This window comes from Cibotium barometz, chromosome 60 (assembly GCF_041138505.1).
Source record: "Cibotium barometz isolate CiBa-2024 chromosome 60, ASM4113850v1, whole genome shotgun sequence".
Lineage (NCBI taxonomy): Eukaryota > Viridiplantae > Streptophyta > Polypodiopsida > Cyatheales > Cibotiaceae > Cibotium > Cibotium barometz.
The window spans coordinates 15,803,575-15,875,663 of record NC_141105.1 but is presented as its reverse complement, the minus strand read 5'-3'; the positions used below and the strand labels follow the sequence as shown (position 1 = coordinate 15,875,663).

At 41.5% G+C, this 72,089-nt stretch overlaps 2 protein-coding genes across 3 annotated transcripts; both read left to right on the top strand.

The window, feature by feature from the left end:
- Positions 1-20,555: 20,555 nt before the first annotated feature.
- On the top strand, positions 20,556-21,906 carry LOC147605042 (cold shock protein 2-like). The gene has a single exon (XM_086794077.1). The coding sequence runs from the start codon at positions 20,637-20,639 to the stop codon at positions 21,348-21,350; it is 714 nt and encodes a 237-aa protein (XP_086650203.1). The 5' UTR covers positions 20,556-20,636; the 3' UTR covers positions 21,351-21,906.
- Positions 21,907-62,101: 40,195 nt separating this feature from the next.
- RPS17 (ribosomal protein S17) lies at positions 62,102-63,823 on the top strand. 2 transcript variants are annotated; one of them, XR_015265220.1, is made up of 3 exons: positions 62,110-62,658; positions 63,099-63,321; positions 63,552-63,823. XR_015265220.1 is itself a non-coding variant. In XM_086793950.1 (2 exons), the coding sequence occupies exon 1, from the start codon at positions 62,184-62,186 to the stop codon at positions 62,649-62,651; it is 468 nt and encodes a 155-aa protein (XP_086650076.1). In that variant the 5' UTR covers positions 62,102-62,183; the 3' UTR covers positions 62,652-62,658; positions 63,552-63,823. The 2 variants fall into 2 exon arrangements, 1 of the variants encoding a protein (XP_086650076.1); XM_086793950.1 differs by lacking the exon at positions 63,099-63,321 and having other exon boundaries at positions 62,102-62,658.
- The last annotated feature ends 8,266 nt before the right edge of the window (positions 63,824-72,089 follow it).

The following is a 72,089-nucleotide window of genomic DNA, read 5'->3' as shown; positions in this document are numbered from 1 at the left end:
CTCAATATGCTAACAAATCACAAGTTTTCTAAGTCAAAAGACCTTAGAGTTCAAAAAACTTGCTAACTCACGGTTACAGAACTTGCAATTTCACGGGTCAAAAAACCTACTAACTCATGGGTTCGGAACCTACAATTTCAGGGGTCAAAAAACCTGCTAACTCAAGGGTCCAGAACCTGCAATTTCACGGGTTAAAAAACCTGTTAACTCACAGGTCTAGAACCTGCAATTTCATGGGATTAGAACCCTACTGTCTCACGGTTTAAATCATCTCATGGGCTAAACCATCTCACACACTAACTGTCTCATGGTTTAGCCATCTCACGGTTTGAACCATCTCATGGTTGAACCGTCTCATGTGCTAACTGTCTCACAGTTTAGCCATCTCACGGTTTGAACCATCTCATGGCTGTGAACCATCTCACGCACTAACTGTCTCACGATTTAAGCCATCTCACGGCTGAACCATCTCACAGTATAAAACCCTGCTATCTCACGGACAAAATCCTACTCTCATGGTTTGCACCTTCACACCTGTACACTTGCACCTTGTTATTGCTCACCCCACTAACACCCTTTTCAAATATATCAAACACACATACTCACTTACATACCACCCAAAAAAAAAACATGCTCTCACCAGTCAGTAAGACTGACTCTCTTATCATTGCTACAGATGTCGACCTCCACAACCTCAGAACCAGAAGTCGAGGAGACTCCGGCTATCACACAAGCTAGTGCTACAGGATCACTTATAGGCAGGAAGAAGAGACCATCACAAGGTCCAAAACTGAGCTATTTAGGACAATATGCACAGATGTTCCATGGCTTAATCATTAGCAAAGGACATCCAAACTACCCATGGGAAGATAGCTCTACAGTACCACAGCCCGGAATGTTTGCAGATCTTGGAAGATTCAGAAGTCAAGGACAAGCTAGAGAAGGTAAGCCTCGGATGAATGGCATAATGTCTTCCCCGCCCGGAATGTTTGCAGATCTTGGAAGATTCAGAAGTCAAGGACAAGCTAGAGAAGGTAAGCCTCGGAATGTTTGCAGATCTTGGAAGATTCAAAAAAGTCAAGGACAAGCTAGAGAAGGTAAGCCTCAGATGAATGGCATAATGTCTTCCCCGCACTATCAATACAGAATCTAAAGTCCTATGACAAAGCCACTAAGAGAGGGAAAGTAACCAAAGCAGATGGAACCATTGAACAGGTCTTTCCAGGAAGCCTTACAGTTACCACCACCAATAAAGATCCACACTCACAACTTCTAAAAGATGCCTTTGGATGCAATGCCGAAGAAAAGCTCATACAATTCCAATGAAGTTAGATATGAAAATATCAGGGAGGAGGTGACAGAGAAAGAGTGTAGAGCCATGTCTCTCATTATGCAGGTAGTAAAAACCATTGACCGTTACAACAGGATTCCTCTTAAACAGAATTGCCAAGGTGCATGAAGAAAAAGGAAGATGATTGGGCAGGTAGTAAAACCCATTGACCGTTACAACAGGGTTCCTCTTAACAGAATTGCCAAGGTGCATGAAGAAAAAGGAAGATGATTGGGCAGGTAGTAAAACCCATTGACCGTTACAACAGGGTTCCTCTTAACAGAATTGCCAAGGTGCATGAAGAAAAAGGAAGATGATTGGGCCTGGTATATTCATAGGGAGATGGAAAACTACTTGAAAGTGCACCAGTCAAAGGTTTGCAACCCCTACTTACTTACCAAGGTGCTAAGCCATGTAGCACAACTTCCTATTCCAGATCCAGTGCACAAAGAACAAGAATAGCAAGAAGCATAGGTAGAACCACAAGCACTCACCTCTGGAGATCTCCAAGAAGGGAAGGCATTATTAAAAGACACAAAGGAAATCATGACGGATCTCAAGAAGAGTAGAAAAAAGAAAACCGATAGAAAAATGAGGGGTATCATACCTGGTGTCACTGAGGAGTCGCAATGCCTAGAAGCAGAACTGGACCAAGAAATAGCTTCTTATCAGGAAGTGGTGAAGCAAAAGGAAGCTAGGGGCATAAGTTTGTCAGAAACTCTAGTAAGCCACAACATCGGAAATACCTCAACAAACCCCCCCTCCTAGCCCAGCACAGATCATTTTCAGAATTCCATTATATCAAATCCAAATGCATCAACTGAGTTTGGTTCAGAGAAAGCCACAGGAAAAGAGGTGTTGCAACAAGAGGAAGGGCACCAAAGACATGAAGAGATAACCTCAGCACTTATAGAGGTCCTTGAAGAAAGATTGGATGAAGACAAGAGAAAGAGAACTGAGGAAGTATCTAGCCCAAGCAATCGCCAAAGGCTGGATGATGTAGACAACATCTCGGCAACTTCCTTCTTACATAATCTAGATTATGAGCACTTCCTCATGAGACTATGGAGGGCCTGGACAATTTATTACAGTTACCACACCATGGATTAGAAGGCGCAGTTGTAATAAGTGCCTCCATTTAGGAACTAGAATAGAGGGTGTGGCGCTATCACCTGTTTACATGCTTAATAATAGAAATGCAACATTGTGGAGACAGGTCAAGGAAGCAACAAACCAAGTTCAGATGCTCCAAGAACACTTGGTAGTAGTAGAAGAAACCCATAGAGATGTGATCTTAAAAAGCTTAAAGGTTGCCGAAGAGAAAGAGGCAACATACCGGGTACTAGAGAGCAATAATCTAGTTCTCAACCAAACAATAGTACACAGAATTTAAGAAAATACGAAACTAAAGACGCAAGTGGAGCAAGCCAAAGAATAGATTCAAAAAGAAGTTGTGCACACTAAGGAACAGGTCAGCATCCATGCTCAAAAGCTTTAGGAGGTACAAAGTACATTCCAAGACAAAGAAGAGAAACTCACAAAGAACTTGACATCTATATTTGCAGCCCTCAAAGACGCTGACCACAAAGTGCTCTAGCTTCAGACAGAACGAGAACAAACAAATAAAGCAAATGCAGAGAAAGTTAGGGCCTTTAATGAGATAATCAATGCTAAATCTTTGGAGATGGAGAAGCTGATCAATACCCACAAACAGGAAATGCTACATAACTCAGCAACTCCAAGCCAGCCAAGCATTGGCAGGCTAAAAGGCTTAAGAAGATTGAAGAGTCTCAGAAGTTGGAAGCATCAGCCAGAAGGGCACAAGAAGATGCCACACCAAGATTTGAGGAATTAGATGCAGCTAGAATGTTTAGAGAAACAACAATTTCAGATCTTCTAACAACCAAAGACTCGAGGATACATAAATTGGAGCGCGAGTTAGCTGTCCGGAAACAAAGTGAAAGATAGGAGCCTACAAACGAGTTGCACTTGCTTCTTGAGCGAGGCTCGGAGATAAGTTCGTTTGCCAGTGACTCCTCGGGCCCCTCCTCAAACTCTTACTCTCTTTTTGTCTACACTAAGACTCTCTTTACTTCAATGTGAAATAAATCTGTCTGAAGACTTAAGCCTAGGAGATTTAACACTAATTAGGCAAAATATAGAATGCGATGCCAACCCTACCATTATTATGGGCATTTTTCGGGGGTGCATAGAACCAACCCAAAAGATATCTTCTTCTATCCATTACACCCTATTGTACTCAACCTACGTAGTTGGTGTCGGGTATTGCAAAATTTGGATATCTTGGACAACAGTGTCGATAAACTTGACTTGTTTATACCAGATGATATTCCTGATTCACCGGCCAATTACGAGGTTGTAGCTCAAAGTTATCAACGGATAATCAGTCATGGGTGGCTAGAGGTGTATAATACGTATCAACACGTAAATCTCTTTAAGTCCAGCCTCTATCATCCTTATGGCATTCTAAAACTTTATCGTTATATACATAAAATTCTTGAAGCCATGATGACAACAGCAGTCTATAACTTTGATAAAATACACATTGAATATCCTGACATATATCCTGAGGAAGTCATAGAACTCCAGGAGTTTATGAATCTCAACAAACCCACCGACCCACCCCCTAGTTCTGGAGAGGGTCAAGAGGAAACCACAAGTTCATATAATCTTCCAACTTATCCTGTGTTTTCCTCAAATAAATTACTAAATCCATACCCTAGTGTTCCTCCTACTGAAAAATCTCAGGTAGATTGTATATTCTCTCGTATTCCTTCTCTTTCTTTAGAATTTCCCACTAACGCTCTTGCCCCCAAGGAGTTGCCACCCAGCACCCCACCCGTCTCCACCACGGCCAACTCAAGAGAGGTATGTCACACTCTACCACAAGATAATATTCAGCCTTTTACTGATGATATTGTGCTTGAATCTTTGACTGTTGTAGAATATGAAGGATTAATCAGAGTAGGAAATCCATTGTTGAAGCCAAAATTATTGTTCAAGGTGTTGATGCAAATCACACCACTGGAACCTATAGGCGGATCCTGCCAAAAGCTTACTCTGCCATAACCTCTACAAAATAGCCTTATGTACCATATCCTCTCCGAGCACCAATGCTGGAGTTGGAGGAATTATTGCCTGTAGCTGGAGAAAGCACCTTATGGGAAAATGTGGAAAGGCATACGAAGGTGGCTAATCCTCATTTGGCAGATTTACTTGAAATTCGGATTGCCCGTAGAAGCTGGAGAAAGCACCTTATGGGAAAATGTGGAAAGGCATATGAAGGTGGCTAATCCTCATTTGGCAGATTTACTTGAAATTCAGATTATGACATTTCATTTATGATTAGCTACTACTGCTTCCGTGATGGAGAAAGGCACATCTAGTACATACATGAGGAGGCTATACAACAATTGTCATAGATGATGCAACCCTAAAAATTGAAGATTTTGGTATACAGCCAGCATGGTGGCAAGAGTACTTGACAATCCCAGAGTATAGTCTGGTACATGTGTGCCCCGCCCACACAGATACGCCCACACAGATAGTGGATCCATTTTATATGCCACTGAAGAGAAGAGTGATGCCACTAGAATTCCATGATGCAAAGCAGTGGGATTTCCATATATGCTACAATTTTTCTCTATTTGTGCCAGCAACCTTTTCAGATATAGGACATCAAAGACAACAATTGCTGACATGGATATGTGCATGGCGTCGTGCATCCTGAATCCTGTCGTGGCTAGTGTCTGATTTTTGAAGTTGATTGTGGTATTTATTGACCAGCCCAAAGAGAGATATGGTGGATTTGAAGCAGATCAACTACTATTTGACATAAACCAAGGCCCCACTGATAGAGGCATGATGTTATATTACCATTGTCTCAGGTGTCTACTAGCTTACCTACTAGCTTACATGCATGTAATATTTGAAGATATGGTAGACACCGGGGTTCTGGAGATGACACTCTACATTCAGAAGAACCCTAAAAAAGCTTCAGTCACGCTGCAACTTCTATCGTCATGAGTTTGGCGACCAGGTCTTCAGGCCTTGGTGACAAGTTCTGAGGATAGAACCTACATTAGGTAGGGGGGATAGGATTAATAATTATGCTCCTCCATTTGAGGACATTAATAAGTGTCATGCTGCAAAGGCACTATAAAAGTTGTAACATTATGAGATATTGGCCACCCAAGGCCTTAATTAGTAAGTTTTGGGTGCCCAAGTGTGAATAAGGGCCAATTCTATATAAGGTATTTTCTTATAAATGAATGGACACAATTCCCCTTTGTGCTATGAGAGCTCTTGCCTTGTCTTGAGAGAGAGTGTGAGAGTGTACTCTAGTACATGTGCCTTCTCTATGCTTGTATGCTTATGTAGAGGAGTGAGAGAGAGAGATTGCCTTGAGTGGTGGTGTGAGCGACTCTACGGTGACAACGTGGAGGTGAAGCTTGGAGAATTAGAGCTTCTCAAAGTGAGCTTGGAGACCTCAAGGGACACGAGCTCAAAGCATTGGTAAGTTCCCTACGACGGTTGTGATCTATTGCTTCTTTTAAAGGTGAATGCCTAGAGCTCCTTATCGGGAGGTGTGATAGCCCATAACATAGTAACATGGGGTTATAAAGCCATTTTTATCCTTAAATTTTGTAGAGTTTTGGAGGATGAAGAACCAACTAACAAAAGGGGGTGGGATGGTAAAGAGTAGAGGCCAATATGGTTAATTAGGTTAAGTTTTTGGTCATGGAAGAAAGCATGGCTAATGTATGGTGGGTGGTTTGGTCAACACGAGAGAGAAGGGGTAGAGAAGTTAGCAGGTTTGAGAGAGTTAGCAAGGTTAAGAGAGTTAGCATAGCTGAGAGAGTTAGTGGGAAAGAGTTCAAATTGGAGGAGACAGAGAGACAAGTTTAATACAAGAGGATTATTGTTTCCAATGGGGTGTAGATTTGTAGCCATAGCCTTGACAAGTTTGTATTGGTCATGGTCCTCAAGATTAGAGAGCTAGGCTAGATTACAGAGTTGGGATCCTTCAGATTGTGGGCTGCATGTAAGCCCTTGTATTTTCTTCAATCACATTCTCTTTTTACTAATGAGGGCCTTGTAGGCTATCTTCTTGGTGTTCCACTTCTCCCTATCTATGTGATAAATCTTATGAATTTCCTTGAGCAGCCCTTGTATTTTCTTCAATCACATTCTCTTTTTACTAATGAGGGCCTTGTAGGCTATCTTCTTGGTGTTCCACTTCTCCCTATCTATGTGATAAATCTTATGAATTTCCTTGAGCACTCTAGTTGCCTCATTAGTGGTAGCCATCAATTTGGTATTCTGTTTTGAGATAATTGTAGTTGTTTAATGTGGTTCCTTGGCAAGTGCCTTTGCTTTATATTTATCTCCTCTTGAAGACTTGTAAGCTCTTATGTGTGGCTCTTTTTTGCATTTTTTGGCTTAGATCATATTGGGCCTCCATTGCTTTGGTTAGCTCTTGGTGTTGAGGACTTATTAGCTTCCTTGGCCTCTTCGATGCTCAATCTCTTGCTCTTGCTAAGCTCAAGCTAGTGGTCCTTGGATTCTATTTCCTTGTATTGGCAAGTAATCATTGTATTTTTTGAAGCGCCTATCACATGTGATAATAGTTTAACCATTCACTACCCTTGGTCCCAAGGAGATGGGCCTCTTTGTACTTAGTTTAATATCCTATGAAGTAAGTTGTCCTTAGAAGGACCACCACAATAAATAATACTATAGGGTTGTCAATTGGAAGGCATAGGGGTTGACATGTGGGGCTGCTGCCTGAGATGTGGATGCTCCTTTGTGTGTAGTGGTGCTCATGGGCTCCTTACCCTTACCCTTGTCTTGTTGTAAATAGGTCTATTTAAGCCTCTTCTTTAGTTGGTTGACACGTAGATGAATAATTAATAGTTGAGTACAAAGTTGTCCTCCATACTTGCTGTGAATAGTTCTATTTGAGCCTCTTCTTTAGTTGGTTGACATGTAGATGAATAAGAAATAGTTGAGTACAAAGTTGTTCTCCATACCTATAGGGAGTGCAAGTATTTTTAGTGGTTGTAAGGTCTTTATGAGGAGTGGGAGGTCCTATGATCCAAGGGTTAGAATCTCTTTAAGGGCTTCCACTAGTTGCTATTACTAGCTTGGTGCTTGAGAGGCTAGAGGTTGCTTTGGTAGTTGCCTTTGTATGTTGATGAATACTGCTTCTTTGGAGAAGGGAATCTAAGTCACACTTTTATTAACTATGGAGTAGCTCCAAGATGTCCTTGTATGGCTTGGGAATGGAAGGAGTCAAGTCCATCCCTATTGCAGGGCATAAGATCTGTTAACATGATAAGATTACATACTTCTTATAACCATGGAGGTACTCTAAGGTGTCTTGGCTTGGGAATGGGAGGAGTCAAGTCCATTGCTATTACATGGCATAAGATCTTTGTTAGCATGTGAGGACAATGAAATTCGGTGCATGCATACTTCTTATAACTATGGAGTTACTCTAAGATGTCTTTGTATGGCTTAGGAATGAAAGGAGGCAAGTCCATTCCTATTTCATGGCATAAGACCTTTATTACCATGTTAGGACAATGCATGTTAAGTGCATGCTTTAATGCAACTTGTGCTGGAGTGAGACTAAGGTAGCAACACACACACACACACAATTGGTGGATGACCAACACATGCAGCTTGTGTTGGAGTGAGACTAAGGTAGCAACGTACACAATTGGCAGATGACCAACACATACGGTTTAACAAGTTTAGACAGTACAATTAATAAATTCCAATTAAGTGATACATAAATAGATATCAACACATAGTAGACATTAACAAGATAAACAATGATGGTATAACAAATCTCTATATTACTGTAAAATCTACCTTTGACTGCTAATGATCATTCATTACATTGTAAGATAATTGAAAAAGATATAAAGTGATGCATACTATTTTAGTATGTGTCAGTTGATATCTAAGTGTGAAAATAATGAGTAAGGCAACTATGGGTAATACAATGGATTAACACCTAGCACACCTAGTGGGTTGTTTTCTCTACAAGCAAAGATCAGACCCATATGAGAATCCTATAGATAAGTAATAACATATCCAGTTACAGTAACTTCCTAGAGGCAGCCAGTTTTGCATCTGCATTTTCTTCTTCAGCTCTCCAGAATTCTTGATTACCTTGGCCAAAGAGTCAGAAGACTCTTCTATGTTATGTCCAGGCTGGATTTCGACAGGATCTAGATGGATTCTTTGATGTTGGAACAGGTTGAGGATGTGGTTGAAGAGGTCAGCATTGAGATCTAGAGGAGGGATGCTTATGGTTCTCCTTTGCCATAAAGATGAACAATTAATTGCTTTAGGAAACTGTCACGTAGGCTGTAATGCCTGTGACCGACGGCAGACCGGATGGCCATGTCCGGGGTTCAGTGGGAGAGGACGCCCATGCGGAGTCATGGGTGGCCAGGCTAGTGTGGACGGCAGGCCACACACTATATAGCCTGGGGGATGAGGGGCAATCCTCATTCTTCCTCTATGGCTGGGTGGTGAGCCAGAGGGCGTCCCCTCCTGTGGTAACGCCCGTAGCGGCGTTACGGGAATGTAACACTTGCCGTAGTGCAATTTCCAAAAGGTTTCCCCAGTTTGTTTTCGAGGACGAAAACTCTTCTTAAGGGGGGGTAATGTCACGTAGGCTGTAATGCCTGTGACCGACGGCAGACCGGATGGCCATGTCCGGGGTTCAGTGGGAGAGGACGCCCATGCGGAGTCATGGGTGGCCAGGCTAGTGTGGACGGCAGGCCACACACTATATAGCCTGGGGGATGAGGGGCAATCCTCATTCTTCCTCTATGGCTGGGTGGTGAGCCAGAGGCCGTCCCCTCCTGTGGTGGGTAACGCCCGTAGTGGCGTTACGGGAATGTAACAGAAACTATATCTGATTTTATCTAAGGAGTTCATTTACATGTTGAATATATGTGGAACATTTTTTAAGTTGCCTTTTAGGTTTTTGAATTGTCTTTGCACTAAAATCAGATTGCTCTTTGAGGACATTATTTCATTCTGTCTTCATATTCATCTAATTTCTCAATTGTAGCATTAAGCTCTTTTTAAGATTTAAGCCTCTTTTGGAGTTATTGAATGAGACCTCCATCTTTTTCTGTTGCTCAATTATCTATGCTTGATTTTTCTCCAGCTCTTGGTTAGGTACTTCAAGAGCTAGCTTCTCATCACTCAACTCTTTTACATTTTTTGCATAAACCATAGCTCGCTCACGTAAAATATTTTAAATGCTTTAGATTTTCTGTTTCATCTGCAAGCCCTTTACACTTATTAGATGAAGACGGTTGAGAAGATGATGTTGTTATTATTATTGCTGTCTAAGTTCCAGTTGTATTCTTTATCTGCCCACCATCAGATTGTTCAACAACACCATTGGGGCCTTCGGATCCATTGGATCTGTCTTCCAGATTTTGGAGTATCAGAGCATCCGACTGGAAGGTCGGTAGAAGTAAAATCTAGAATTGCTCCATATCTCCATCATGTAAAAGTTGTATACAATAGGCTTCATATGCATCCATTTTTGTAGACAAAAAACTTGTAAACTTTTGAATCTTCTTATGATTCCATCGTAGCTATCCGTCTCTTTAGAATATGTGATTGAGCTTTGTCTTCCTGATCACTCTCTATCTCATGCATAGAAAATAAATGTTATTGATAAGTTTTATTTACCCAAAGCTCTACAACACTATATTTCTTTTGTATGTCTAGAAGCTCCCCATGTAACTTCTTTTGCGCTTAGTGTGAATCTTGTTGCATGGCCTCTCTAGATATTTCCTCATGATGTGATATTGAGTTTCCAGAGCTGCTAACCGATCTTGCATGGCTGAAACTTCTCCCAACACAACGTGTGTGTTTTAAAGTTAAATTTGCATGGCTTGGTTTTGCTCCTTCAAATTTGTCATGGAGCCCCCTACGAGTGAGGCACATTAGGCGATGTATGAACAAGATGATTGCACCAAATCCAAGCTTACTTCCTTAGGAAAAACTATTGATGAAGAAGACATTGTGGGGTTTTAGTAGCTTGCCCTTGCCCTTCTTCAATTATTTCAGTGATGTGTCCAGGGGGGGTCAATGTTTCTAGTGTTACCCTTGCCACACTTCCACTACCTTAGCTGCTGCTGCCTTCCCTTCGCTGCTACCTCTCTGGTTCCATTTTCTTTTGTGCTTCCAATGTCTCATTCTCATTAACATGTCTAGTCCCAATATTTTTATTCTTCACAAATTAGAGGTTCGGGCTAATTTGAAAGTAGCAGTCTGTGGCCCATTAGTCAAGCAGATTGAGATAAAGGAGCAATTTTTGTTTTTATTGATTGCGGATTCAAATGCTTCATTTTTGTAAGAAATTGATTGCATAATAGGGTAGCCCATGACACCTAATTGTCTATGTTTATAGCCAAGAACCAGCCCAGGGCTCTCTTGGACAAATAAGTGGTCTTATGTGTTAACATGAGCGTCTCTGTGATGAATAAAAAATAGAGGCAATTGATGTGGTTGGAATGATTGGCTATCTTGTGCTCCTCCCCTGACCCCTTCCAGCCCCAAAGAATTCCCCCATCTCTTTCTTAGTTGCCAGAATAATGTCAGTGGCACCGCATCATGAAGACTTTTGACACATATGACAGATCAATGACCTGCAGACCATCATTGGTGCGAATTGCGCCATTCTTCTACACTTAGTCAAGCTGGGCTACTGCATCAGGATTATTCATAGCCTCCATCCATAGAAGGGATGCAAACCATAACCTTTCCAAGCCAAGACCTGGTGGTGTTGGTAGTATTGACATCCAACTGAACAGACAACTTCTTGAACTCCACCATGTTGGTGATGGGGAACAACGATATAGAAAGCACACAAAAGCAAGAAAATAAAAAGGCAAGGACACATCGAGTGCGAATAAGCTTCTGATCCCAATCTGTCTGGTTCTCATTCACCACTTTTTTAAACTTGGTTTTACAGATCTTATTAGAGGACTCTGCCTATCCATTGGCCTGCGTACACTATAGATTTATCATGAATTATCATGTGTTGTTGGGTTAACTTTTGTATTATTGCATTAAGAAAATGGACACCTTGGTCACTCATGAATTTTATCGGACATCCAAACCTTGTCATGATTAGCTCATACAGAATTTAGCCACTGAATTGGCTTTATCATCCCTCAAAACTCTAGCTTTTACCCATTTGGTACAATAATCCATGGCTTCTAAAATATACTTGTTGTCGGTCCAGTGAGTAGGAGTTTTAAATAGCCCAACAAAGTCCAGACTCCATTTCTGAAAGGGTTCCAAAGGTAATACTATAGTGTGAGGTATCTAATTTGCCACATTCGACTAGCCCAGTCTTTGACAAACATCACACTCACGAGCAAACTTTCAAGTATCCTTTAATACCGTGGGCCACCATAATCCTACTTGAAAGATCTTTCGGCCTGTAATTTTTCCTAAAAAATGGCTGCCACTTATACCTTAATGGGCCTCTATTAATATTGCTTGTTGCTCATGTGTCTACACACATTGGCAATGTGATCGATGCCCATTTTGTACAATTGTTGGAAATCACCAAAAATGTTTTGCTGCAGAGTGCTAATCTCTTCCGGTGATCCTAGTTCATTCCTTCTGAAAAACTACCTTCTATTAGAAAAACAAGCATCTCATCATACCAATCCAAGGGAACAGATATTTGAAACAAATCCACAAACTGATCCAGTATCCCATTTGGTGGCTCCCCCCAATCTCAATTCTATACAAGAAATATGCCCCACTGCATGTTGGTTACCTGGTGTGTGACGAATAATGAAATCAAATTTCTATAATATCAGCATCCATCTTGCTAATTTTCTAGTTAAATTACGCTTATTCACTAAGAAGAGCAAGGCTTGGTGATCTAAATGAAAAACAAATTTGTTGCCCAAAAGATAATGCCATAATTTCTTAATAGAATAAATCATCCCAAGAAGCCTTTCTATAGTAGAATAATTTCTTTTCGCTCTGAGCAACATTGAGCTAGCGCATAATACATTGGGTGGACCCATTCATCATTAGATTCTTGTATAAGCACACTCCCAACTACCACGTCAGAGATGCATTAAAACACATGGAATGGTCTGGACCAATCCAGTGGTTGAACAATTGGGGTAATAACTAACATAATATGTAAATATCTAAAAGATTGCTAACATTAAGTTGTCCAATCGTACAACAGCTCTTTCTTTGTAAAGAGATACATGGGATATGCCACATCTGCTAAGTATCTTAGAAACCAATTACACCACTTGATCTATCTAAGAATCACTCTAATTCTTTGATATTTTGAGGTGCCCTCATAGATTTAATTACTTCCATTTTTTAAGAATCCACCACATTGCAATTTTGGCTGCTACAAACACTACATGTTTGAGAACGACTCCACGGGCCACCACTGTAAAGGAGCATTTAGTTGGATGCAGAACGACATTTTTTCTAGACACAGTACCATGCATGGAAAATGCTCCACTTTTTTGCTATCATCCAAGAATACTTGCATAAAAGTGACCAAATATTTACAAAATATTTCTTGGACCATTCTTTGAAATGTTGTTGGAGCATTCTTGAGGCCAAAAGTCAGCACATTGTAAGTAAAAGCTCCCCATTCTATCACAAAGGCCGTCTTCTCCTTATCCTTTAAGGCCATTAAAACCTAATTATATCTATTGAAGCCATCTAGGAAAGAACCCATTTCATGACCTGCTATAGCATCCATCATTGAATCTATGAATGAAAGTGGGAAAGGATCTGTCTAAGTTTCTGCATTCAATTTTTTGTAATCCACACATACATGCAACATCCCATTCTTCTTCAAAACTATTACCATAGCTGATAGCCAAGTCACCTTATACACTGGATAAATAAATCCCACCTTTAAGAGTTTATCAATCGCTTCCTTGCCTATTTACATAATCCTCTGGTATCTCTTTTACTTGACTAGAATAACATCTTCCTTAAGATTGATATGATCTTGATAAAACTTAGGATCTACCCCCTTCATATCTTTGTACCTCTAGGCAAACACATCCACATATGATTTTAATATTTTTTAAATTTTTGATCCTTTGGATCCTTCTCATCTCCCAAATTCATGTCTTCTAGATCATCTTCCTTAACTCAGTGGGTGTGCTTCATTTCCCTCTCATGTGCTTCCTCCGCTGCCAACACTAAAGCTTGATTTCTTTCGAGACACCCACTTCATCCAAGAGGTTAGCTTCTTGGAGTATTGGGAATACATGTAGATCACCAGTTGGGGTATATAAAGACACAATCTGGTCCACATCCACCTCAAACAATGTGACTAGATCCGGATTTCTAAGTGAGAATCTCTTCCTCTGTCAATATCTATCCCCCTCTAACCAATTCAGGCCTTTATCACATATCAGGCAAACTGACCTACTAAACCTAGATGCCACCTATATCCAGACCTTATTCTTTTAGTTCTTCAAATTGTAATATGATCAGTTGCCCAGTTATGCTTGATTTTTGTTTACGCTAGCCAAGGTTTGCCCAACAACATTAGGTAAGATCCAGATATTCCCTCCATCTTTAACACAATAAATGCTACTTGGAACTCACATCTTGCTACCTAAATATTTGTACTTCGGATTAAACTAAGAGGTTTCACCTTTCACTACCATTTTGATTTGCAATGAAGCCGACTCCAGCTCCCAATTCCTTGTGGGGTAGCATCCGAAATAATGTTCACTCCTAAACCGCCTTTAAGGACCACTCCCATGATGGTTTTACCATATCTGAATTGCAATTCTTGGAACTATGCATCCCATTCCGTTGACTGGCTACACCTTAAACATTGTACTCGCCTCTTCCTCTTTTATTTCTTTTCCTTACTAGGTTGTGCTTGATCAACTTGGTTTGTATCCACAAGCTTTTGGATCAACTGTGTTCGGTAAGTGGGGGCTAGGCACATCAATTGATCCAATGTTGTATTGAGCTTCATATCTTAAAGGCTTCATCTTCTTTTTAATTTTCTTGATCAGGGTATCCTCCTCTATTTTACTTGTTTGTGCTGAAGTATCCTCCCCTTGTTTTCTGAAGCATCCTGCTTCCGATTGCTTCGGTACATTTTCCTTTGAGACGAACACCATTCAACTGGATTTCCTTCACACATTTGGTCCATGATGGGTGCTCTCTTGCCTTCCACAATCTTACTACTTTCTTCCTGGATTCCAGATTCTCCTCGTATTATCTGAAACTGTTATGCATTCTTCTATCCTCTGGGCTCTTCCAAATGGGCACAAAATTACTTCTTAGACCTTTTTTCTTGTATCAGAGCATCCACCTAAATCATTTGCAGCCTCCTTGGCGTGGGAACTGCTAATCATTTTGGATTGCCTCTACATCGTCCTCCAACCACTAAGGCTCAGGCTCTAAGAAGTCATAGTTCACTCTTACATTCCTTGTGGGCATATAGTTGCAAGCTGCTAGTTCATGATGGAGAGAAGGATGGAAAATCTGCTTAAGGTTCCTCTTAGCACATCCTTTTCTTATCTTTCCTTATACTTCCTAAAAAGGAAATTTTCATCTTTCCTTGTATTTCCTTAAGAGGCCGTATCCATAAGATTCATGTAGGTTGTGACGATTCTTGCACTAACTTGGTAACCTGGTCCCGGACACACTATTGTTATGCCCAATCTCTGGGCTTCTCCTTTGTTCTTGGCACTTCTCGGCTCGCTTCTTCCATCCACCACAGGCCCTTGAGACTGTGTGACCCTCAATACAACCTGTGGTGGACTATCTTCCATTGGTAACTACTCGATCTGGACCATATTAATTGCCAGGGCCTCAAGGTAGACCTCTCTGCCTAATTCTTTTGTAGCTCTAGTTGATGGCACTACTAAATCGAGAATTTTGACATCCGGTGCCTTGGAGCCTAACAATGAAAAGTTCTTCTAGGTATTCCCCCTAGTCTACATCACTTGTACGGATGATATGATGGGGGCTGGTGTGCTAATTGGATTAATAAGAGTCACTTGCTATTGTACAAGCCTCAGTAACATGAGTAGTGGTCTGGCATATTGCACAATATGGGGTTAACTTAGAGTTTTCCTTAATATAAACTTGATTGGAGCACTTGGTACACCAGATATCCAATCAAACTTTGAATCCAGTTCCTCCTACACTTCCTTCGATAAACTTTACCAATACTGCCAGCAATCGATCTTCGACTTTCTTATCTAACTTCTGACTTTTCTTCTTCCAATTTTGGTGCTTTAAATGTGAGTTCAAATCTACATTTGAGTCTTCATCCAAAGTGTCCTCCACTTCCTGGTCCGAATCCCTGAGGAGTCTGTATCCTGCTTGTACTTTCCCTTCTTAGAAGTCTTTTCTATCAAAGTGTGCTCAGAAGGCCTAGCAACCTCCACTAATGCATCAAAACCACCCACTATGAGATCCGCTGAGGCAACATCTAGTTTTAACTTTTTACACAATCCACGTATAAACCAATTTGCGTGATCTACCCTACTCCAAAGAGTGTGGCACTTAGCTACATAATCTTCTACTACTTAAGTCTTCTGCTCCAGATGATGCATCTTATCCAGCACCGAAAATGATGAAGAAAGGCATCTTGAGGTCCTCAAAAGTGAAAAATTGATTGGGGCTATATTAAGCATGCCAATTAGTTGCCTGGTCACCATCAAAAGTTGCTTGGCCAATTAAGCATGCCAATGAGTTGCCTAGCCACCATCAAAAGTTCCATTGCAGCAAAACCACCCACTATGAGATCCACTAAGGCAACATCTAGTTTTAACTTTTTACGCAATCCACATATAAACCAATCTGCGTGATCTATCCTACTCCAAAGAGTGTGGGACTTAGCTACATAATCTTCTACTACTAAAGTCTTATGCTCTAGATTATCCAGCACATATGAAAACGATAAAGAAAGGCATCTCACAGGTCCTTCAAAGTGAAAAAATGATTGGGGCCATATTAAGCATGCCATTAGTTGCATGGCCACCATCAAAGTTCCATTGAAGGCATTTCTCTTTGTGGCATTGGAGACAGTGGAGGTAGCATGCCATATATTTTCAAATTTGGTAACATGGGTATCATCAAAGTTCCATTGAAGGCATTTCTCTTTGTGGCATTGGAGACAGTGGAGGCAGCATGCCATATATTTTCAAATTTGGTAACATGGGTATCCAGATCCTCCTCCTTATTTCCAATGAACTTTTTTGGATACTTGAGGGGCACCTCGCTAGGTCACCATAAGAGCGGGATGTTGGGGTAATATGTGATGAATTAATTCAACATTTTCAGTCTCCAAAAGACCTTTGATGATTGATCACTTGTCTGGGAGAGGTAATCCCTGAACCAATGACAAGTCCATGATAATGGAACAACATTCTAAATCGATTCATGTATTAAATTTGATACGGGTTGACAATAATCCAATGACTAGCTAATTAAATAATGGATAAGTCAACCAGATAAGAATTCATATATGATAAAGTATAGGCGTCGATAGACCAAACTCAAATGTAAACTGGAGGGGTATCAAATCGAAGCCACATTGTAGTGAATTAATTCAAAATTTTCGGTCTCCAAAAAGACCTTTGACGATTGCTCCTTTGGCTGGAAGAGGTAATCCCTCAACCAATGACAAGTCCATGATAATGGAACAACATTCTAAAGTGAATCCAAGAGAAACATAGGAGCATCGAATGCAGCAGGATCGCTAAAAGTGTTCGCGAATAACCAACACATATGATTTAATAAACAAATATCAATACAATGATGGTATAACATATCTCTATATTACTATAAAAGCTCTCTTTGAGATTGCTGATGACCGTTCATTCAATTGTGAGCTTGCGCTTTACGTTATAAGATAATCAAAAAAGATACAAAGCGACACATACTGTTTCAATATGTCAATTGATATCTAAGTGTAAAAATAATGAGTAAGGTGACTAAGGTTTTAATACTATATGGGTAATACTATGGATTAATAAGCACCTAACAGTCTATTAATAAAGTAATGCATCAAATGGTCCACCTGTATCCTAGAGACTGAGCCCTAGCAACATGCTTACAATCTTTAAGACCAAATCGTGTAATTACTCTTTGTATGTACTTTGACTGCAACATCATCACACTGCAACATCACACTGCATAACATATACGCCTAAATAATAATGTAATGAGCCCAAATATGTCATCTCTACTAATGAAACATATAATTTAACCTTGAAGGATGAAATCTTCTTCTCATTCGAGCGTGTGAGTAACATGTCATCAATGTATATAAAAAAACAATGTCATCAACGTATAATTCAATCTTGAAGGATAAAATCATCTTCTCATTAGAGCCTATGAGTAACATGTCATTAATATATAAAACAATGATTGATAAATAATTCTTACTCCTCTTTTTTACATAGAGGGTATTCTTAATTGGTGGACTATTATAAAAAAACATTTGTAGCCAAGTATGCATTTATCTTCTCGTGCCATGCTTTGGGAGCCTCTACTTAAGGCCATGTAAAGCTTTTCTTAACTTGCAAAATTTAGACTACTGTCCCTTTTAAACAAAACCACGAGGCCGAGATACATAAACATTCTCATGCAAATCACCATTCAAGAAGAAGGTAGTCTTAATCAATGTAATAATACATTAGATTATAGCCATACGAGATGTTGGGGGCAAGGGTCTCATCAAAATATATGGCCTTCTCCTGAGCATAACCCTTTGCAACAAGCATTGCCTTGTGGAGTAGCTAATGCTACCTCAGCTTTATGCTTAAGGTTATATCCGTACCAAGGGCCTTTTTTACCATAAGGCAAATCTGCCAAATACCAAGTGTCATTTTTTGGCTTACATCCCTTATGATCATTTTTCTATGCTTCCTCAAAGGAAACATGTTCACCTTTATTGCATATAATAGTTATGTTATGTGCACATTATATGTGCATATACTAGGAGGCCAACCCACCCTAGGCATGTGAGCATAGGAGAAACATGCTCTAGAGCATGGGAACATGCTCTAGAGGGGCAAGGGTTAGGTCTAACCTTCGGTTGAGGTTAGGGTCAGGCAACCAAGGGTCACACGTGGAAATGAAGAGTTAAGAGTCACTTGAGTGCTCTCCTATATAATAGGGGCATGAGGCACTCTCAAGGGATGTTCTTTTGTGTAAAGCATTATATCTACTCTCTTGCCATTTCATGCTAGAGCTATGTGTTACTGGATTAAAGTCATATCTCTTGGTGGTATGGGACACCAAGGTTAGGTACGTGGTACTTCATTGTATTGATGTGTGCACCCTTGGGCTCGGGGGTGGTCAAGTGGATGAGTATATACCTAGCTTATGTATGTTTATGCATATTGATTAGCTAGAGAGATCTTTAGGGTTTTAACAAGTAATGAGAGCATAATCCACAAAAGAATATAATGCATATTGATTAGCTAGAGAGATCTTTAGGGTTTTAACAAGTAATGAGAGCATAATCCACAAAAGAATATAATGCATAATGAGAGCCCATAGGTGTCCTACTAGGCAAATGAGTAGCTAATTTGCTATTCCATAATGTCTACACATTAGCCATTTTGGCATATGCTTGGATGGTTGCCATTTTCTCGTCTATTGTGTCATCCATAATTGCCTCATTAATAAGCTGGCCAAAATTGAAGCAGATTTTTAGCCAGTATGGATTGATTTGCAACACCTTGTCGAGCATTTATTTACTCCACATGTGGTTGTTTGCTGACAATGTACAAAGGTAGGACTATCAAAGATGTCATGTGAGCATACTTTTTGTTGTTTTTTACAAAAAAACATGGGCTAAACTGATTTCTTAACAAATACAATATCTCTATCCACCAAAATCTACCTCCTGGCTTAATGATAGAGTCTATACCCTTTACTTTCTGAGATGTATTCCACAAAAAGGCATTTTACTACCTTATCATCCAGCTTATTACGTTGTTATTCACACATAAGAGTATGTGCAAGGTAACCAAAAACACGCGAATGAGCCATAGAGAGATTCCTTCCATTCTAAGCTTCATAAGGGATAATTGTCACAAGGCCTTGGTAGGGCATGGGCATCTGTTTAGCACATAACTGGCACACATAATTGCCTCTAGCACAAAAACTTGAGGTAAATCTTGGCAATCATGGCATTTAACCATGCAGCATGTCATCTCCATGAGAGATATGTTCTTCCTCTTAGCCACACCATTTTGTTAAGGTGTGTAAGGTAGCGTGCATTGTGCCAATCTCTCATACATGTCCAACATGTAAATTAGAGTAATGGATACTAAAGTGATGTCTCCATCACTCCAATCATAAATTATACATCTATTATCAACAAATTTGACCACTATGCTTGCCCTAACAATGGCAAAGAGAGTGACAACAAGTTATTTTTAATGCCTGGCATAAACAATTGTTCCATCATTTATAATAGTGAGCACGATCTTACCAACTCCTTTCATTGGATATGTTTTCACATGTGACGATGCCTCCTTCAAGAGAAAACTCAAGGAAGGAAAACAAACCATGTTGAGAAGTAACATTAGCACCATTATCAAAATAGCATACATGCTAATGTGCCACTGACATGCATAGATCACTTGATATGTTTGCATGTGTGACTATGCCTCCTTCGGGAAAACAAACCACGCTGAGAAGTAATGTTAGCACCATTAACTAAATTCCAGACATGCTAATGTGTCATTGACATGCATAGATCATGAATAGAATGGTCATAATTGCAGTGCACAATAAATTTCAGAGTAATCGACGGCATTTGCAAAAAGTCCTTTACATGTGGCACCAATGGGATATGTGGAATCTTCGATGGAAGTCCCTTTACATGTGCCACCGATGAGATTGCTTTGCCTCCTCCTCCTCCTCCGCCTCGTGGCCGCCGCCTCCTCTTTCTGCTTGTGAATTATTATTATCAGCAAGCGTTTGGGCTGATTATAGTTTGGGCGTGGGTGGTGGACAAAAACGCCCTAATGTGTGAAGCAATTGATAATGATTCATAAAAACGTCCGGGAAAGATCTAGAGCCGTCGATGGGGCAAGGGCTGCGTAGAGCCGTCCGATGCCTCTTTTCTACTGTGTACTCGGTGAAAACCCTAAATCCGCATCAAAAGCCCTACAGCTCTCCATTCGGCGAGCGTGTTCTCTTTCACGCGCTAGGTGTTGTTCCTTAGAGAGCTTTGGCCATGGCGGGCGGCCCCAAGAAGACGGGCAAGGTGAAGTGGTTCAACACTGTCAAGGGCTTCGGCTTCATCACGCCCGACGATGGCAGCGAAGACCTCTTCGTCCATCAGACCTCCATCCACTCCGAAGGCTTCCGCTCCTTGGCTGAGGGCGAGGAAGTTGAATTCTACATCGAGCACAGCGATGACGGCCGCACCAAGGCGATTGATGTGACTGGCCCTAACGGTGAGCCTGTGCAGGGCGACTATGGGGGAGGCGGCCGGGGCGGGGGCGGGGGCGGTGGTGGCGGCGGATATGGAGGCGCGCCGACTAGGGGCCGGGGTAGAGGTGGACGCGGCGGTGGTGGCTATGGAGGAGGCGGTGGAAGCTACGGCGGTGGTGGGGGCTATGGCGGTGGTGGGGGATACGGTGACGGCGGAGGTTATCGTGGCGGCGGCGGCGGCGGCGGCTATGGAGGAGGAGGAGGAGGTGCCTGCTACAGCTGTGGTGAAGAGGGCCATCTTGCGCGCGATTGTCCATCTTCCGAGGGCGGCGGCAGACGGGGAGGTGGAGGCGGCGGATACGGCGGTGGTGGGTACGGCGGAGGCGGCTACGGAGGCGGGGGACGTGGTGGAGGCGGCTACGGAGGTGGGGGACGAGGCGGAGGCGGAGGTGGCAACGCCTGCTACACCTGTGGCAAATCCGGTCACTTCTCGCGCGATTGCCCTGAAGCTTAGACCATCACATCATCATGTTTTCCTTCATCATCATGTTTTTGGGTGGCTATATTGCCTCCTGAACACCAAGATGATGGAAAAACTCCGCCAAGCTTTTTTAATTTCTAGGGCTGCTGTGTATGTCAGTTTTGTTCTTCTGCTGGTAGAAGCAGAGAGTCGTTTTTGTCCTATCATTTTCCACCTACGCATGTGCTTCTTCAGTAAGAAGGATCTTCATCAAGCTTGTTGCAGCTCCTGTAGGAGGGGCTGTGAGGCGCCCCTACTGTCTCACAGGTGTTGAGTGGGAGATGCTGGCTGACGGAGAAGCCTGCCCCTTGAAAGTATATTGTCAGCAGGTCTTCTTTAGTTTTGTTGTTTACCTCGCGTATCAGCTGTAATGGTTTTGCAGCTCCTCTTGGGTGGTTACGATATCTTGTGAAGAATGATTCTGCGGCTATATAATGCATTATGTGTCTGCTGTTGCAAATTTCTCTGTATCATCAGGTTATGCACACTGTGGCCTTCTATTTCCAACGATTATCACTAGTATCTGTAGTGGTAATTTCATTTGATTGAAGGTAGTCTTACTCTGTCCCTTCACTGTTATATTTCATGGAGAGTTCTGCTTACAAAAGTATGTCAAGTGTGTATATTTGCTTAGGAGCTGCTGTTATTCTGTGGAATTTTTGGTTCGTTTGTACTAGAAGTAGTTTTGTCTCTGGACCGGCAGTCTACTTGCTACTGTATTTCTGTCCTTCAATTATGCTCTATGCCGTTGTTCATGAACATAACCAGACCTGGTTTTTGAGCAATTGAATGTGTATTACCAACTGGTTGTATGATAATCACATGAAATATTGATTCTGTATGGAAGGTGAATTTGCACTGGCTTAATCGTAGGATAGAGCTTAATACCTAGGGGTAGTAGAGATACCTCGGGGATAGAGCTTAATACCTAGAGTCTGTGGTTATCTAGTTATATAGTCTGGTCTTACCTCCTCCGTCGGTGGTTATTTTAGTCTTGTAATCACCTCCTGGGCCCAGGCTGGGGTGAAGGGAGGTTAATGAATTTTGAACCGCTAGCTCTGATTCAAAGGAGGATTGCATGTGCATAGATGGAACTTGTTCTCTATTCCAGGCTGAGTCTTCCTTAATCCCGGATTGGCATCCTTCTGGTATCTGTATTTCCCATGTTTCATTCGTATTCCTCCTCCGGTAAGCATGTTTCAACTGTTAACACGAGATTAGCGAGATGATTTGCATCATGAGTTGCCTGTGGAGCGGCAGGAAAGAGAGGAGTAGAGCTCCACGGTGGGGAGCAAGGTCATTCACCCACTGGGGAGTGAGGACTAGATTTACTATGCACAGTGGGAAGTGATAGGAGTAGATCTTCACAGTGGGGATTGAGGAGATCTCTACAGTGGTGGGGAGAGAGACCTTCCCCATATTCAGAAGCTTTGGAAAACTCTTGTTAGAACTGCCGGGTTCACAAATGAAATGATATTATCTCGAAGCCCAATCAAAGAACAAAAAGATCATACCAAACTAATTTGACATCCTTTCGTTTGTTGAACATGCGAGCCTATCCTTTGTTGTCGCACTGGTTGTAAGAATGCATTTGAATGCGAGTCTCAATTTCTCTCGGCTACTCTCACGACAATGAACTTGAAATCTGGGGGGAAACAACAGTACCCTGACATTTGGGAGTAGCATATTGTTGCTAAAAAATGGTGATTATGTGCAGGTTTCGATAGAAAATTTCTTATTTCTCGAACTGTTTGGTATTATGTTGCTGGAGAAGGTATGTAGCTCGTGACCCTAAGTGTAAAAAGGTCTTCTGAAAGGGTTTACATGTTTCGTGGACACCCACCTTTTTGGATGGTACCCCAAAAAAAGGGAATATCATCCTTCACAGCCTGCCCACATGGAAGAAATTTGAGTGATGGGTTTTCTTTCATGTTTGAGGGAGCAGATGCCTTTCCTTTGATGTAGGGGATAGGGGGGTGTGAGGAAGGCGAATTTCGTCTTCTTTGTGACTTGCATTTTCTGGGTTACATGTGCAAGAAACTGGTGGGGGTCATTTTGCTGCGGTGCTTGCTGACAGCAAAATCTTACTCGTGCGCCACATAACATAGTCTGGCCATCAATCTCAACCTCTCATTTACATTGGCCATCAATCTCAATCTCTCAATCTCTCGTGTCGGGAGTCACCCCCATCCATCCCCCAGGCCTTGCCTAGGGTTTGTGGATATCCTTTCCAGGTGACAACCAGTGTCTAAACTTGAAGCTTTCATAGAGCATCAAAGCCCTTCAGACCTTATAGAGAAGGCCTCTTGAAGGTGGCCACAGAAACCCTTTCCAGGTGACATAACCAGTGTTGAAATTTGAAGCTTTCACAGGACATCAAAGCCCTTGAAATCTTCTCGAGAAGGCCTCTTGAAGGTGGCCACAGAAATCCAAGATACTGGCGCTGATACCCCAGGATGTAAGTAAGTAACCACCAGGGCTTAAATTTGAAGGCTGATCCAACCTTCAATTAGAAGGCCAAATTTTTATTTTTTATTTTTTACCAACAAGTGCTAGAATTAATTAAGAGACAAAATTACAATAACTGGTTGGGATCCAGCACTGGGATTTATAGATCACAAACATAGCAATTACATATCAATAGCATAGTGCTTCAATTCTGGTTTGCAGCCAAGCCACAAAACGGTTGGTCTCATCTCCGCCTTCCTTTGGAGCTCATACTGCTGATTCTGGGTGAAGTGATCCAAGTTACTTGGTTGAATTGGAGATTCTCGAAGTATTCCAGCTTGGGTGGTGTACAGTCTCGTCTGCACCATGTGGAAGTCATAAATCTGCACATGAAAATCAGCAAAAAGACTTTTCAGATTTGGAATCTGGTAAGCACTCTCAAATGCAGTCGCACATCTATCTTTCCAAATCGCCCAAAGGAACTCAGCTCTGATCGTGGCCCAGCACCGGGGGAGCACCCCAACAATCTCTCCTAGTAACAGTTGTTTTACAGAGGGAAGGCAACCCAAAACAGACCAGACCGGTGATAGAATATCAACAGATCTCTGACAGAACAGATGACCAATATCTTCGATACTAAGTTTGCATCTAACACATACCCCATCAGTTAGCCCACATTTCCTGCACTTGTCGCTTGTCCATATGGCTTTATGCATAATCAGCCACAACAAAATTGATTTCTTAGGCTGAATCTTTTTAGACCAAATTGTGAAGAATTTAAAATTCCATTGGCGTCTGTCATAGAAGACAGACCATCTCTTATTAAGAACCACATGCACAGGGGCCGACAGCACTGAATGCACACGAGGGGGGTGATCGAAAGCAGTTCCTCCTCTCCAGCATAGAGCTTTGAGGGATAAGGGCTCTGAGACTGTTAGCTGCCAGGCCTCACACTCAGGAAAGATGTTGATGCGATCACGCACCATCTAGACTTCCCAAGGAAGAAGCGAGAATCTTATCATCAGTTCATCATTGGTCATCCACCTATGGGAGGGAGTTTGCCACACATCTGCCCAAAGTTTGATGCCCTTCTTGTGAATGTGTAGGGCCGATCGCAATGAATTGCTGGACACCGAAGGTAATGGACTAAGAGGAAACCACAGAGAGTCAGAAGCTCTGATAGAGTAGCTGTGTCTGCTTTTCCACACAACCCCTACCTTGTCACGAAATTTGTTCCAAACTTTCCATAACGAGCGAAGAAGCTATGACCCTTTAGGCTTAACAGCTTCTTGACCTAACAAAATAGCAGATCCCTCCAACTTGAAAATTTCTCAAGGGAGAATTGTTCAATGTTTCTGAACAGCAGCAGGGAAGAAAGTTCATCCGGGTGAGAAACAGCTCTAATAATGGTTTTAACAGCAAGTCGGTCAGCCCAAGCGTGAATATCTACAACCCCCAACCCCCCTTTGGCCCTGGGGAGGTAGCAGAATTCCCATCTCACTTTGGCAGCTCCTAACTGAAAGGGTCTCCTGTCCACAGGAAGTTTCTACATAATTTTTCAATCTCCTTTAGATGAGTGTCTGCTGGGGGTCTCCAACAGGTGAGAAAGAAGAGGATGTAAGCAACTAGAAAGTGATTGATTACCAGTACTCTGCCAGCTAGAGATAACTGCATACCCAGCCACCTATTCAGCTTGCCCCTGAACTTATCAACTACCCAATCCCACCTTTGTTTCAGGGTAGCTCCGAAACCCATAGGTATGCCTAGCAGTCGAAATATTTCACTAGCCCGAATACGCTGACAGCCCTGCTGTACCAGCCAGTTGGGGAGATATCCTTCAACAGAGAAAATTCTCGTTTTAGTGTGATTTACCCTGGAACCAGATGCTAAGCAAAAGGTGTCCAACACCTTCCAGAAAGTCAAGAGAGAGTTCTGGTCATTGATGAGCAGCGCATTGGTGTCATCCGCAAACTGAGAAAGAATCTGCACACAGTTTGAGTTAGGCAAGGGAATGCCTTTAATTAGCCCCAAACTCTGAAATCTTTGCACCATACAATTCAAGCTATCCACAGATAACACAAACAGCAGAGGAGCAAGAGGGCATCCCTGTCCGATCGACCTGGCCAGTGGGAAAGAATCTGACAATGAGTTATTTAGCGCCACTCTAGCTGAAGCATTGCCGAAGAGGGTTTTTACAAACTGCAAACCCGGGCCATACCCCATCTTTTCCAAATTGAGCAATACAAAGCTCCAATCAAGCCTGTCATAGGCTTTGTCAAAATCAACTTTGGCAAAGATAAAGTCAATCCCTTTTTCCTGAGCATGCTCTACTCCTTCCCAAATTGCAATGACAGCTTCAATGAGTCTCCTTCCTCGGATAAAACCTTTCTGCTCTGCTGAGATGTGCCTCATTAAACTAGGTGTGATCTTGAGTGCTATTACTTTGGCTAACACTTTGTAGACAAAATTCAGCATCGTCAGTGGCCTCCAGTTTTCTAGGAGCTCCTTAGGCCCTCGTTTGTGAATCAGTTTTATCACTCTAGCATTAATATTGGTGGGCAAAGCCGAATACTTCACAGATTCTTCCCAAACCCTCTGGATGAATGGGGCAATCCAGTCTTTAAAGGCATGGAAAAACTCACCCGGCATTCCATCCAAGCCCGGAGTTCTATTTGGTTTCAAGCTCTCAATTTCTGAGATTGAAATAGGCACATCAAGCTGCCTTGCCAGCTCAGCAGAGATGACTTTAGATCTAGTCTCCCAGACCGAATTGCGGGCCTCAGCCTTCAGCTTAGAGGACTGCTCCGGTGCACTGAACAGCTTTTGAAAGTGATTGCGAACCAGCACACAGTTTTCCTCCCCTTTTCTGGCAGCACCATCACTGGTGGATAGCAGAGGTATCAGGTCCTTAACTTGTTTTTTCCTAAGAATCTTGAACATTTCTTTAGACGGACGGTCAATCCTGCCAACCCACCATTCTCTGAAGAAAACAGTGGCTTGTTTGAAGGCCAGCTCCTCCTCACATCTAATATGGGCCCTCAGCCTGGTAATCTCCTCTTGGGCCTCCGCTACTACAGCATTGGTCTTGGCTTCAAGTTCCATAAGCTGTTGATAGGTAGCTTCTCTTCTTTTCCTTCTTATGATAGTCACCTACTTCCTAAAACTAGTGAGAGCTTTTTGAGTCTCCCTCAGAGCTTGAGACCAAGCCGCGGCTGGGGAGTGAACATTGCAAAATGCATTCATCCAAATCTTCTTGAGTTCTTTCTGCACCACCTTTAGCTGGAAGAGGGAAGCGTCAGTATGGAACCAAGAGTTTCTAATCTTGGTGGCTTTATCATCCAAGGTAACTATCAGAGGATAATGGTCCGACAAACAGGAGGAGTATTTAGGTTTAGACTTAACCCTGGAGTAAATATTGGCTATTTTCGAAGAAATGCAGCATTTATCTAATCTAGCCTTCATGGCATTATTACCAGAGGAGTAGTTCTGCCAAGTGAACTCAGCTTCCTCACCTAAATCCCACAAAGAAAAGAGCTCTTTGACTTGAGTCCACCTCTCTTTCTCTAGACCCTTAATTACCTGGCCCAGGCCTTTGTATCTATCCGCTGAAGACTCCACCATGTTGAAATCTCCAACAATAACTGCTGGGCCGTCCATCGCCTTGAGCTCATTCCACAGATTGGCTCTGTCAGCAGCCGCACCCCCTGCATAGATGGAACAAATCTGCATTTTGACTAGCTTATCTACCTTGGCTGAGATCCAATTCATACCCCCAACAACAGAGTTAGGAGAAACACCCCAGCTAGCAGGAACACCCAGAACAGCTCCTCCAGAGCCCTTGGAATGAGTCGAAGAGAACCATCTGTGATCCTCTGAGACCTCCTTAAGACTGCTAAGAAGGTCGTTGCCAATTGCTTTGACCTCCTGAAGTGCTATTATCTCCGATTTGTTAATGCGAAACCATTGTTTCAATTTCCTAGCCTTGTTGGGGTCTGACAGACCCTTGATATTCCAAGAGACAATCCTCATTTATGGGACTTCTTAATGGATTTCTTAGCCTGAGATCTCATGGGCGATGCTTGAGAAGCAGCTTGCATTGGTCTTTTGTGGTCTTTGTGGATCTCCATAGGAGTGGAGAGCCCATCCCCCTCTGCCTGAACTTCCTTGCCTTTATAAGCAGAGGAGTCTCCCGCCTGAGAATTTACATTCAGTTCTAGCATTGTAGTTTGATCATTTTCATTAACCTGGTCTTCCAGCGATTTATCCACCTCGGCTTCTTCATTAGAGCCAGAGAGAAGAGACTCTTCAACCTCAGAGTCCACCCACTCTGGTAAAGAAGCTAGGAGAGCGAATTTATTGACAGATTTCATCCTGTGCTTAGTCTGATCCTGCCAAGCCTCTTTGGCCGCCCTCTTAGGGGGGTTGTCTCTTGCTACTTTAGGGACATGCTGAAGAGGGGTGGAATCTGGAGACGCTGGGCTTGCTCAAGGTGTTCACCATCATCAGTGAAGATGTCAATAGTTGAGGGTAAATCCATAGAGATGTCCATTTCTATGAGTACTTGAGGGTGCCAAGAGGGCACATAATCAGAGCGGGGTTTGCCTCCCAACACTTTCCCAAGCTTAGAGCCAATAACACCTAGGTGATTATAGTAGTGGAGCGGCAAGTTAGGAAACTCTACCCAGACAGGGTAATTAACCAAGGCAGAGGCTTCGGGATTGAACTCTTTGTTCCAGCGAAATAAGCTAAGGGGGGAGTTATGGATGAGCCATTGTCCTCTGCTGAGGACATCGAACGCCATTTGCGGGAGTTTGAAGACAAACAGATAATGGTTTTTAGGGAGAGCCTAGATGGTCTCAACTTCAGCACCAAGCGCACCCCACTGAGATCGAATCCAGCTTCTAATCGCCTCTGTAGGGGGTCTAGGACCCGCCAGCAGCCCGATAAGCACCCTGTTTTCCAGGTCATGCTGAATCCTTCTGATTTGGGAAGAAGGAAGAGTGACTGAGGGCTTACCTCCATCATGAGAGACTCCTGCGCCTGCTCCAGCAACGCCAAGGCTACCGCTACAGAGACGATCAGCGGAAGGAAGTCCGTGTGGGCGCCCGCCAGAGGAGGAGGGGGTTTCTGGGCTGGAACGGCGTCGGAATCTTAAACCTTGAGAGCAGCCTCCTTGGAATGGCCGTGGAAGGCTTCGTATACTACAGGAGGTGGAGAGGGGAAGCTCGCAGGGCTTGGAGCAAAGCCATTGAGGTCGACTGGGCGAATAGGGGAGTTGAACTGAAGCAGTGAGGGCCTTGCAAGAGCATGCATCTGCCACGCGTTAGGCTGGGGAAAACCCGACGCGGCGGCCATGCAGGCTGCCCCCCTGCCCGGGAAGAGCGCTATTACTTGACTGTTAATCTCAGTTTAGTGGAAGCTTAGTGACGCTAAGAGCTCTTCCAACTTGGCTACAAACTAGTTGAAGGCCAAATTTTACACTTTAGCTAGTCTTCATAGCCTTAAAATTCTCTCTCTCTCTCTCTCTCTCTCACACACACACACACACACACACACACACACACATACACACATATTAAAAACACACACACACACACACACACACACACACACATATATATATATTCATATATATATATATGAATATATATATATATTAAAAATCAGATTGGTGGCCTTCTACCTGCCCGCTTGATTTTAGAAGAGGCCTTCTCTAGAAGGCTTGCATTATGCTTGATAGAGGTTTGCATCATGCTGGGATATCAAATCTCTTGGGAGCAATCTAGTTTTCTTTTGGAGGATGATAGATGGAGAGGATGATAGATAGACATTGTTGTGTAATTTACTAAATAAAGTGAAATGTAGTGGGTCATCAGTCTGAAGTAGTTTTGGATGTAAAAGGCATAGTTGTGTACTCAGTTTTCAGATAATATATATAGTTACTATTGATTTTTTTTTTAAAATGCTTGGAAAGGTTTTCTTTGCATTGTGAAGGCTTCAAATTTCAGCACTGGTAACCCACCTAAGAAGCTCCTCTTAAGTGACCATCAGTGTCAGGGTACACTTACGGACAACAAATCGTGTTCAACCTGGGCACCCACGTTTTTATTTAGGTTTTCCACCTGCCTTTCAACACCAGAAAGGGGAGTGTGAAATGCCCAAAGGAGTGGTGACCAGTGTCACGTACACTCATGAACAACAATTCCTGCCCTGCCTGATTCTTTGTACATATTAATGTTCAACGAATCCTGGGCGCCCAGGTTTTTGTTTAGGTTTTCCAGCCAATACCCAAGTGTGAATGGAAGCAAGTGTGAAACGTTCAAAGCAGCTCGTGTCCTCACGGTATACTAAATGGACAGCGAATTCCTGTCTTGCCTGTGCACCCATATTTATTTATCTTCCATTAATATATCCACGTGCATACCCTTTGTTTTGGCAAATTTTAGTTTACAATGTGGAGAGGAGCAAAGGGGACTTCATGGTTTGAAGGGGCTCCTTGACAGCAGATAAATGGAGAATTGCAATTGACAGTAGAGAGTCATGTTGGGTTGAGCGTTTCAAATGCTAAGAGGGTTAAATATTTGTCTAATTCGTTTTCACACCATGTGAATTGCCACATCATCCTCAGTATCATCTCTATCTCTATATTATCTTAAGGAAGAGTTTCACAAAGCTGTCACGTGGCAAGAATTTGGAGGCTCTGGAAGAGGAGGAGGAGGTTTGGGTAGAATTTGATTTTGGAAGCCTAAAAGACGTGCGAAGCACGGGTTCCCAACTAGTCATATTCAAGTTGATCAGTGTGCGCTCTCCCATACTATAGATTTTCATATTGGATGAGATCCCTATCTCTTATGAGATTGGCATATTCTCATGGCAACTGTGAAACATGTGGTCCATGATGAGGGTCTAGATTTCTAGCCATTGATCAATAGTCTACCGAGTATCTTCTTGCATATTGTGGTCACCTTAGATGGAAGGAAAGAAGCAACTGATTGGAACAAGAGAAGCAGCATCAAAGCCTTCACAAGCGAGAACAAGACAGAAGAGCTTTAATCGTTAGTAGTAGGGTGCAAAAGCATGTAAGAAAATGGGCCACATAACACAACAAGCAAAGTAACATGCCTTGAAGACAACACCCTACAAAAGTTATGAGCTTCTGTTGAAAGAGGTAAGGGCATTTTTTCAAGAGGGTGCAACAAGAAGATTGCTGACAACAACACGAGGAGGAGGTTAGAACAAGCAAACTTGGCAGTAAGTACAAATTGCATTAATGGTATCCATTGCAGACCTTCACATGGAACCGGTAGAAGGGGTCAAGCTTGGTACATCGATAATGTAAGATCCTTCTTACCCTGTACTTGATTAATGCAAAATTTATCAAACTATGTAGTTATTGTACTACAAAGAGAAAATGTGTAAAGCAGAGTGTGTATTTGTAAATATATAAATTCTTTTCAAAGCTTTAACAATAATTTTATTTAGCATGGAAAGATTAAAAATAAGAGAAAATATCAAGGTTTACATGCTCGTAAAAATTAAATAAGGCATTGGGGGTCTATGTGCACATGTGCATGCACACCTGGCTTTAATAAAATAAAAATTTGAGGATGAGAGAATTTGGTGAAACAGAGAGTGAAAAATGATTTAACACGTGCCATTTCCCCTAATGTGAATATGGGGCCTAAAATATTAAGGCTTCCCTTGTCAAACAAATTAATTAACCCTATTTAGATGTGGTGCACATTTATTAAATTAATTTGGCAAAGGGTAAAATGTCTAAGGTTGGCAAAACCGTGGTTTGGTAAAACCAAGGGTGGAATTGGATAATTAAAAAGTAGTAAACCATTTGTCGTATTTGGAAAGTGGTAAATGGTAGGTGGTGTGGCCAAAACTAGATGTCGTGCTCTCCTTTACTAGTTAACTTTGGTAAAAAGGCACATGCATATTCTAAGGTTCACTCTAGCCCACATGCCTACAAAAATCTTGAGTAAACTGAATCGTGGAGGAGTGCCTACAATTCACTTTAGCTGTCGACCACTTAGTGTAGTTGTATATGGTAGGCTAATATCACCCTTGGCAAAGGTACTTGAGCATGCATGCATGAGGGGTTTGGTTAGGCTATAAAAAAATTCCCCTTCCCTCTTCATTTTTCCACGTTTTCATCTGGGGGACTACAAGCTATCATTTTCAACATCATTGTGGTCTACACTAGTACTACACAGGGTACTCTACCTAGCATAGGTACTTATTACTACATAGTCAATTGTGCATATCTACATCTTTATTGGGCTTCTTTTGGCACTAAAAATCGAGCTAAAAAACTCGTGAGCTTTTGGGGGACTTAAAGGTCTACACATCACCCCTCAACAAGGCTGCACATTAAAAATTAAGGTTACATATAAGTAGGTTCTCAAACCCTTTCCAAAATTTGGAATTTTGATGTATAGTTGTCCTTTTCTCTCATTTGAATTCATTTGTTTGAAAATTAGTAAGAATATTATTTTCTTTTATTTTACATTCTCTGTGAATTAATAGAGAATAGAAAATGGTATTTTAATTATAGTTCATAAACCCTTAACCATAAAAGTACCAAATAAATTTAAATAGGTTAGATCATGAATATTGTTTTTCTTTATTTTTACATTCTCTGTGAATTAATAGAGAATAGAAAATGGTACTTTAATTATAGTTCATAACCCCTTCACCATGAAAGTACTAAATAAATTGATTTAACTATATTAGATGTTGAACCTTAGTCTATTTCACAGGATTGGCTTGAATCAATAATTTATATATGCTGAAAGAATATACAATTCCTACCTTAGGGTAAAATAGACTAGGAACACCTTCGGCATATTCTTGACAACCTAGTGCCCATAATTATTACCAATCGAGTTGAAATTTAAGATTACCCAAGTAGATTACTCAAGATTTTTAAAAATTAGAGTAGAAAATGTGAATCATTAAATTAAGTTGTGCATGTGCACCTACAATGTGCATTATGGAAGTGGAGGAATCGGATGATCCTTGAGGAGGAGTGAGTTTGGAGCATTGTCATAGGAGAGGAGATCCTAACCTATGTGCTCATCTATACTAAGCCTTGGGGATGGACAAGCTGAAGAAGTGTGGCACGCCCAAACATCGAAGGAAGTGTGGGACATCAAGGAATCTAGCTAATGTGTTGAAATCGAAACGAGAATTAACAAATCTAAGGATGAGGTCAGGAGAAAATAAAAGATCACGCTCAAAAGGTGAGGGGAATAGCATCTCAACGGCAATAGGCAGTGGGAGAATCCAGTTCGAAATCAGAACCGGCATCCACGTTGAGTTTGTAGATTTGAAATGAACGCGGTTGCAGAAAACCTCGAGAGTTTCACGTTTTCAAGAATAAGAGTTGAGGTTTCCTTAATTAAAATGGTTGTGGCTATGTCGATTGACCTCTTGTATTTTTTTCTGCTAGGTCCATCTAAGTTATATGTTTTCACACCATGTGAATTGCCACATCATCCCAAGTATCATCATATTCAGGTTGATCGGTGTGTGCTCTCCCATATTTTAGATTTTCATATTGGATGAGATCCCTATCTCTTATGAGATTTGCATATTCCCATGGCAACTGTGAAACATGTGGTCCATGATGAGGGTCGGGATCTCTAGCCATTGATTAACAGTCTACCAAGTACCTTCTTGCATACTGTGGTCACCTTAGATGGAAGGGAAGAAGTAATGGATTGGAACAAGAGAAGCAACATCAAAGCCTTCACAAGTGAGAATAAGACAAAAGAGCTTTAATAGTTAGCAACAGGGAGTATAAGCATGTAAGAAAATGGACCACATAACACAAGAAAAGTAATATACATGGAGGACAACACCCTACAAAAGTTATGTGCTTCTATTGAAAGAGGTAAGGGCATTTTTCAAGAGGGTGCATCAAGAAGGTTGTAGAAAACAACATGAGGAAGAGGTTAGAACAAGAAAACTTAGTAGTAAGTACAAATTCTCAAATGGCATTAATGGTATCCATTTCAAACCTTCAAGTGGAACTGGTAGAAAGGGGTCAAGCTTGGTACATTTTGAAAATGTAAGATCCCTCTTACCTTGTACTTGATTAATGCAAATTTTAACGCATTTCTTCCATATCATTCTTCATATATTGAGCTTCACATGCCTTGAAGCTTGCTTTGTGTAGTAATTTCATTTGCAAATAATGCATTTGTAAATGAACTTGTTTTACTTTTTAATATAATTTCATGCTCTTTAAAAAAAAGATTAATGCAAAATTTATCAAACTATGTAGTTATTGTAGAGAGAGAAAATGTGTAAAGCGGTGTGTGCATTTGTAAATATATAAATTCTTCTCAAAGCTTTAACAATACTTTTATTTAGCATGGAAAGATTAAAAATAAGAGAAGTTTGCATGCTCGTAAAAATTAAATAAGGCCTTGGGGGTCTATGTGCACATGTGCTACAGACGTGGCTTTCATAAAATAAAACTTTGAGGATGAGAGAATTTGGTGAAACAAAGAGTGAAAAATGATTCAGCATGTGCAATTTCCCTTAGTGTGAATATTGGGCCTATAATATTAAGGCTTCCCTTGTCAATTAGGTGTGGTGCACATTTATTAAATTAATTTGGTAAAGGGTAAAATGTCTACAGTTAGCAAAACCATGGTTTGGAAAAACCAAGGGTGGAATTGGGTAATTAAAAAGTAGTAAACCATTTGACGTATTTGGAAAGCGGTAAATGTGGTAAGTGGTGTGGCCAAAACTAGATGTCGTACTCTCCTCTACTAGTTAACTTTGGTAAAAAGGCACATGCATATCCTAAGGTTCACTCTAGCCCACATGCCTACAAAAATCTTAAGTAAACTAAATCGTGGAGAACCTACAATTCACTTTAGTTGTCGGTGCACCACTTAGTGTAGTTGCATGGTAGGCTAATATCACACTTGGCAAGGTAGTTGAGCATGTATGAGGGGCTTGGTTAGGCTATAAAAGTCCCCTTCCCTCTTCATTTTCTCATGCCTTCTTCTAGGGGGACAACAAGCTATCATTTTCAACATCATTGTGGTCTACACTAGTACATAGAACACCATATTGGGGAATATGGGAATTTCCCACAAGTTTGGGACATGTGGTCAAAACTTTGGATTTTCCATAACTTGAACACCATTAATCCAAAATGAGTGGTTTATGGCTCTTTAGATCCCATTTTTCAAGCGCTTTCCAATGATAGGTCACATGATAGGGCTTTGAGAAACTTACAAACATGTTATCCATGTCCCCCTTTTTTAGTATTCAAAAATGGGAATTGGGAGATTCCCAAATTCTCTAATATGGTGTTATAGGGTACTTTACCTAGCATAGGTACTTACCACATAGTCAATTGTGCATATCTACATCTTTATTCAGCTACTTTTGGCACTAAAAACCAACCTAAAAAACTCGTGAGCTTTTGTAGGACTTAGAGGTCTACACATCACCCCTCAACAATGCTGCACATTAAAAATCAAGGTTACATATAAGTAGATGCTCAAATCCTTTGCAAAATTTGAAATTTTGATGTACAATTGTCCTTTTCTCTCATTTGTATTCATTTATTTGAAAATTATGTAGGAATATTTTTTTTTCTTTATTTTTACATTCTTTGTGAATTAACAAAGAATGGAAAATGGTATTTTAATTATAGTTAATAAACCCTTGACCACCATGAAAGTACCAAATAAATTGATTTAAATAGATTAGATGGTGAATATTATTTTTCTTTATTTTTACATTCTCTATGAATTAATAGAGAATAGAGAATAGAGAATGGTATTTTAATTATAATTCATAACCCCTTCACCATGAAAGTACCAAATAAATTGATTTAAATAGATTAGATGGTGAACCTTAGTCTATTTCATAGGATTGGCTCGAATCAATAATTTATATATGTTGAAATAATATACAATCCCTACCTTAGGATAAAATATACTAGGAACACCTTGGGGACAACCTAGTGCCCATAATTATTACCAATCGAGTTGAAATTTAAGATTTAAGATTACTGAGGTAGATTACTCAAGATTTTCAAAAATTAAAGTAGAAAATTTTAATTGTAGAGGTTAGTTTAAGTAAATTAAGTTGTGCATGTGCACCTAAAATGTACAATATGACCCTTTCTTATGGGAGGATGTTTTGATTAATCCAAGTAATGTTTTAGCCCCATAAAAGTGTATTGATTTATAGGATTAAAACCCCTAGAATTGACCATAGAAATGACAAGCAAGATGCCATGCTTTAGAAAGTAATAATTTCTCTAAAATCTTTTATCTTTCTAGAATGGAAGCTTAGAGAAGGAGGTTGCTTTTTTAAAATGAAACCCTTGTTTTTAGATTTTAATTTGGGAGTTTTTTAGAATAAAATTAAGGCCAAGCACTTAGAAAAATCCTAGACAGAGAGTGAGTCTATCTAATATGGAACCATGTCTCAATGAAGGAAATATATTTAGACCTAAGCATATGAGTAAAGCCTTACCCATACGCCATGACTTGAATTTTGCATCAAATTAATCCTTGAAGAATAAACATCACCCCAGTTGAATTAGGATAGAGAAATAATGAAAATATAGTAGAAAATGCCTTATAAAGTTAATCACTCGAATAGATTCAAAGATTTTAGGTGAGCAGTGGAGGTTAGAAATTCATTCGAATGGAAAAAAAAGCAAAATGATGGAGTTGTGTATAATGAATAGACTTTGGTGAATTTATAAGGGATACTCTCCTACACTTAAATGTACATGCAAAAATGCACATAGAAATGCAAGTTAATTGATCTCTAAATAACCTTTAAAATATATCCTTAATGGGATTGAATTCCAAGAAGACTGTTAAGCTATAAGATTACCTCATATTTCTATTCCTCGTCGAATTCCGGTCGTTTTGAGTACTAACATGACCATATTCCGTTTTAAAAAATGCAAAAATAGGCAAAATTTGCATTCATAAAAAATGTACCAAAACGATTGGAATTCGACGAGGAATGCAAATGTGGCGTCATAACTTTAATTTTACATTTTGAAAATCCCCCAGTCCCTCCTTGCCCCCCTTCATGCTTTGAAATGAACATATCTTCCAATCCCCCCCCTTCCTCCTCAGACTCACATCCTCCCTCCCCCCTGTTGTGCATAACTTCCACATTTTCCTCGTGCACAACTCCATGCTCCTCCCTCCTCTCCATGCTATGAAAATGAACATACCAACTACCTCCCTCCAAAAAACAAAAACAAACGTACATATGGAGTTTTCTAAGAAAAGCTTGCAAAAATATAAGAAATGACAAAAAAGTTTGCATTAAATAACTCGCAAACAAAACTTCTCAGTGTTGATTGTTGTGAGAGGATAAGTTTTTAACTATGTTAAAAAAAGCTCACTTTTTTTAGAAGGTGAAAAAAAGCTCACACTTTTGCTAGAAGGTCAAAAAAGCTTGTAGAAAAATCATACTCCAATGGAAGGAACATGCCATCCAAATGCAAACACAAGATGGCCGTAGAAAGGTAACTTTTGGTCCCAAAGTTTGGAACAAGATTTGACCACGACAATTATTCTAGGGAGTTCAAGATCCAAGGATGAGTTGATGAACCAAGAGGTCGACATCATGAAGAGGCATGGCGAGGCAAAGGCTCCGATAATTCCCAAAAGCAGCAAAGTTTCATATCATTAAATTACGAAGGGATGAGTTTTGATCAACCTTCTGAGAGCACAAGGATACTACGAAGGAAATAAAGAGGTTTGGCTATACAGAAATAGAAGAAAGAAAAGCCTCTATTGAGAAACAAAAAGGAGCATGGCAACCAATGGATTCTCAAGGAATATAAGCAAGCTAAATTAAGTCGGAATTGTTGGGTGCCAAGAGCAATACTAATAGGAGGGCAAGGGTGTTACCTAAGTGTTACTAAAATTTAGATACCCCAACAAGTGCAGAAGGTTAAGTCACAAACTACCATTGAAACACCAAAACTCAAGCAACATAGCAAAGTGCACATGCCAATGCCAATGAAGGGAGCAAGGTCATTGAAGACAAACATGTAATGGTGTGGAACTACACGTATAGCCTTGTCCCATAAATGAGAAAATTGAAAAGCAAAATGAACTAAACCAGAGCTGATAAAGGAAAGTAGCATCACTAAGAGAACATAAGTGATGGCATCAGAGACAAGGGAATGTGCAAAGTTGAGGAAGAATATGCTAGCCTCTATCACATTGATCCATCAACCAGTTTTATCCAGTGGGTGTATGGAAGAGGAAATGCACACCTTAAGAAGAGAACTAGAATTTCTCTAGCAATAATATCCGTACACAAACAGATAAGGAGTGGTTCTCATAAATTGGAGGAGGAGAAACTCAAAGCTTAGAGACATTCTGGATTGGAGGTGGAACAAACTCATGTTAAGGGTCAAGGAAAACCAATCAAGAAGTGAGGGTTATGAAATCAAAATATTCTGTGATGTGAAAAGCTACGAGATTCTCATTGCTATGAGTTTCTTAAGTTTTTCACGCCCAAGAAAATGAATCACATAGGCAAGAAATATAAACCTAGCAAGTTACTAGGACTCGAGGGGGACCAAGAAAATGGATCACATAGGCAAGAAACACAAACCTAGCAAGCCATTAGGACTCCAGGACATAGAAAATCACCTTCAAGGATGGAAAATCAAAAGATGTTTTTACAATCGTGAATAACTTGAGTTTTTCACACCCAAAGAAATTAACTCAAGGACAATAGCAATCATATTGTATGATTAATGATGACATTGGGATTTAGAATATGAGCTCAAATTGGAAAATAACAGAAGATTTTTTGACGTGAAAAACCACGAGATATTCATGACTGCGAGTTTCTTGGTTTTTTTCACGCAACAAAAGTTGGTCCACAAGCAACAAAAATTGTTTAGAAAGTGTCAAAGAAACATGAGCAATCACAATCTTAACTCAAATTCACCAAAAAAAAAATGATGTGAAAAACCAAGGGATGCTCACAACCATGAATTTCTTGAGTTTTTCACACCCAAAAAGGTACATCAAAATGGTGATTTGAGCTGCAAAAAAACTCTAGAGGATATGGGAAAGCTCTACATCAACTTAAAAATGAAATAAAATCAATATTTTTTGGCGTGAAAAATATGCATTTTTCACAACCGTTCAAGGCCGTGAAAAAAGTTTTTCACATGCGAAAGTCTGACCACTAACAGTGATACATGTTGTCAGCCATATTAATAGATCAGCCGCCCCATAATTGGCACTCATACCTTCTATTCAAAAACTTGTCCCCTTTATTTTTACCCTTATTTTTTAAATTGTTTTCTAGGTGCTGCTCTCGATAGTCTACATTGATTGTTTTCCATTGCCTCCATCATCACTTCCTGCCTGTGCTGTGTACCTTGTTCAACAGCAAGGTAGGGGTCCTCACCATGATTTGTTCATTCTATTTTTTTTTCAAAAACAGGTCGATATATTTATGAAAGAGGGAGGATCCAAGATACAACGTAAACAGCCACGTGTCCACCATGCAATTAGACATGTGGCCATGGTGCATGCCCTACGCGTGTCCACGGTGCATGCGTCTGCACATGTCCAAGCATGAGAAAAAAAACAGCAATCCTCTTGTTGGCTAACAGACTCATCCAGGTTCTTCGTCTTCATCCCTACTGGTGGCACCAAGATAGGGTAATGGAGGACCAGCACAGGTAGCGAAATGCGGCCTCTCCCAGCTGCATGTATCCTTTCTTCTACCTCATTCGGCCTTACAGCTAGCTCTTCAGATTCTTCATCCTTGCTGGTGGCGCCCAAGGTAATGGAGGACCAGCACAGGTAACTAAAAGGTAAATCTCCTTTGTTGTAAAACAGTCACCCCTAGCACAGCATGAATCTTTTCTAATTCCTCAAAACGGCCTTGCAGGAGAAGATGGTGCGCAGAGAGCCCTGAGAAGCAGCGGATTCTTCTTCGATTGGAGAGAAACTTTCCTTCCACTGAGAATTGGTGTACCTGAGCTCGATTAAAGACTCTTGGACAAGGATGTATCCGAGAGGGGGCTAGAGGGCTTCTTTTTTAATTTTAATTTAAATAAGAACCAGGCCCCTTAGTCTAAGACCTGTTCTGTCGGCCTTGCAGGAAGCTCCCACGACCAAGTGAGGGAACCATCAGTTGCAGTTAGATGAAGGGAGGCCGGCATGAAAATTTCTTAGCGTTGATGCCACACCACTACTCGCCAGGTCACTTTGGCTTAGCTTTATTTTCAGCTTATCTGGATTGGTTCCTGGTTCATGTCTGCATGTCGATCCACTTCTACACACCTCTTGGGCATTGGGAGGGGGTTTGCTTACTGCTGCATGTAGATTGCTTCTATTAGAGCTATGTCCTTAGATAGGATGAGAATAATCTTGTCTCTGGTTTTTTCTAATTTTTCCATAGTGTAGTCTGAGGCTCTCTTTTGGAGCTTGCTCAATAACCTTTTCTCCAAACTGAAGAGGGCTTGGGTTTGTTTAGTCCAATACCTAATGCATGTTGTTATTAAACACACTGAGAGAGGGGGACCCTTGATTTCGGGGTTGTCAAAAGTAGCTGCTAACCTCTATAACCAAGCATGCCAGAGATACTCACATCTGATTACATTCCAGAGTGCTGTTGAACATCCTATGTTTTCCCCTAGCATAAGATTCTTCTAGTTAACATCTTTACCCCACCTCAGAACAGAGGCATGTAGCTCTTTGAATGTGTTGGAGATGTGCTTGCAGTGGTAGAAGATGTGGAGGTCGTCTTCAGGTAGGCCGCATCTTGCACATTGATCAGAGGAGATGTGGAGCTTAGCAGCCTTGCTCTGTGTCCATATGGCTCTGTAGGCTACCAGCCAAGCAAGGCATGATTTCTTGGGTTCGATGTGTGAGCTCCACAGCTCCTTGAGATTGATATACCATTTTTTCCTATCCCAGTTGATGTTCCATCGGCGGTTGAGAGTGACATGGATTGAGGGAGCTTTTTCGAAATTAGGGATGGGGAGAAGGGGTTTGTTCTCTATCCATTGAAAAGCTAAGATATTGAAGGATGGAGGTCTGTTGATTTTCCAGATTTCCTATTGGTTCCATTGAAATGCTCTGCTTTGGATTAGATCTAATTCTGGGGTTCTACTGTCGAATTTGGCTACAAGCTCTGCTCTTGTGAGCCATGTACCTTTGTGGGGGTTGAAAATATCTGCCCAGGTTGCTAGACCTTTTTGGTGAAGATTTAGAGCTAATTTCCCTTCCTCTGGTTCCAGGGGGTCAGGGGGAGAATAGACCACCAGCAAGAATCGTTGGCTAGAATACCTTCTGTTTTGTTGTCCTTGGGTATGATGGAGAGATACCTTTTAATTCTGAACCAGGCTTTCCAAATGGATATTACTAGTTGACTCCCTTTAGGGGTTATAGGGTGCTTGGAAGCTACTATGGTGATGATGGGTAAATTGCACCATTTATTGTGACCTGTGATAGTGAACCTGGGGGTGTCCTTGAGCAGAAGTTGTGCCCAGTCTTCTGTGCAATTCTCTATGGCTCTGATGATCCATTTTGAGGCCATTCTGTCAGCATACATGCATATATCTTTAATCCCCAGCCCTCCCTTGTTGGATTTGGGGACAGTACAAGTGTCCCATTTTACTTTATGTCTGCTCTTGTTCCATGGGTCCCCTCCCCATAGGAAATTTCTGCATAGCTTGGTGAAGTCCTTGAGGTCAGCGTGGTCAGGGGGCCTTCAGCAGTTGAGGAAGTAGATAGTAGAAGGGATGATGAAATGATTCAGCACCATAATTCTCCCAGCTATTGACAGTTGCTTCCTTTTCCATCTAAGTAGCTTGCTATCTATTTTCTCCATTACCCATTGCCATTTTTGTCTCAGTGTAACCTTGAATCCCATGGGAATACCAAGGAGCCTGAAGATCTCACCATCATCCTGAATGATGTTACAGTCTGAAGGAGCCAAGAGGGAGGGGGTTCAATGAGGGTTTTGATTCCTGTTTTGCTGTGATTAATTTTGGAACCTGAGGCTTCACAGTAGGTTTGTAGACAACTCCAGAGTGCCTTGATGTTCTCTTCATCATTTGCTATAAGACTGTTAGTGTCATCGGCAAACATCTGAGTGCACATTTGTTCTCCATTGGGCAAATTGATGCCAACCAGTTCTCCTTTGCTGATTTTGTCCTTTATTAGCCAATGTAGTCCATCTGCAGTTATAGCATACAGTAAGGGAGCTAGGGGCATCCTTGTCTGATACTCTTTTCAAGAGGGAAGGGGTCTGAAAGTTCTCCATTGATGATAATTTTGGCTTTGGCATTTCCAAATAAGGGTTTTACCATGTGGGTGAATTGGGGGCCCAGTCCCATGTCTCTGAGGGATTGGAGGATGTAGTCCCATTGAATTCTGTCATAGGCTTTCTCAAAGTCAATCTTAATAAACAAGAAGTCCTGGCTGGATTTTTTTGCATATTCAATCTCTTCCCACCATAAGGCAATAATGGAATCCAGAATGTATCTGCCTTTGATAAACCCTTTTTGTTCCTTTGTTATCCATAGTTTCATGTGTTTAGCCAGTCTAAGGGCTAATGCTTTGGCAATGATTTTGTACACACTGTTGAGCATTGTAAGTGGTCTCCAGTTACCCATGATCTCCCTGGGGCCTTTTTTGTGGATGAGCTTGATAAGGCCTTCATTGATTTTTGATGGCAAAGCTCCATATTTCAAGGATTCTTGCCACACTTGGATTATGGGGCCTGTTAGCTCATCGCAAAAAGTTTGGAAAAATTCAGCAGGCAGGCAGTGGGCTCTTATTGGATTTGAGAGAGAAGATGACCTCTTTGATTTCATCATGAGAGATGTCCTGATCCAGAGTAGCGACTGAATTGGCAGGTACTGTTCTGGGTCTGGCTACTTTGATAGCCTCCATTGCTACTGTCTTGGTTGGGGAGGGGGGCCCATCTTTCTGGAAGATGCTGTGGAAGTAGTTAGTGAGGAATTTTTTGTTCTCCTCTTGGTTAATAGCCTGGATTCCATTCTTGTTTTTAAGTAAGGGGATATGCTCTTGCCTCTGCTTGACCTTCAGCATTTTAAACATTTCAGGGCATGGCCTGTCAATTTTACCTGCCCACCATTCCCTGGTAAACAGCTTAGTGTGTTGGAGGGCAATTTCTTCTTCTCTTTTGATTTTGGCTCTGATCTCAATGATATTAGAAGAAGGGTCTATGGAGGATTCTTGTTCTTGAAGCTGCACTTGGAGTTTTTTTAGTCTGCTGGTTCTGTGTGCTGAAACTTCCTTTCTGACCTGCTTGAGCAAATTTTGGGTAGACTTAACTGACAGACTCCAAGCTTTTGCTGGGGAGAGATTGATGCTGAAGAAGGATTTCCAGATGTGTTTGATTTCTTCTTGAACTAGAGGCAGCTTAAATAGGGCTGGGTCTGTGTGGAACCAGCTAGATTTGTGTCTGTTGTCTTGATTATCCATTGTAGTGATGATTGGGTAATGATTTGATATGCATGTAGTATTGTCAACTGAGCATTCACACCTATTGAGTTTAGAATAAATTTCACCACTTGCGTAAGCTCTATCTAGTTTGGCTTTTCTGGAGAGCTCTCCAGTAGAGTAGTTTTGCCATGAGAAGATTCCTTCTTGACCCAAATCTTGCAGATTGAGCTTGTGTTTTACTTTTTCCCAAGCTTGTTTCTTTGATCCAAACAAGGATTGTCCTTTGGAGTTGTATCTGTCCTTGAGGGTTTCAACCATGTTAAAGTCCCCCACGATCAACACAGGTGCTTGTAGCCTTAGGAGAGAGTTCCAAGTTCTAAACTATCTATAAAGGTCTTTGAACATGGTTGTAAAAAAACAATCTATGTGAAAAAAAAATGGTTTTTCATGTTGATATGAAGGGGGCATATGCCCCAAATCAACCATTGGTGAAGCTCAAAACCTAGATCTAAAGTCAAACCCTTAATTTTTGGCGTGAAAACCTCTGATTTCATGCCAACCTACCATGGTCCAAATCTCTCAAGAAAAGGGTTATAAATACTCTCACAATCCTACTAACATCATATCTATCAATAAAACTGACATTTCTTGACCGTGATTTTCTCTAGAAATTCACACGTGAAAAGCATGAAAAACTACTCTAGTTTTTCATGTCCTAACAACCCTTCACTTTGCATTTGTTATTAGAAGCATCCTCTCATTAACATCTTCATTATCATTAACATGCTTTCCTCTATAAGAAAAAGACAAGAACTTTTGGTGTGAATATCTCTCGATATTTACAGCCCTAATAAACCAATATGGTTTTTCACACTAGAAAAGTTGGGCTTAATTAACATCATGTCAACTTATTACATGTTTATCAATCTCACTCATTCAACTTTTATACTTATATGTTACTAACCCTCATAATTTTTTGGCATGAATATCTATGGATATTCACGGTCGTGAAAAAACAGTATGGTCTTTTACACGATTAACTAATTTATCCAAAAGTGTTTAATTTGTTCTCATCTTTCATCCTTGAATCCAACTAACTACTTTTCTCTATTAGAATCTATTAACACTATCTTAGAATCAAAGAATAATAAGAAGAAGAAAAACAAAGGAAAATATAGGCATGAGGATTCCCTACCAACCTAACATTTGGCTAACCAAATTGATGTCTACTATATAGGATGGCTCATCTAGCCAAGGAAGCCACCGTAGATTCAGATTACACATCTTCAAACCCAAAAGGTCAGGTTGGGACCAATGCCACCCCTACCAAGAAGAAGGGAAAAAAGAAGGTGTCCCATGTCTTCAAGCTTACCCGCCTCGGGCCCCATACCTATGGGATGTGGCACGGACCATCATAAACTAGGAGGTGACCAACAAAAGGGAAAATTGCCTTTCTAGTACCACTCTCCCGAGTGTCTTCTTTTCCTAGAGACATAAGAGGTTTGAGAGAAGCTGTAAGCCATTCACCTTGATCAGTGTGCCGACCAGCTCCCGAAGGTGATCAATGCCTCCCTTTGTGTTGAATTCATCAAAACTTATGACAAAAGGATAAAGATGGGTGAGGTGATGCTATCGGATGGGAGCACAAGAAGGGTAATGATCTAATATGATATCAGAGAAGCAATGCAGTTTCTCCCAGCCACTCACACTCATCTAGTGGAGAAGAAGGACCTTCCCTTTGATACCATCCTCAAAGAGATAGTCTTAAACAATGGGGTGGAGTACACCAACATTTGCAATAAGGCCAATGAAGTAACAGAGGCAGGTCAGTTTCCATGATTACATAGTAAAGCCAACAGATAAATTGGATTGACCTGCATAAGCTTCAAAAAAATCCATATGAACCTGAAGGATGATTGGGCATATTACCTACATAAAGAGCTTTATACTTATCTCAACCCAACATCAATATCTCTTAACCAAGGTTTTGAGCCATATCACAGGTGCACTAGTGCCCTCAGAAGACACCCAAGAGGATCTCCTAGAGGATCTAGAGGAAGCTGACAGCACCAACAAAGTCCTAGTAGATATGGATGCAGAAAAGAAGAAAGCGGAAAGGATGAAATCAACTCCATTGAAGTCCTAGTAGATATGGATGCAGAAAAGAAGAAAGCGGAAAGGATGAAATCAACTCCATTGAAGCCAAGCCCACACAAAACCCGCACTAGCCAAGAGGATACATGTGAAGAACCACTGGAGCCGCCTTTACCGATCATGGTTCCTGGGCCTGAGTCGCCTTTACCAATCATGAAGATAGAGTTTGTCTCCTTTACAGAGCAACCTACATCATCTTATAGGCCTTCACAAAGTGTGCAACAATAAAAGCCAGTTCAAGTTGCGCCTATTCAAGCCGCCTCTATTGAATCACAAGAAGAACCCTTAGAACCCCAACAAGAAGAAGAGGTACATGCAGAAGACATGCATGTAGAAGAGGTACATGTATCTCCACCACCTCATGATTCCTTCTTGGAAGTAGAAGTGCCATATAAAGAATTGAAATTAGGTAGAGGAGGACAAGAAGGCAAAGACTAAAGGGTCCAAACTACAACTAAAGCAGTGCCTATAGTGCACCCGACAAAACATCACCCTGGGCTACCTCACCTCCTAAGAAGGAACTCCACACAAACACCAATGGGAGAAGCAATAGATATAACGATCATTGGGTACTTACCAATGCTTGGAGCTCGTGTCCCCTTGAGGATCCCCAAGCTCTCTTCGGAAGCCCCACTCCTTCGAACACCACCTCCATGCTATCACCCCGAAGTCGCTCACACCACGTACGCAAGGCAACCAACCTCAAACTCCCTCATACAAATGCATGCATGAAAGAGGCACATGTACTAGAACACACACACACACACACACACACTCTTTCTCTCTCTCGATAAAGTACAAGATCTCTCATAGCACAAAGGGGGATTGTGTCTTTCCATTATGAGAAATTACCTTATATACAACTGCCCCTTATTCACACTTGGGCGCCTAAAACTTACTATCTAAGGCCTTGGGTAGTCAATATCTCATAATGTACAACTTTTGTAGTGCCTTTGCATAACACTTATTAATGTCCTCAAATGGAGGAGCATATTTGCTAATCCAAAATGGAATTAACATCCCCCCCCTACCTGATGTAGGTTTTGTCCTCAGAACCTATTATCGAGGTCTAAAGTTTGTATAAGTTGCGGCGTGATTGAAGATTTTTTAGGATTCTTCTAGAGGCTGCGTGTGACGTCCAGAACTCGGTGTCGACCATATCTTCAAATGTTATGTGCATGTAACTTGGAAGACACCTTAGGCGATGATTGTATAGCATCATCCCTCTTTCAGCAGGACTTGTGTTCATGTCGAAGCATAGCTGTTCAACTACAAATCCATTATATCGTTCCTTAGGTTGATCTATTAGGACCATTATCACCTTTAGAAATCCGATTCTTGCCATGATATCTGGATCTGGAATACGGTACCAAACTCGTAATCCAGGTAAGCATTTGCTACCCTTTGACTTGCAATATCTGGAAATGTTGATGGTGCAAACTGTGAAAAATTATAGTGAACATAAGAATCCTGACGCTCGACATCATGGAATTGTAACGGGGTCAGCCTCTGCTTGATAGGCATGTATAGTGTATCAACCCTTTGGGTTGGTGGGGGGGAGCACTGGTATTGTTGACCATATGCAGGAATTGTGAGATATTCCTTATGCCATTCTGGTTGTATACCAAAATCCTCAATGCAGGGATTGTTGAGATATCGAGCTCATCTAGTGAGGCGGTGGACACTGATGACCTGCTTGGGGGATAGGCTCCACACTTACACCACTGGCATGGTTGGTGAAATCATGGGTGATATGCGGCTAGTGGGATGACAGGCTATGTGACAGTCATTCTAGAGACTGGCATAGTTATAGCGCCAGCTCATTTAGTTGGGTTCACACTATAGAGAACCCTAGTATGCATTTGGTTAAGTACCGTTTCATATGGTGTGTACTCTTATCTTTGTATATGGTGTGTACTCTTATCTTTGTATATGGTGTGTTGTGTTGTGTGAAGAAGAAGAAGATTTTCAGCCTCTCACCTTGTGTGTTCTCTTTTAGAGTTTTGTGAGTGTGTGTGTGCTTTGCAAGAGCTCAAGCTCTCTTCTCCCCTGCATCTTTTCATGGTATCAGAGCCTGGTTCATGCTAAGGGCTGAGCTGTAAGCAAGAGAAGCACACAAAGCGGTATGAGGGTAAGAGCTTCATCTACTCTTGCCTATTTGTGTTGGTGATTACACCCTTGTCGGGAGCTCTACGGGAGGCACCAGCAACAAACAATCTCTGATTGAGGAGCTTTCTTTGTGGGAGTAAAGCTATAGGGCAACTATCCTATCCTATTGTCCTATCGGACAGGATTTTTTGGGCCAAAAACACGTTTCGGGCGCGTTAGGACTCCATTTTTCGGAAAGCATGCGATTTCGAGCAATGCGGGTAAGTCATCGATTCTATGTAGAACTCTGTTTTAAGAACTGTAGGAAGACAGATTGGTTGTGTGGACATTGTGTGTGCTGCTACAAGGAGGTCGAAGAGTTGCTAATTGGGTGTATGTATGCACATTGAGGTCACTGGTTTTGTGCAGGACAAATCAGAGTGCTGTTTTTGGTAAATTTGTGTCTGGCAAGATGTCAAATGATGGCATAAGCCAGACTGTTACGCTGAGAAGCTTGACAAGAATAACTTCCATGCTTGGAGGTTCAGGTTGACAAATTTCTTGATGGGAAAGGGTTACTGGGACTACATAGAAGGTGAGCATGAAGAGGCACCGGAGATACCGGAGATCAATCCGACTACTGCAGATGTGAAAGAGTTCAAGGATTGGAACCAAGGAGCCAGAAAAGTTATGTATTGGCTCTCTATCAATATACAGGACACCATGATTGGGCACATATAGGATGCCAAGTCCCCCAAGGAGGCATGGGACACCTTGGTAAAACTCTATGAAATGAATACTAAGGCACAAAAGATATAGTTGAAGAATGAACTTCATACTGTGGAGAAAAAGAGTATGTCTGTGAATGACTATGCAGCATTGAAGATCAAGGGTATTGTGGAATCCCTTGCATCTATTAGTGTTTCACTAGATGATGATATAAGGTGGAAGTCTGTCTACGTGTGGTCTCAGGCCACAATACAAGGCGTTCAAGACGTCTATTCAGACTCGAGAAAACATTCCCAATTTCACAGATTTGGGGTCTATGTTGATTATAGAAGAGAAGAGCTTGGGTGAAGACCAACAGTCTTCACAAAACAAAAACAGTTCAGAGCAACAGGCCTTCTACACAAGTTCAGGAAGAGGACGAGGTAGAGGAGGCCATGGACGCGGCCAAGGAGGTGACCGAACAGGTAATCAGAATTATGGCCAGCAGAGCAGCAACAACAACAGTCCCAGAATTCACAACAACAACAACACGTAGGTGGAAGAGGCCAATTCAGAGGCAGGGGGAGTCAAAGAGGCAGGGGGAGTCAAAGAGGTCATGGAAATTGGCAAAGGTAGTATAATGATACACGTGGATGCTTTTATTATGGTAAGCCTGGACACGTGCAGGCAGATTGTTATAAGAAGCAAGCTGACATGCAAAATGGAAAATTGCAGCAAAACAACATTGCATCCTCAAGCAGAAACAATGAGGATAATGAAAGGTTGTTTGTTATGCAGCATGTCGTTAATGCCATGTCCGAAAATGTTGAAGCAGCACGTAAAGATAATGTATGGTACGTTGATTCAGGTGCTTCGAACCACATGACAAGTCATGGGGAGTGGTTCAAGGAGATGAAAAACCTTGAAAGACTAGGTTTTGTGGAAACAGGGGATGACACTGCTCATCCAATTGCCCATGTTGGAGATGTGCCATTGTCTATGCAAGATGGCAAAGTGAAGTACCTTGCAGATGTACTTCATGTTTCGAACATAACAAAGAATCTGGTTTCAGTTGGCCAGATGATTGAGTAGGGTTTGCAGGTTAACCCTGATGGTTGTTATGTTGAAGACTTTAAAGACAAGTGCAGGTTGGTTGCAAAAGGCAACAAAGTGGGCAGAATGTTTACATTGAATGTAAACATGCCTGAAGTGAGTGCTGCGATGTTTGCAAATGGTTCAGGAATTGTTGCAGACACAGACATTTGGATTGGACATGTGAATGTGCAGAGAATGAAGTCTATGCAGACTAAAGGAATTGTGACAGGGCTACCAAAGTTTAAAGTTGAAGGTATGCAGAAAATATGTGAAGCATGCCAATTTGGAAAGCAAACAAAGCATGTATTTCCACGTGACAGAAATGTGAGCAGAAATGCACTAGATGTTGTGCATTCAGATGTACGGGGTCCTACGAAGACCATGTCTATGGGAGGCTGCAGGTATTATGTGACATTTATTGATGACCACACAAGGAAAGTGTGGGTATACTTCATGAAGGAGAAGAGTGAGGTGTGCACTCATTTTCAGAATTTCAGAGTTATGGTGGTTGAAAAGCAAACAGGGAAACATGTAGAGTGCCTAAGGTCAGATGGAGGGGGAGAGTACTTCTCCAATGAGTTCTCTGATTTTTTACAGAAGAATGGTATTCAGAGACAATTTACATGCAGATACACTCCGCAGCAAAATGGAGTTGCTGAGTGAAAAAATAGGCACATTGCTGAGATTGCGCGAGCATTGATGGGAGAGAAGAATATGCTGCATAGCTATTGGGCTGAGGCTGTTTCTACAGCAGTTTATATCATGAACAGGACTCCGACTGCAACCATACATGATGTAACTCCAGAGGAGAGGTTTACTAGCAGAAAACCTAATTTGTCTCATCTGAAAGTCTTTGGATGCATTGCATATGTGCATGTGCTAGACGAGCTGAGAACTAAGTTGGATCCAAAAGCTAAAAAATGTGTGTTTATTGGGTATTCCCTTGAGCAAAAAGGATACAGGTGTTATAACCCTGCTACACGTGAGTTGAGGGTAAGCAGGGATGTTGTTTTTTGATGAGATGAGCAGCTGGTATGCTGCTGATGAAAAAGAAGCTGTTGGGGCTAATGTGAGTGGAAATGTGGTTGCACAGAATGCAAGTCAGAGCAATCACAGTCTTTGAGTGGACCAGGAGAGTCCTCATCTAGTGGTTTAGTTGATAGACCATGGAGTGGGCTGTGTCATAATACCAGTCCTGCAAATGTGATTAGTACATCACATAAAGGCAAAGAGAAAGTGGTTGAACCCCTTAGTATGCCTAACATTTTTGTAGGGCATTCTCATGTTGATGGAGAGTCTAGTGGCTCAGAGATGAGCCTTGATGAGGATCTTGGGATACCAGCTATGAGAACACCTGGTGTAAAGAAGGCTATGGAAGCCATGAATGCAAAGCTGCGAAGATCTAGGAGAGTGAAGAATCCTGTGCAGAGGTTTACCTATGATGGTTATGTGGCAATCACTATGCATACATGGCAAAAGTTGTGCAGGTTGTAGAGCCCACATGCATTGATGAGGCTATTGGAAATGTGTGTCGGGAGAAAGCTATGGATGAGGATATGGATGCACTATATGGAAATGAGACTTGGGATTTAGTGCAATTGCCTGAAGGCAAGAAAGCCATTGGATGTACAAAGTAAAACATAACAATGATGGAAGCATAAGCAGGTACAAGGCTAGATTGGTAGCCAAAGGATATGCACAGACATATGGCATTGATTATGAGGAAACTTTCAGCCCAGTTGCCAAGATGGCAATAGTGAGAGTTGTGATAGCAGTGGCTGCGTCAAAGCAATGGTCTTTACATCAGATGGATGTAAAGAATGCATTCTTGCATGGGGATTTGCAAGAAGAGGTGTAAATGTTGCAGCCACCTGGTTATGAGGATGTGAGTCACCCTGAGCATGTTTGCAGGTTGAAGAAAGCCTTGTATGGCTTAAAACAAGCACCAAGAGCATGGTCTAACAAGATTTCTGAATATCTTGTCACTATTGGCTTTCATGTAGCCAATGCATATTTCTCGCTAAATGTAAGACACAGTGATAGAGGGGTTGTGCTTGTTGTCATCTATGTAGATGACCTGATCATTACGAGGGTCCATGATGATGCAGAGATCTTTGATGTAAAGATCTTGCTTAGATAGAAGTTTGAGATGAAGGATTTGGGGGAGCTCAGATATTTCTTGGGCATTGAGGTGATTAGGTCACCACATGGTATTGGATTACTGCAGAGACAGTATGGCTTAGACATGTTGTCCAAGTATGGTATGATAGGCTGTAGGCCTATCTTAGTGCCATTGGATCAGAATGGCAAGTTGAGTGCAGATTCAGGAGAGATTTTGGAGGATCCTACTATGTATAGGCGCATAGTAGGAAGCTTGATCTACATGACAATCACCAGGCCAAATTTGAGCTATGCTGTTGGGTTGGTGAGTCAGTTTATGCAAGTTCCTCGGAAGTCGCATTTGGATGCCTTGAAACGCATACTAAGGTATGTGAGGTCTACTTTGCATTGTGGACTATTTTATGAACTGGGACAAAGATATGTGTACATGGGTACACAGATGCTGATTGGGCTGGTAGTATCTCAGATAGAAGATCTACTAGTGGCTTCATGTTTTCTTTGGGGAGTGCTGCTGTAACTTGGAGCAACAAGAAGCAGCCTACGATTGCTCTATCCAGTAGAGAGGCCGAGTACAGAGGTGCTGCTATGGCAGCATGTGAGGTAGCTTGGTTGAGAAAGCTACTTGCAGATTTGGGTCTATTGGATAGACAAGTTGTCATTTTCTGTGACAACATTAGCAGTATACAATTGGCCAGGAACCTAGTTTTTCATGCTCGCACGAAGCATAAAGAGGTCCACTACCATTTTGTGAGAGAGAAGGTTTTGGTAGGAGACGTTGACCTTGTTTATGTCAGCACACAGGATCAAGTTGGTGACATCTTCACCAAAGCATTGGGTACAGAGAAGCTCTGCAGATTTAGGGCTTCGCTTGGTGTACTTAAGAGCTCCATACCCGGCAAGAATGCGGGATCATTGATCATTTCTTATGTGTCTTCCCTTGTATAAGGGCGATCCTCATTTTTTGCAGATTCCCTAGGTAAATTGTCCTCATTTTGCGTATCAAGGCCTTCCTTCGCCCTTGACTCTTCATTGATGGGTTCTAGAGTTGGTATTGCTCCTTCAGTCATGCCCATCCACATGCTATCTGATATCCGCGGCATTTCTAGGCATTTTTGGTTCCTTGCCACGTGATTGAAATGGATTTACATTCTCCATTTCCTTTTGTTCCTCCCTTGTTTGTCGAGTATCGATCTCTTGATTTCTTATCTCAATAATCGCAGTTGTCACTCCGCCTCAACCCTCTTGAAGTCTAATTCTATTTCCTCCGATGTGGGAAGAAGACTTAACCTGTCCTGGTCGCACTTTCCTTATCTCTCCTAATCCTGGGGGTTGTTCCACTGATCCTCACAGTGTTAGGCTGTTTGGAACTAGAAGGTTGGGTTGGTAATTTTGGTCTTAGACCATGTCCAGTTCGGGCCTGTGCCCGAAGATTGCACGTCATCTTTCTCCATGCTGTGTTGGAGACCAAAGAATCCCCTGGCTATATCAAAGATTCCACTGAATCTTGTAGGGAAAGATGGGTTTTCTTCCTCTCTAAAGCCAGAGAGTCGTAGCCCTTCCTCCATGGATTCTTCACTACTTGTATCAACGGTGGTTAGATTCCTTTGAGCTGAAACACTTAGTTGAGTGCTCGCCGACATACCTGAACCAACACTCTTTGGATAGGAAGACCCTGGATGAATTGATGCACTATCGTCGGGAGTAAGGTCGTATCCAATGAGTTTACCGGACCTCAAGTGCATAAGAATGTGATTTGATAGGCTAAATCACTACCCCAATTCGTTTTTCATAGGTTTCTGCCAAACTGAGTTTTTGGGTTATGGAACTGTAGATTGACACTTCACGCTGTGAAACAGTAGATGCAACTCACGTCGTGAAGTAGCAGGAAATGGTTCACGTCGTGAACTGTTTCCTGCACTTTCACGTGTTTAGTAGACACTTTGGATTTTTAGGTCAAAGTTGCCTTGATCTGAGTCGGATAGACTCCAATTATGCAATTAAGGTACTCCCCTGACTTGATCTGAGACGAATAGACTCCAGTTGTGCAATTAAGGTACTCCCCTGCCTCGATCTGAGTCGGATAGACTCCAATTGTGCAATTAAGGTACTCCCCTGACAGCCCTTAGTTCGTGAACTAGATCCGTAAAACTGACAGTTCACGCCATGAAACCGTAGAGGACAGTTCATGTTATGAAGTAGTAAATAAGGGTTCATGCCATGAAACAGGGAATGGTTCATGCCATGAAGTGCTAAATGGTTCACGCCTTGAAACTAGGAATGGTTCACGTCGTGAAGTCGTCAATGTTTCACGCCGTGAAACATCTCAATGCTATTTCACGGGATAAGATTCCTTCAGTTTCGTTGTGTTAGAGGTGTTAGGATAAGGTACCCTATTTTTGGCAAGGTAATCTCAAAATTTGCTACGCGGATTGTGGAAGGTGGTTCACGTCGTGAACCGTTTTCTTCACTTTCATGTGTTTAGCCTCCACGTCAAAACAGAATGAAGTTTGGAGTGTAATTTACCTATCTAAATGTTTTATAATGGTTGTGCTAAGGGATAGGAATGTAATGCAAGTTATAAGCACAGCCATTGGCTCCTTGTTTTTGTAATTTTTATGAATTAAAAAAAAAACAAAAAACAAAGTATCACACCTACTCACTCACGGTAGCAAGTTTTGTGATGAAAACATCAAAATTAAAAGAAAAAACCAATGCAGCTTTCTTCTAAGCTAAACCAAGTACTCACCCACACTCTAAAACGTACGATTTCACAACTCTTCTCTTCCACTCAAACCTTATCTATACATTCTCTTCATAATGCACTTTTCAAATGCAAAGGCAATCATGAATCTTGCATAGTGGGAGTTGAAACTCAAAGTGGATGGAAGAAACAACGGTGTTTCCCCGGTAGCCAAAAATGTTATGGGCTACCGCACCTCCCAAGAAGGAACTCCACACAAACACCAATGGGAGAAGCAATAAACACAACGATCGTTGGGTACTTACCAATGCTTTGAGCTCATGTCCCTTGAGGCTCCCCAAGCTCGCTTTAGAAGCTCCACTCCTCCGAACACCACCTCCACACTGTCACTGTGAAGTCGCTCACACCACGTACACAAGGTAACCAACCTTTCACTCCCACATACAAATGCATGCATGAAAGAGGCACATGTACTAGAGCACACTCTCACTCTCTCTCTCTCTCTCCCAAGACAAAGTACAAGAGCTCTCATAGCACAAAGGGGGATTGTGTCTTTCCATTATGAGAAATCACCTTATATACAACTGGTCCTTATTCACACTTGGGCACCGGAAAACTTACTAAACTAAGGCCTTGGGCGGCCAGTATCTCATAATGTACAACTTTTATAGTGTCTTTGCATAACACTTATTAATGTCCTCAAATGGAGGAGCATATTTGTTAATCCAAATGAGATTAACACACCCGCAAAAGCATCAAAAGAGGTAGGCATATCTAGGAAGCACGAGAAATCTAAGGATGTAGAAGATCAAACGCTAGCCAACGTGCAACAAAGTTTTGCGAGACCTTACACTCCAGTACTTACCCCACAAAGCTTCGACACATTATAGTTTATGTCTCCACACCAAACAAAGCCAAGCTTACTAGTATACATATCAGCTTTAGAGCATTGTTTGGGTGAAAGGTATAAGGATGCATGTTCTTACACAGGTCAGGCAGCAAGTGAATATTTGGTTGTAGATTTCCATATGCTCACAAGCTACATCTTGATCCACAACCACCCACAACCAGCAACTCCACAGATAAAGGCTAGCATTTCCATATGCTCACAAGCTGCATCTTGACCCACAACCAGCAACTCCACAGATAAAGGCTAGCAACCTATGAAGAAGAGCTCCACAAAGCCAAAACACAATTGCTCAAAGAGGCCACAAAAAGGCAAGTACTTTAACAAGATCTTTTAAACAAAAAATATGTTTATATCAAGCTACCTTAGTCGAGACTAACAACCACATTGACGCCATGAGAGCAGAGTTCGAGAAAAAGGTAACTGACCTTTTAGCACATGAAGAAGAGTCCAAACACCTGCAAGCACAAGTCATGGAGCATGTTAAGGAGTTGCAGACTGAGAGGGACGCGTATAAAAAGAAATTGCAGGTAGGAACAAGTAGGGCACTGGAATTCTAAGATAAGCTATATCAGCTGCAAAAAGACTTTGATGCAAGAAAAAAAGATGGCAGAAGAGAGAATCTCACAGTTGCACAAAGATGAGGAGATAAAAAATCAAAGAATATAATACTTTGAGAAAGAAATGGAAGAGATCACTAGGTAGTATGTGAATAATACATAGTTGAAAGAGAGTAACAAACTCTAGAGAAAGTGAGTGGGCTTGAGTGAATTCATGAAAGGAGATGCAAACATGCAAGGAGCTTCAAAATGTGTGGGGAGAGAGAGAGAGAGGTATAAACGTCGGTAGAATGCAACACGAGGGCATATACGAGAGAGAGAGAGAGAGAGAGAGAGAGAGAGAGAGAGAGACTTATCCAACTTCTATGTTAGATTCACAATAAAGTTCACCACAGTGATGCTATGCTACTGCTCCCTATTGATGCTGTTTGCTTTTGCTGATGACTACTGGCTCTTGCTTTTTCTTTATTTGTTGTAGGTGCGCTTGCTTGCTCTAGTCAATGCTTGGCCTTGCTAGTGTTGCAGAGCTGCTACGACTCGTTTACTGCCTGGGTTTACTGCTTGACGAATTGGTTCGCTAATACGATCTACTGACCACACTGCTACACGAACTGCTGCTTGCTGCACACTTTGAGCCGTAGGTGATTGCTCTCACCTTGTTTGATTGTACCGCTTCTCTCCAGCATCTACTCGAAGAACTTGTAGCTTCAAGAGCTTCTCCTTCAGCAGATTAACATACGACTCCACACACATCTTCAAGATGACTCCAACAAATTTCTTTTAAGGCTCCAGGGCTCTAACAGACGATCTTCAAGAACATATGGCCACAGCCCCGTGTACATCGACAAGTACTTAATCTGCATTTGCCATATGAAACCCAGTTCCATCAAAGGGCTTAATGCTACCAAGTGATAGCTTCTTTTTGACATGACTTGTCACACAGAATAATATCCAACCGGCTGCTTGAGATTTCAAAATACCTCAATGATGCTCTCTCTCTCTCTCTCTCTCACAACTGATCTCTTCAAGGCTCCATGGATTTACGATTCAAGCCACACAAAGATTATCTCCTTCTCTCTTCACACCAAGCCCCTCCGATACCATGTAAAGAAGTGAGTAGGCTTGAGAGAATTCATGAAAAGAGATGCAAACATGCAAGGAACTTTGATACCATGTAAAGAAGTGAGTAGGCTTGAGAGAATTCATGAAAAGAGATGCAAACATGCAAGGAACTTTGAAACGTGTGAGGGAGAGAGAGAGTGAGCCTTATCCAACTTCTATGTTAGACTCACAATAAGGTTCACCATACTTACAAAAAGTGGCTTCACATATATACAACTTTGGTTTCACACTGGAATTCTAGGATAAGCTATATCAACTATAAAAATACTTTGATACAAGCAAAAAGACGGTAATCTTAGAGTTGCACAAAGATGAGGAGATCAAAAAGTAAAGAATAGCATATCTTGAGAAGGAAAGGACTAGGCAATATGCACACAATGGTGTTAGCATCACCTTGCTAACATGGGGGAACACACACATGCTCCTACATACATAGCCATGGAGTACATATATACACATGAGCATGGAGTAGGAGGCATGGATCAACAACAAGATAAAAGACATAAGATAGAAGACATAAGCATAAAAACATAACATCATAGTGTATCTGTATCCATGTATCACATATTGTGTGTATAAGAATCATGTCCATACAATAGTCATGTCATATCATATGATTTTATGTCTTATCATGTCCAACTTACATACAAGAGGGACTTTATATATCCATCCAACCATGTGACACTTGGAATATCCATGTGACTATTGGGCTACCCTTGTGCTTATTGGGCTTGCATAACCTCCACAAGATCCTAACTCCCCACTAGCCCTCTTGTAACCACTTCTTGATGATATGACATCTTGTAATAACCAAATCCCACAACTCATTGGCCTAAGCTAATGCTACTAATGCTAGGGGATGTTCACACCCAAGCTAATGCCAAAAATGCTAGGGGGGGTGTACACACCCAACACCTCTCTTCCCATTTTTTTAAGTTGCGAGTGTACTATCTCCTATGAATGCCTAGTACATCATGAAAATCTATGAATAAGTGGCGACCACAAAAGGTACAATGCAAGCCTTTTCAAGTTACACAATATATCATGTAGAACCACAAAAAATGATGGTAGACCAAGGAGATGGTGGAAAGATGATTTCCACCAATCTGATGAAGACTCCACAAGTATATGCTCATGAAGAATCTCATCCATGAGCACTCAAGTGTGCTACCATCTGTGTCGATGTAGCCACCTGCTTTTGCTCCATGTGTCTTGGAAGTCAGCTTCATCTCTGGAAGTCCACAAGGTGATTCCTCCCATAGGTCCTGAAATTACAACACCCAACAAGTAATTGCATTCTAGAAATTAATACATCATTTTCTTATGCTTTTAATATTTCCATTTTGGTTTTTGTTTGTTCCTTTTCCTTACGGGAAACTAGGTAGGGACCTCAGTGAACCTTTTATTCGGACCTCATGCCTTCTCACTGGGTCATACGGGCGTCTTGGCAGGTATCTCACTACGCTTGTCCCTCTGACTTTCATGCCTCTTTATCCAAGACTTATAGGCGACTTAGTAGGGATTTTAGCTGGGCTTTCTCCAGTCCTCATACCTTCTCACTGGGTCTTACAGGAGACTCAGTAATATCCTCAGGGCGGTAAGACTCTTCCTCTGGCCCTCATGCCTCATTTTTTCAATATTAATATCGGTTTTGCCGGGACCTCGGTGGGCTTCCTTTGGTCCTCATACCTTCTCACTGGGTCTTACAGGTGACTCAGTAGTATCCCAACTAAGCGTCTCCTTGATCCTCGGTCGGGACCTCGTTGGGCTTCCTACGGACCTCATGCCTTCTCAATCATCACAGACTTATAGGCATCTCTGTAGTATCCTAGCTAAGTGTCTCCTCGACCCAGTCGGGACCTCGCTGGGCCTCCTCATCATCAGGACCTCATGCCTTCTCATGGACTTACATGTGTCTCAGTAGTATCCCAGGCTAAGCATCACCTCGACCCTCTCATGCTTCATTCTTTCAATATTATTATGATTTTTCCATTGACATCATATTTCAAGACAATACTTCAAGAATTGGCCAGTTACTTCAAGTTCATCAAGTCGTCCACCTCGAGTTTCCCATGGAGGTGAAGGATGGATTTCATGTACTACATGCACTAGATGAGTTTGGATCATTAAAGCCAACATGCCGTATATGCCATATGTGTGTTTTTCTTTTTCTCCCCATTTTTAGTATTTGATTTGATCTAAGCCCCTGCAACTAGTGCACCACACTAGTGCAAGACCAAGTATGCTCCCAACAAGTAGAGCTTGGTGCAATACCAAGGTTCTTGCCGTTCACACACAAGGCTACTTGATCTTAACTTTAGTATTCATTTTATATTTAAAGAACCTCTTGCTTGTGTGTATTTCCCATGCATGGAAAGGCATTATTCCAAGGTGTCTAAGGAGTAATAATAATTGTATCATCCTCATTGACATGAGAGTCATCATCGAGTAGCCCATGTGCGTCATCGACCATGGCTACATCTACATCAAAGAACACATCATCATTATCAACTATGTGAGGGATAGCATCAAGTAGCCCATGTGCATCATTGGCCATGGCTACAGCAAGTAAACCATCTACATCCTCGATAAGGTGAGGGAACCCATCTAGTAGACCATGTGCATCATCGGCCATGGCTACATTATTACAAATAAACATAACAACATTAGCAAGTGAGGTGGTGGAATGTTCTTCACCCCCCTCATCAATAGACTCAAGATGGATGCGTGAAGCATCCCCATTAATCTGCATAATAGAATATGGCCACTCGGAGGAGTAGAGTATGCACCATCAGCAAGGCTCTCACCCAAGCCAAGCAAGTCCGTGGCCAGGTGCATATGTACCACGTGGTGCTGCTTCTACAACTCAAAAACTTTCTCATTATCCACCACCACCTGGAGCTACCAATATAGCCCGGTAACTTTCTTATTATCCACCACCACACCTGGAGTAGAAATGACATAGGCAATGATTCCATACCCTTATTGTATACCATAGCTTAACATGACCAACCCATTTCATTATCTGAATTGGGGGGGACCTCCATGGCCCAACATTAGCCAGCAAGATCATGAAACTTCAAGTAGTGCCATGTCATTGGTTGCCAAAAAGACTTATTAATATTTTCCATGGATTTTATATTCAATGTCTCATGTATGGAAGTGACTTTTATCAATATATCATGTGCGATTGCAATGTATTGTTGTGTGTATGTATTAATAACTAGAGAGAGAGAGAGTAATGTTAGAGCGAGAGAGAGTTTAAGAGAGTTACGTTAAAGCTATCTATGTGGTGCATGTATTAATAACTAGAGAGAGAGATGTTAGAGCGAGAGAGAGTTTAAGAGAGTTACGTTAAAGCTATCTATGTGGTGCATGTATTAATAACTGGAGAGAGAGTAATGTTAGAGCGAGAGAGAGTTTAAGAGAGTTACGTGAAAGCTATCTATGTGGTGCTAGTTTCAAAAAACTGCTCGCACGAAATTACTTGCCAAAAAATATGTTCCTTCCATGCCTATATCCTTTGCTTCGACTTTAATTCCACCAATAAAACCTTGACCTGGTTGACATATTCGTCAAGCGAAGCCCTATGTGGGCATAATACCATGTCGTGCCAAGTTGCCGTGGACTTTCCTCTAGCCACGCCAATCATTCTATGGCACTAACTCAACCACTCACCCAGCTACCTCATGTTGAAGGGTCCATACCACTTCCACAACCAATGGAGGCCTGGTATGAAGAACCTTGCATATCACTTTCCATGCTGCCTCGACAAGCTGCGTGCCATTAGGGCTACCCAAAACTGTCCACCATCACTTTGCCATGTATTGGGCTACGGATCAATCCCACACTAACCACTTAACCTCCACTACCAACTCCGCGGCATATCCTGGACCATCCACTTCTCTGTAGGAGCTTCACCACCGACTTGGGTGCGCGAGGACGTGGTTATTATTAAGAAGTGCGGTATGTTAAGCACTTCGTTGGTTAATATGATTTCACCCGTCCTACCTACAATAAGGCACTTTGTTATCTTACCTACACGAGAACAGACACTTAATTGTTATAAGACGACACTGGAGCATATAAAGCAACCTTACTATGCATGTAATGTCAAATAGGAAAAGTCTATGGACTTAGTGTACCTAGTTGTTTAAGACTAGTAATAGAGGTTGGACCATCTTTAAATCAAATAGGAAAAATCTACGGACTTAGTGTACCTAGTTGTTTAAGACTAGTAATAGAGGTCGGGCCTAGTGTGAAAACTAGTTACTTGTATATAAGTCATTTTTTACAATAAGCAATACACAATCATTCCCTTGCAATAGTTTTTTTGTGAGCTCTCTTCTTTCCCTCTTCTTGCTTGCACGTATGCTTTTGAATTCATGCTTGCTAAATGAATGCATGTTTGAATAGGTTTGATTGTAGGTTTCTCTCTTCAATTGGCCTTCTTTGATTACCTTCTTCTTCCCCCACTTTTTGTGAGAGAGAGAACCACCACAAAGGATTATCTCTTCTTGCCTCCATCTAGGCATTGCGAGCTCGCCCTTCACCCCTTTGGTAAAGGAGCATTCTAGTGTGATAATGGAGTGAGGACACAAGATGAGCTAGCGGACCCACAATGGGGAGTTGCATTTGCAACTTGAGGGCAAGACCCTATGACACATGCTTCAACAACAAGGCTAAGGTAAGTTCTTGACTCGAACATCTATAATGGATTTCATTATAGGTGGAAGTGTGCAACTAGAAATTTCCCCTTTGCTGGCCACTTAAAGTATGCATGAAAGATATTTGTATGCATGAAAGTTAACCATTGTGTGCATGAAAGTTAACCATTGTGCCAGTATATATAACCTTATACCCTAGGTGGCCATGAACCCCTTGTTATGTATGGTAAGACCTTGAACCTCTTGTTATGTATAGAAAGGCCTTGAACCATTTAGTACCTTGTTGGTACACTTTTCCCCCATGCATCATGATGATGAAGCATGCAATTTCATTGAAGGTAAAGGGGCCTGAAGCCCCTTCTTCTTCCCCCTTCTTCCTCTTGCACACACACAATAAACACCATACACTATGTCTCAAAATGAGGTGGCAGAGAAATTGTTCATTAAATATTGTGTGCATTGTTGATGTGAATGCTTTGGGGGATGTGTGCTTGGATGGGTTTGCCCGTTTGTGTAGAATAGTTTGAACATAGTGTGCGGGCGGGCGGGCGGGCACTTGTGGCATACATGGGGCTGTGTCTGAATTTGACTATGAGACATAGGACTGTGTGTTAACCCCCTTTTTGAGTAGTACTATTTCAAAATTTATTTGTTGAATTTCTAGTTATTATTATTTTAGGGCCTAAGGTGATGTCCATCTTAATGCAATACATAGCAGATACCGGTTCCTTATCTTCATTTGCTTCACACAAGAGAACCAGGAGGGGTGCTCTGTTACGCGAGAGCTATGGCGGCCCTGGTAACGTCAATGGGTTCAGCGAAGCTAGAAAGCCTGTCCATGGGGCCAACATCGCGCTCGGCTCTGTCCCAATCGAGCTTCAAAGGGGAGAAGCTCAGCACAGCCTCAGCTTTTACTGTGAATTTGGCAAGCCCTAGGGCACCTCAGCGCTTGCAAGTGCAGGCCATCAGGAAGATCAAGGGCAAGGTTGTGTGTGCTTCCAACGACAAGACGGTGTCTGTGGAGGTGGTGCGGCTCTACACGCACCCCAAGTACAAGAAGCGCATCAAGTCTTCCAAGAAGTACCATGCCCATGACGAAGAGAACCGGTGCCAGGTGGGAGACATTGTTACCCTCCGCAACTGCGCCCCCGTCAGCAAAACCAAGAAGTTCGTCGTCTCCGAAATCGTCCCCAAACAGAAATTCTCTCAGGAGGGCGAGCTCCCCCCCTTGGAGTCCGCCGTCTCTGCAGCTTAGCCTCGGGGTACCTCAAAAACCTTCTGTTTTTTCTTTTTTATGTTTCCTCTTTTGATTTTAGGAGTTTTTGGCTTTCTAGGTTTGTCTGGTTTCAGGGTTCTCTTTTGGTTTCACTGTCTTGGGGTTTGTCTCTGATATTAGAGTTTCGGTTTTTTATGCTCTGCTTTTTTATTTTAGGGTTTTCGGAGCCTGCTTTGAGGGTTGTATCTTTTTCTTGGGTATCTTTCCTGCTTTTGGGTCATCTGTTTTGTTTGCACGGATCTTACGGTTGTTATGCCATCAGCTTTTTTATCTGGGGTTTTCCGACTCCTTTTTATGCGAGCTTCAGGCATATTTGAGGGTTTGCTGTGGAAGGGGCTTCTGTTGAGCATTGTTCTGAGGTTTTCTTCCTCTGCCTTTCCTGGTCTTCTACCTAGCACATGATGTGTGAATCCTTTAATAAAACAGGCCAGATTTCTGGGAGAGCTAGCTATTGCAGCTCTGGAATGCTTGGACATGTCAGCATCACAATAGAGCAATTTCAGTCTTGCCGATAAATTGCATTATGGTGAGGGGTGCTGGATAGCATGTGCTTGACATCATGCTGAGGGGTACATTGGATTTACAAGGGTGCATTGGATTTGAACCGTCTCCAAAAGAGATGCTGGCTACCGCATGCCCAGCAGGCAAAGTAATTTTTCTGCCTCCACTTGGTGGGAATTATTTAATGTGTCAAATGACAACTTGCAGTGACCACAACCTTGGTCACCCAGTGCCTTTGAAGAGAGAGAAAATGGCTTCCCAAGCTCCCTTAGTGTGTAATTCGAATATCTACACATGTTTTTTCATTTTTTGATTTTGAAAAAGAGGATGCATTGGTAGCATGTTTTTAATTGCATGCAGCTATTGAATCTTATACAGGTGTCCAGTCGGATTGATTTTTCTCCCAACCACAAGCTATGGCAGGCTATCATGGAAGCCTTATGAGTTGGAGCAAATGTGGCCTTGTAGCAGCTTCGAACTTGTAGGTCAGAAAAGGTAGTGGGGGCAAAATGTAGCCGGATCAGTCAATCATCTAATCTAACAGATGAGTTGGCGTGAGAAAAGAAAATTTGTTGCTGGTTTACGATGCCCCAATATTTGTACTTGCCTGTCACATTGTTTTTACCTGATTACATGCTGAAGTTGCCCTGCTATGTTTGAGTGTCTCTATTCTCATATCTGCTGTTACAGAATGGAGGTTTGGTGTTGGATATGGTCTCCCGGTTTAGATGTTCTCATCTAGTAATCTTGTTTTCTGTGTCAACGGGAAAGTCACACTATTGAGATTCTAGTGTCACCACTGCTTTGGCTTTGTTGGTATGTTTGATGGTTTGGGTATTCTAAGTTAAATATATGTTCAGTGCTGAGCATATGTTACCGCATTGACTTGACGAGGGTAGATGCAAGCCTTGATTCTACATTTTCCCATGAAGATTCTTTGAAAGCCATGTCAATTAGTGTGCCTTTATTTCATAGATCATCTTAATCCCAGTGCCATAAGCTTGGGATCTGATTAACCATGGACTCTAGCACTTGATTATACTCGCCATGTGTCCAATGGAAATGTTGGAAGAGGTCTAAAAGGGAAAAGTCAAAGTAGGGCTTGTAACCTTGTTGTCTCTTTGAATTGGGACATTTTAGAGGGGGTATAATCTTTTTCTTCACATCTAAAACATTAGACCCCAGTACTCAGAGATCGTGAGACCATATTAGAGAGATATGTCACTTTTGCCTTAATAGTGCTGGAAATGGATCTTTTGAGGGTCAATGTTACACTTACACTGGTTGTTCTACTGTGCTAGGTGGATGTTGTAACTTGTAAGCCCTGAGCTTGGACAAGAAGCTTCTTATCCTTATGCTTTGGGATCATCTTTCCAAGCTTCTTGTCCTTATTGATTAGCAATATAAGTTATCTTTAGTGTTTTAAGATTAGTGATCTTTTTTATTTTTAAAATTTTTTGCGTTGACTCTTCTTAGATCCAAGTTTTCCACTTGGTATCATAGCTAGGTGTGAGTTTAATTGATAGGTGGTCCTCACATTCTGTCAGTAGGTTATCAAGCACTCTTAATGGTTAGATTGTTCAAGCACTCGTAAATGTAAGTTTAACTGATAGGTGGTCCGCACATTCTGTCATTAGACTGGTAGATTATCAAGCACTCCTAATGATTAGATTGTGCAAAATTCTATTATGTTTATTGTAGGTTGGGGGTTTGCTTTTGATGGTTTACATCAATATTCAATGCATTTCTATTTACCCGAAGTGGAAAAGGAGGCCATGATGATAGATTCTCAACATAGCATAGCAAGTAGAGTGCCCTTTGCCATCTTCTAAGTCAAGCTGCTGTCCATTCAATTTAAAATTGTGGATCCTTTCACTGTATATCTATTTTAAAGTGAGAGCTCTCTATTCAATGCAAAGGAGGTAGAAGATCAATTTGCAATCATTAGGAACAGCTTACAACTCGCAGCAAAGCAGCTGTTGGAGTAAAAAAGTGAACAAAAATGTGGTAGACAATAGAGGGCGGAGTCAAGCCCTTACTCATGGCAAGTCCAAGAGCCCACACTAGCTCTGCTCACCATGCACATGATATTATCCGTTTTTGGCTTATGGTCAGGGTAGGATATCCACACGTACGCTGCCTTCCACTGATGGATAATGTTGATAAATCCATGATCTTGAAACCCATGACAAAGAGCTAACATTGTGGATATATGCAAGTGGATGTGTGCATGCATTTTTTCTCTATGAATTGTAAGATATTTTACAAAGCAGCATATGAAAAACCCTTCAGAAGAAATTGTGTGAAAAAGGTTTCATAAAAAAGTTTGGATGTAATGCGAATGGGACTTTTAATCCCATGGTTGCAAACCTTGGTGTAGTCACCGCTTTTGAGGAGTTGTAGGTCTTCTCCTTTGTTGCTGATATATATATATATATATATATATATATATATATATATATATATATATATCTCTCTCTCTCTCTCTCTTTTGAGGAGTTGTAGGTCTCTCTCTATCTCTCTCTATATTGAAATTGTCAAACTTTTTTGCATTGTTGGAAAGTTTGCAACATTCTATGACATCTCCCTTCCATGACTCGTATCTTTCTATTCTAAAGAGAGATTTTCATGTCTTAGGCGAAGGTTGTTTCTTTTAGGCACCCAACTTACACTTCTTATCTCATTGGAAATCAAGGTTCCACCATTGTGATGATCAACTATGTGCGTATTGGCTAGCTCTAGATCAAAATGCCCTCTTTATGAGGAAAGTAGTTGTGTTGTAGAGTAACACAAATGCTTGGAAGAAAAACCCGATTTAGACACCAAGGTAAGGCCATATGTATTCGCGAATGGTCAAGAGAGAACTTAGATTGGCTTGGCACCTTGCCATATACAATGTAAGTGTGCAATGATATATCCATCCTCGATCACACTAAGGGTATAAAGATAGAGAGGCCTTGGTAGAGGATAGTAATGCCATTAGGAGCATTTGGTATGCTCTAAAACTAATCAAGGTAAACTCTTGTTTCTTTGACTTTCTTTTATTCATCTTTGCAAGTCGAAGGGTGATGGTGTTGGTAGAGTATGTGTTGAGGCTAGATGGACGTTGAGTTCAAGAAACTCTTCATTGTCAAGATCTATTGAGCATTTTAGCACTTGGTACCTATTATTGAGCTTTTGAATTGTGGGGTGTATCAAAATTTGTAGATACCTATGGGCCAGGATTTTGGAAAAAGAGCACGGCCAAGGTAGAGTAGAAGAGGCTTCTAACGTGTCTGATGACATCTACAAAAGCATTAGTGTCAAGAGAGTGATTAAAGTAAATTGCAAACTAAACAAAGTATAGGGTGAGTGCTTGTTGACACCTTTGAGCCAAACTAACCAATTAGGATGAGGGATAATTTCTCTTCTTACATTATATGCCACGTCGTAGGTTAACATGGTTTCACTTGCTCGATCGATCATAAGACACTTTGCTATCTTATCCATTCGAATGAGCCCTTATCTTTTGTAAGACGACACTAGAATATATATTTTGATCTTATCTTATGCTTAATGTCAAATAGGGAAAGTCTAAAGACTTTGTGTACATACTTGTTTAACACTAGTAATAGAAGTTGTATCTTTTTAAGTTTGGTTGGCCTAGTGTGAAAACTACTCACTTGTATATAAGTTATTTTTTACAATAAGCAATACACAATCATTCCCTTGCAAAAGAATACTTGTGAGCTCTTCTCTTCTCTCCTCTTGCTTGCATGTATGCTATTGAATCTTGCTTGGTGCTAGATAGGATTGTTTGTAGGTTTTTCTCTTGCATTAACTTACTCTTCTTTCCCTGTTTTGTAAGAGAGAACCATTGTGAAGGATCATTCCTGTTTGTCTCCATCTAAGCAAAGAGAGCTCTCCTTTCACCCCATTGGCAAGGAGCATTTTGGTGTGACAACGGAGTGAGGATGCGACGGACGAGCTAGTGCACCCAGATGGGAAGTTGTATTTGTGGCTCACCTAACGACACATGCTTTGGAGGCTAAGGTAACCTTTTGACTTAAACATATTTGACACTGCTATCGGGAACTAGCCTAGGGCTTAGCTCCGTTCATCTGTTCATTCCAAGCTATCGGGATCATCTAATATTGCGCGGTGGTGTTCATAAAGAGGAGGTTACACTCCAAAAAACATACGATTTTGGAGTCTTGGATGTGTTTAGTTTTGTTGCTTTTGATTTTGATTTGAAGCTTATTATATTAGGACATTCTATTTTTATCTCTTCGAAGGGCAAAATCCTGGTTCTTGGTGAGTTGCATGATTTTGGAACTCAAAAGGCTTAGATTTCATTGCATTGAGCCAAGGGATAGCTTAGCAATTGTGATTTAGAGTGGAATTCACTCCGAAAATATGAGCATTAAGCTCTAATAGCTGTGGAGTAGAGTGAGATATGTAATTTTTATTTATGTATTTTATAACTTTTTATGCATTGTTTTAATTGGTAGCTTAGAAGCATGCAAATCCAATAAAAAACATTGAATTACTTACATAACAATCATTAACTAAGATGATGATCCTTAATCATCTCTTAACAAGTCCAAAAACCTTGAATTACATAACAATCATTAACTAAGATGATGATCCTTAATCATCTCTTAACGAGTCCAAAAACCCTATAAAAACCTCCAAAACTAAATCCAATAAAAAACACTGAATTACATAACAATCATTAACTAAGATGATGATCCTTAATCATCTCTCCAATGTGAGTTAAACACGTGAGTCAACACACGTGAGTGGGACACTGACAATTATTTCCATCGCGAGATACGATTTATTGTGCAATTTGCCACTGAAACCATACAAGCAAAGAGTGTCCATTGCTAAGGCCTAGACAACAACAATATTCTGCACCGTGGGAACCATGTACAACCCATTGTTGGTACCTATGCTCCTAGGGCCAAAGTAACTAGCCCTACCGCCCATAATCGTGTGCTTATTTTTCAAAAGCCTATATGAGAGGTTATGTACACAATGTGACCAATGCCATACTGACCTTCGGTATGACATTGGTGGCTTATTTTTCAAGATCCTATATGGGAGGTTATGTATAGATTGCCACCAATGCCATACCTGCCTTCGATATTACCACCCTAATCGTTTCCTCCTAGAATTGCTATTACCATCCTAACTGTTTCCTCCTAGAACCGGTATTACCACCCCAACCAGTGTGGTTCCTTCCAGAACCACACTGGTATACAAAAATACTCAGTGAAGGAACCACACTGGTACAAAAATACTCAGTGACTTTGCCAACGGACTATGAGAGTCTAGAACATGAGAGTTATGATTCATATGAGAAACACAATTCATATGTATATCAAGAGCATCCCAAGCCATTGGCTATGCTTCCTTGTTTGAAGCTATGGTGCAACAAAGGGCAAAAGACTTCAATAACATTTCGGGCATGTCACCTCTTCAATGTTTCCATTGTTAGGGCCATCCCACACCATGTTACTGAGTGCCCTCATAGAGCCATCACACTAAGTGCCTCAACTCCATCTTCGAGTCTAGTACTAAACTCTAATGTCATTCCATATAGAGCCATATGTTACAAGTGTGGATTATTCAAACATGCTATCAACAATTATCCCCACAGAGTGGTGATAATTGTTACAAGTGTGGATTATTCAAACATGCTATCAACAATTATCCCCACAGAGTGGTGACAATCACCCCAGTGTGGCGAGAAATCAACAGCTTCGACGAGTCTTCACTTGTTGAGTGTACAAGGTGGACTTATTCATACAATCCTCCTCAATTCTATCACAAGGCTCCAAACCAAGGGACAGTTGCCAAATACAAGGCAACAAAGAAGCAAAAAGCTGAAGCTTCAACCTCGAATCCAACAACTAAAGAGCCAGAGACCCGAGCCGCCCCAAAGGATGCAGTATCCCTTGAAAAGGCTAAAAGATTGAAAACGGAGGTCCAAAAGAAGAAAACCTCAACCAACACACAGAAATGTAATGCACAATCAATTTTGTCAAGGTTAATGATGTCGTGACCATTGAAAGTGGCTCAAACAGTAGCTGCAAAAATGCCTCCCTCACGGAGAGACAACATGCGATCTCTTGCTCAAACCAACTCTTCCCAACAAAGAGAAGAAACGTATTGACTATATAAACCTTCCCAAAGAGTACCCAATTCCTATCTTGCACAAGGGAACAAGCCAAAGCATTTGTAAAGAAGGTGCAAGTTGAACTAGAGCCAATACTTGAGCAAGTGGCTAAGTACGAACCACCGAGCTTGCCTAAAATTATCCTTGACCCCATTTAGGAGTTAATCATAAAATCGCTCTAAGGGAACCTCAGAGCATGCCAAAGGTCATAGCCGAACGCGTCGCTATTCTTAAGAAGCCACCAAAAAAGCTAGTTTTGGAGCCTCTGCCTTTGGAACCAATCCAACTATTCCACATTGCTGGATGTAGTGTGAAGGAGGACTCAGTGTGAGAGGTGAAAGTTAGCCTGCACGGGTCGTCACATAGTCTCCATAATATTTTCTTTGATGTGATAGGTAACAATATCATTTTGACCCCATCAAAGGCACTACCTCCTAGGGAAGGATCACTGCATATCCCCTACACATTGGTAGGTCCAAGCCCACCTATGATGAGTGAGAACGAGCCAAGTGAGTGTGAATATTCAGTGCACATCCCCTACACATTGGTAGGTCCAAGCCCACCTATGATGAGTGAGGACGAGCCAAGTGAGTGTGAATATTCAGTGCACATTCCTTACACATTTGGTAGGTCCAAGCCTACCTCTGAGTGAGTATGAGCTACGTGAGTGTGAATATTACACGGGGGACATAACATGCGTCACAACCTTTCTCATCCTTAGAAATCCACATGGAAATTCTCAACTTTGGAGAGACTTGTCTGACTGGATAATTGGGAACTTAAGAGCCCACACTCTTGAACTTGAAGAGGAGGATGATGAGTCATGCTACATTGAGAGGAGCTCTTCTTCCATACCCAAGACAAAAGGATGAGGGGGAACTTAAGAGCCCACACTTATGAACTTAAAGAGGAGGAGGATGAGCCATGCCACGTTAAGAGCTCTTCTTCCATACCCAAGATAAAAGGATGGCCAAAAGTACCCATAAACAAGGTTGGACACTACTTCAAAAGAGATAAAATGAATGCCATGTTACTTGTCGTTGATAAACGAATGATGATCTCCACAATCTTGAATGGTAGTGCTAGTGTCAACATAACCACCAAGGATTGTTGGCAAGAGACCATGGGAAGAGCCCACCACTTATAGGCACGAGCCGTATGGTCAAGCTTGCTGATGGGGACATAGCTAAACCTTTTGGTATCCTTCAAGATGCAAATATTAAGACCTTTGGGGTAAGATTACACCATGCAATCGTAGTGATGGATTAATCAAAGAAGAGGGTCCTACACCATGATCCTTGGAATGCCTTACATGAGAGACGCAAGGCTAGTTCATATATTCATATGTAAGGGTAACCAATTCTTGTGGATTAGATTCATGTTTTGGCAAACCATGGGAACTATTCCAAAGAAGCTTGGAACAAGGTTTGCATGATTGGATGGTGCCAAAATCACATCCTTGTTCGTGCTTGAAGCATTCGAAACAAAACTAGTGCTAGAGTCCCCCCCCCCCCCAAGAAGACCACCTAGCTACATCGCCCATCTTAGTTCACACTGGGACTAGCCACAATGTGTTGTATTGGGAGATGTGGGCACCATCCACAACAACTATTACCATGGTAAACAATTCTCATTCTCTGACCATTTGAAGTTGAATTTTATATTAGAACTAAACTTGCATCTTTTATGTGACCCCCACAGGTATAATGACAGAGAGCATTATCCTTAGGAGGTGATGGATTGCAACCATTGAAATTCCTCATGGAGCCGGCCGTACCCTTTTTGCGCTTTTAACATCTGAAGCCTTATCCTCCATTTGCAATCCATCATCTCAAGTAACCCCTAACACTCAACACTCCTCTCGCCTCGTCATATTGACTAATCATTATGGATACTAAAACCTCACTGCTGACAAAGACGAAGACCACCCCCCAAATATCAACCTCAAATCATTATGGATACTAAAACCCCACTGACACAAAGACAAAGACCATCCCCCAAACCTCAACCACCCTTTAGGGAGGTCATGAAGGAGTGGGTAGTACCCCAGAGTACCCTTGCTAGCCAAGGAAAGTACGATGCCCAAGCAAAGAACTAGAAGACCAAGCAAAGACCAAAAGCCTATCCATGAGTAGAGATCTACCAAAGTAGGAGCCCCATGCTAATAATAGAGTTTTACCCAAACCCCAAGCCCTATTTGAAGCTTCAGAGTTCTATGACACAAACCCTTCTGTTTAGGCCCCAAAAAACTTGAGGACTACATCCCAATATCCAAGCTAAAGAGAGTTAATAAGCAACGGCCCCGAACACTAGTTCGAGTAGCCCAACAACTGACATTCCATTGGGTCCCAACCAAGTTGCTAGAAGCGCAAGGCTTCTATAAAGGGAATCCCTATATTTGGGTTCTAAAATTAAGAAAACCCACATGCAACCATGCCATCAAACACGAGACCAAAGATGGAGTGGAGAGACCAAAAGCCATGTCTCCGACACCAACCCCAAAGCTTAAGAGTAGTGGGTCACACCTTGACTTATGTGCTGACACCACCTTCAGAGATGTCAAAGGCCATGGTCGCCAAGCAACACAAGAGGCAGTACTACCTTGCCTATGTGTAGTGGCCTTCCCCATTCTTAATCCCATAAAAAAAAGAGCCACCCATGGTGCCAAAACATAAAGAGAGCCACGAACACACTTCTGTGGCACTGTCAAAGCAACACCAAGGCTCAAAAAGCTCCCATGATCCCACAACACC

Excerpts from the sequence above, each read along its gene's own strand:
- LOC147605042 (XM_086794077.1), top strand. The coding sequence starts at position 20,637 with ATGGCGGGCGGCCCCAAGAAGACGGGCAAGGTGAAGTGGTTCAACACT.
- RPS17 (XM_086793950.1), top strand. The coding sequence starts at position 62,184 with ATGGCGGCCCTGGTAACGTCAATGGGTTCAGCGAAGCTAGAAAGCCTG.